The sequence below is a fragment of the Mobula birostris genome, chromosome 1, assembly GCF_030028105.1.
Source record: "Mobula birostris isolate sMobBir1 chromosome 1, sMobBir1.hap1, whole genome shotgun sequence".
Lineage (NCBI taxonomy): Eukaryota > Metazoa > Chordata > Chondrichthyes > Myliobatiformes > Myliobatidae > Mobula > Mobula birostris.
The window spans coordinates 75,051,198-75,113,360 of NC_092370.1; the positions used below are offsets into that span (position 1 = coordinate 75,051,198).

Below are 62,163 nucleotides of genomic sequence, written 5' to 3' on the forward strand. Positions count from 1 at the left end.
TTCCTTCACCAGTTTTGTTTTTACCTTAAGACATGCCTGAACATGGGTCAAAGAAGGGAAGAGAGTGCCTCCCTGGGCAGGAACCTGAACTCTACCAATTCCTTTCCTGATAAGGAGAAATCACCCTCAGTTCCGAAGAGCAGGAAGACCAAGGAGCCAATCACTGGAAGAGAGAAGAGACACTCAGGTGAGAGGTTTATCCTGTCAGGAAGCTATTTTCAGTCTGCCCTGGAACAGGGTTATTAAACCTTGTTAGCTGAAACCACAAATGAATACAAACCCTCAATAAGTTCACCTCTCAGTAGTTTAAGGGCCATTTTCTCCTTGAACGGGAGATCAACTAAAACTTCTTCACATTATTTGTTCAGAATCAGGTTTAATATCACTAACTTACATGATACAAAATTTGTCATTTTGCAACAGCAGTATGGTGCAAAGGTATAAAAATTACTATAAATTACAAAATAAGTAAACAGTGCAAAAAAGAATTAATGAGGTGGTGTTCATGAATTGTTCAGAAATCTGATCTTGGAGGGAAAGAAGCTGATCTTAGAACATTGAGTAAGTCTTCAGGCTCCTGTACCTTCTTCATGATGGTTGTAACAAGAAAAGGGCATGTCCCTGTTGGTGAGGGTTCTTCATGATGTTTCATCTTTTGGAGCAGGGGTTCCCCACCTGGGGTCCATGGACTCCTCTGTTAATGGTAAGGCTCCATGGCATAAAGAAGGTTGGGAACTCCTGTTCTTGGGGAACTCCTGTTCTTGAGGAACTGCTGCTTGAAAACATCTTTCATGGTAGAGAGAGTTATGTCCATGAGGGAGTTGGCTGAGTTTACAAATCTCTGCAGCCTTTTGCATTTCTGTGCATTGGAGACTCCATACCAGACTGTGATACAACCAGAAAAATGATTTAGATTGTTCATTTATGGAAATTTCCAAACTCTTTAGTGACATACCAAATATCTTCAAACTCTTAATGAAGTAGCGCTGCTGGCATGCCTTCTTCATGATTGCATCAATGTGTCTGGCTCAGGACAGATTTTCAGAGATGTTGACGCTCAGGAATTTAAAGCTGCTCACCATTTCCACTGCTGAGGACTGTATGTGTAGGTGTGTGGGAAAGGGGCTTGTTTTCCTGTTGTCTTTGTTCTGCTTTTTTTATATTACTGTTGTTGATACTTGTGTTGTTCTCCTGAACATTGTGCTGTTGGTACCAGAACGTATGGTGACCCTTATGGGCCGTCCCCAGCACATCCTTTCTTGTGTTGGTTGGTAATACAAATAATGTTTGTTTTGATATACGTGTGATAAATAAATAAATCTGAATCTGATTCTGAATCTGAATGTGAATCTGCCATGACTTGAGATACAGTATTACCTTTTGGATTCATAGAGTAATACAACACAGAAACAGGCCTTTTAGCCTAGTTGATCTCTGCCAATCAAGATGCCATTTTAAGCTAGTTCTATTTGCCCACGTTTGACCTATATCCCCTTAACTGTGCACCTGCTAAATTTACCCCTATAAATCTATTTTAAATGTTGTTAGTGTATTCATCTTAACTATTTCCTCTGCTTTGAGACTGTGATTAAGTCACTGAAGAAGCTGGTGGAACATGAATCACCACAAGCAGGCATTCTCTTAGAAACCCTCTTGGTAAAGACTCCCAAAATCAAATTACATCAAGATTTTATACTCTTGAGGACAATTGTAACAGTAGGTGATTCAATACAATTTCATAAGCTACAATGGCATTGTTTACTTCAATATTTTGAGTCTGACAGATAATTCCTTTGAACTTCATATTTACAGTGAAAGCACATTGTAATTAATAACACACCTCAAAAGGTTCAACACAGTTGCTGGGGCAACCTACTTCACACAGTTGGTCTTCAACTTCTGCAGACAGAGAACCCAGACACCCAAGATAAGTGTTGTAAGGGCTGATCCTCCGAGTACACAGATATATCAACTATTGATAGATCAGCAATGCACAATCTGGTCTGCAAGCTTCCTTGGATTTGGATACAATGGTGAAAATAACTTAGTTCATTGTTGCCTGGTTTGATGCAATACAATTAACATAATCCCTTTGACTATGGTTTCCGTGATGTAAATGTGAACCTCTCATGGTCACCACTTTGTAAACCATATTTCATAGCAGCCAACCCCCTGCTCTGGGCCTGCAGCCTGTGCTCAGCAGACAGTACTGTTTGTTTAAGCAACACACATCAAAGTTGCTGGTGAATGCAGCAGGCCAGGCAGCATCTCTAGGAAGAGGTACAGTCAACTTCTCGGGCTGAGACCCTTTGTCAGGACTAACTGAAGGAAGAGCTGGTAAGAGATTTGAAAGTGGGAGGGGGAGGGGGAGATCCAAAATGATAGGAGAAGACAAGAGGGGGAGGGATGGAGCCAAGAGCTGAACAGGTGATTGGCAAAAGGGATATGAGAGGATGATGGGACAGGAGGCCCAGGGAGAAGGAAAAGGGGGAGGGGGGAAAAACCCCAGAGGATGGGCAAGGGGTATAGTCAGAGGGACAGAGGGAGAAAAAGGAGAGAGAGAGAAAGAATGTGTGTAGTGTTTCTTTGCCAAGTTGTCCCTTTAACTTCAAACTGATTACTGCTTCCAATTTAGATTAAGAACTAAAGACTAGTTCTAGTTTGAATTTGTACTTGAGATATTCACATAATTCCTTAACTCCTGAATAATCCCTAACACTCTGGCTGCTCATTCCATATACCCATCACTCTCAGTGTGAATAAATTGCACCTCAGGCCCTTTTTAAATCTTTCTCCTTAAACTATGCCTGTAGTTTCTTTCCTCCTTCCTTTCTTCCATGGTCCACTGTACTCTTCTGTCAGGTTTCTTCTTCTTCAGCCTATCCACCTATCCCCCTATCCCCTTCCTGCTTCTTACTTCATTCCCACCTTCCCACCTTCCCCTTCACCTGGTCTCAACCATTACCTGCTAGCTTGTATTCCTTCCCCTCTTCCCACCTTCTTATTCTGGCTTCTATCCCCTTTCTTTCCAGTCCTGATGAAGAATCTTAGTCCAACACATCAAATCTTTATTCCCCTCTATAGATACTGCTTGATTTACTAAATTCCTCCGGCATTTGTGTGTGTACCTCTAGTTTTTGACTTCCTTTCCCTGGGGAAAAACTGTGGGAATTAACCCTATCTATGCCCCTCATGATTTTATGCACCTTATAAGGTCCCTGGTATTGATTTACACCTCCTCAGTGCAAAAAGTTTAGATGGGGACTCAATAGTTAGGGAGACAGATAGGCGATTCTGTGGGTACAAAAAAGAAACACGGATAGTAGTTTGCCTCCCCAATGCCAGGTCCCCGATGTTTCTGAATGTATCTATAATATCCTGAAAAGGGAGGATAAGCAGCCAGAAGTTGTGGTACATATTGGTACAAATGACATAGGTAGAAAAAGGGAGGAGGTCCTGAAAACAGAATACAAGGAGTTAGGAAGGAAACTGAGAAGCAGGACCTCAAGGGTAGTAATCCTGGGCTTGCTGCCTGTGCCATGCTTCAGTGAGGATATGAGTAGAATGAGGTGGCAGATAAATGTGTGGCTGAAGAATTGGAGCAGGGGGCAGGGATTCAGATTTCTGGATAATTGTGACCTCTTCTGGGGACGATGTGACCTGTACAAAACGACCGGGTTGGTACTTAAATGCAAGGTGGACCAATATTCTTGCAGGCAGGTTTCTTAGAGCTGTTGAGAGTGGTTTAAGTGAATATGCCAGGGGAACGGGAAGCAGTATGATAGAGCTGAAGATGAGCCAGCTGGTTTACAAATTAGATAACAGATGTAACATGAATGTAAGGAAGGACAAGCCAATGGTTGGGTACAAATGCAGACAGAGCAAAGAGCTAAATTGTACCACAGAGGCAAAATTCAAAAGGATGAAGAACGCAGGACTGAAAGTGCTATATTTAAATGCGTGTAGCATTTGGAATAGGGTGGATGAACTCATGTCGCAATTACCGATTGGTTAGTATGACGTTGTGGGCATCACTGAGTCGTGGCTAAAAGAAGGTCATAGCTGAGAGCTTAACATCAAAGGATATACTTTGTATAGAAAGGACAGACAAGAAGGCATTAGAGGTGATGTGGTTCTGTTGGTAAGAGATGGAATTACATCTTTAAAAAGAGGTGACATAGGGTCAGAGAGTGTTGAATCTTTGTGGGTGGAGTTAAGAAACAGCAAGGGGTAAAAACCAGTATGGGAATCATATATAGGCCTCCAAATAGTAGTCAAGATGTGGGGTTGAGATTGCAAAGGGAGCTTGAAAAGGCATATAATAAGGGTAATGTCACATTTCCTGATTGGGAAAATCAGGTTGGTGTCGGATCATAAGAGAGGGGATTTGTTAAGTATCTATGAGGTGACTTTTTAGAGCAGCTTGCGCTTGAGCCTACTCGGGGAAAGACTATCTTAGATTGTGTGTTGTGTAATAACCTAGATCTTATTAGGGAACTTAATGTAAAGGACCCCTTAGGAGGCAGTGATCATAATATGATTGAATTCATACTGCAATTTGAGAGGGAGAAGCATAAGCCACACATATCAATATTGCAATGTAATAAAAGGAATTACAGAGGCATGAGAGAGGAGCTTGCCCAGGTGGATTGGAGGAGGATACTGGTGGGCATGACGACAGAGCAGAAGTTTCTGGGAATAGTTCACAAGGCGCAGGATAGATATGTCCCACAGAAGAAGAAGTCCTCAAATGGCAGGGGTAGGCAACTGTGGCTGACAAGGGAAGTTAAGGATTGCATAAAAGCCAAGAAAAGGGCACATAAAGCAGCAAAAATGAGTGGGGGGTCGGATGATTGAGAAGCTTTTAAAGTCCAACAAAAGGCAATGGTTCTTTGCAGGAATGGGACCCATTCTCGGGGTTCCACAACTGGCTTTTATTCGACATGCCATGGGTTTGACCTGAGAATCTCGATTGTATTCGGAAGCCTAAGATCTCAGGGCTCTGGAGACGGGTGGATCGAGGGTCAGTGTCACGGCAGGAGACTTGTGCGTCGTCAGGGAGGCTGGAAAATCTTTTGCTGTGGGCCTGAAGACCCGAAGTCTTTGCGATCTTTAGACACAGAGCTTGAAAAAAGCGACGAAACAGACTTCTAACATCGTAAGCCAGCGGGTTGTTGTTATGTTTCCTGCTCGCTGTGAAAATGGGGTACACCTCCCTCTCCCTTGCCAGGGAGAGAGAGAGAACCTGTGGGTTGTCGAATTTCAGGTGAAATGCGAAGCCTTTGGGGTAACTTTGGTCTGTGTCTTTGCTATTGCTTAGCACACGCTTGGGCTCAGTGATAGTGCCGATGCGCGTTTATTTTTGCCGGTGGGGGGGAGGGGGGGATTGTCGCTCGCTGCCTCTTACATGTGGGAGGGTGGAGCTGGGGGGGGACTTTGGGGTTCTCATGTTTAACTGTTGTTCATTTTCTGGGGCACTTCTCTGTTTTCGTGGATGTTTGCGAAGAAAAAGCATTTCAGGATATATATTGTATACATTTCTCTGACATTAAATTTAATCTTTGAACCTTTGAAAGCTTTAAGAAGGGAAAAGAAATATGAGGGCAAACTAGCCAACAATATAAAACAGGATACTAAAAGTTCTTTCAGTTATATAAAGAGTAAAAGGGAGGTGAAGGTTGATATTGAGCCACTGGAAAATGATGCTTGTGAGGTAGGAATGGGGTCAAAGAAATGGCAGATGAACTTAATGGGTACTTTGTATTAGTCTTCACTGTGGAAGACACTAGCAGTGTGCCAGAGGTCTGTGAATGTCAGGGAGCAGGAGTGAGTGCTATTGCTATTACAAAGGAAAGAGTGCTAGGCAAACTCAAAGGTCTTAAGTTGGGTATGTCACCTGGACCAGATAGACTACATCCCAGAGTCCTAAGAGAGGTTGCTGAAGAGATAACGTTGGTCATGATCTTTCACTTGATTCTGGCATGGCTCTGGAGACTGGGAAATTGTAAATGCCACTCCTCTCTTTAAGAAGGGAGGGAGACAAAAGAAAGGAAATTATAAGCCAGTTAGCCTAACCTCAGTAGTTGGGAAAGTGTGGAGTCTATTACTAAGGCTGAGGTTTCGGGGTATTTGAAGACAATGATAAAATAAGACAAAGTCAGCATAGTTTTTGTAAAAGGAAATCTTGCCTGACGAATCTGTTCTTTGAGGAAGTAACAAGCAGGGTGGACAAAGGAGAGGCAGTGGATGTAATTTACTTGGGTTTTCAGAAGGCATTTGATAAGGCGCCACACATGAAGCTGCTTAACAAGATAAGATCTTTTGGCATTACAGGAAAGATGCTGGCATGGATGGAGGATTGGCTGACAGGCAGGAGGCAGCGAATGGGAATAAAGGGGGTCTTTTTTGGTTGGCAGCCAGTGATTAGTGGTGTTCCTCAGGAGACCGCTACTTTTCACATTGTTTGTCCATGATTTGGATAATGGATAATGGTTAATTCCAAGAATGACAGGATTAATTTAGGAGGAGCGTTTGGCAGTTTTGGGCCTGTACTCACTGGAATTTAGAAGAATGTGGGGGGATCTCATTTAAACCTACCAAAAGTTAAAAGGACTAGATAGGGTGGATGTGGAGAGGCTGTTTCCTATGGTGGGGGTATCCAAACCTAGAGGGCACAGCCTCAAAATCGAGGGACGACGTTATAGAACGGAGGTAAGGAGGAATTATTTTAACAAGAGAGTGGTGAAGCTGTGGAATGCTCTGCCACGGACTGCAGTGGAGGCCAAGTCCATGGGTATATTTAAAGCAGAATTTGGTAGTTTCCTGATCAGGGCATCAAAGGATATGGCAAGAAGGCAGGTGTATGGGGTTGAGTGGGATCCGGGATCAGCCAGGAAGGAATGATGGAGCAGTCTCGATGGGCTGAATGGCCTAATTCTGCTCCTATGTCTTATGGTCTTCTGGGGCAGAGTTTTTTAGGTGTGTCCAGGAAGGATTCCTGACAGGCTGACTAGAGGAGAGGCTCTACCGGATCTAATATTAGGCAATGATCCTGGTCCCACGGTAGACTTCTCAGTGGGGGGAGCATTTTGGAGATAGTGAATATAAGTCCCTGAACTTTAGCATAGCCATGGATGAAGATAGTAGACAGTATGGAAAGTATTTAATTGGGAAAGGGCTAACTATGAAGGTATTAAACAGTATCTTAGGAGCATACATTGGAAACAGATGTTCTCAGGGAAATACACAGCTGAAATATGGAGGTTGCTTGTGAATCACTTGCAAGGGGCTCTGAATAGGTTTGTCCCACTGAAGAGTGATGGAACATTTAGTCAAGAGAAATAATCAAGCATACTTAAGGTTTAGGATGGAATAATCAGGCAGTGCTCTTGAGAATTATAAGGTAGGCAAGAAAGAACTTAAGGAAGGCCTTAGGAGAGCTAGAAGGGGATACAAGAAGATCTTGGCAAGTAGGATTATGGAAAACCCCAAGCATTCTATATGTATGTGAAACACAGTAACATGATAGGATGCTCAGGTATAAAAGGGGAAACATGTATCTGGAATAGAAGAGATTTTGCAGTTGCTGAAAATCCAGAGTAACAGCACAACATGCAGGTCAGGCAGCAACTATGGAGGGGAATAAAGAGTTGATGTTTCAGGCTAAGACCCTTTATCAGGACTGGAAAGGAAGGGGGAAGAAGCCAAAATAAGAATGTGGGGGAGGAGAAGGAGTACAAGCTGGAAGGTGATAGGTGAAGCCAGGTAAGGGGGAGGGTAGGTGGGTGAAGGGTGTGGGTGGTGAGAAGCTGAGAGGTGAGGTGATAGGTGGAAAAGATAAAGAGCTGAAGAAGGAGGAATCTGATTGGAGAGTAGTGGACTGTGGGAGAAAGGGAAGGACAAGCACCAAAGGAACGTGATGGACAAATGAGGAGAAGAGAAAGGGTAAGAGGGGAACCAGAATAGGGGAAAAAACTGCTAAGGCTTGGCAATAATCTTTGCATTCTTCTTGGCTGCAGGAGTGGTACCAGAGGAATGGAGGATGGCAAATGTTGTTCTGAGAATGTAGTATCAAGAAAGGTAATAGAGACAATCCTAAGAATTATAGACTGGTGAGTCTTAAGTCAGCGGTGGGCAAAGTATTGGAGAGTAATCTTTGGGGCAAGATTTGTGAGCATTTGGAAAACCATAGTCTTGTTAGGGATAGTCAGCTTGACTTTGTTAGGGACGGGTTTTGCCTCACATGCTTGATTGAGTTTATCAAGGAGTTGACAAAACATATTGATGAAGTTAAAGTGGTGGATGTGGTGTATATGGCTTTTAGTAAGATGTTTGACAAGGTTCCTCATAGTAAGCTCATCCAGAAAGGCATGAGGCATGGATCCATGTAAGCTTGGCTGGATGGAGCTTATTCTGCCTGGAGGTCAGTGACTAGTGTTGTTCCATGCCTGTTTTGGGATTAGATTAGATTATGAGGACATGCAGTCCTCTTTTATTGTCATTTAGTAATGCATGCATTAAGAAACTATACAATGTTTCTCCAGAATGATATCACGGAAACACAAGACAAACCGACAAAAAAACTGACAAAAACCACACAACTATGACATATAGTTACAACAGTGCAAGGCAATACCGTAATTTGATGAAGAGCAGACCATGGGCATGGTTTCTCAAAGTCTCTCGAAAGTCCCATCATCTCACGCAGACGGTAGAAGGAAGAAAAAAAAATTCTTCCTGCCATGAGCTTCCAGCGCCGCAAACTTGCTGATGCAGCATCCTGGAAGCACCCGACCACAGCCGACTCTTGAGCCCATCCGAAAACTTTGAGCCTCTGACACCGAGCATCATCTCTGCCAGCGCTTCGACCCCGGCCCCGGCAATAGGCAAAGCCGAGGATTCTCGATCGCACAGTAGCAGCGGCAGTGAAGCAGGCATTTCAGAAGTTTCTCCAGGTGTTCCTCCGTGCTTCTCATGTCTGTCTCCATCAAATCAGGATTGTGCACGGACACCACCTCTTTGTGATTTTTATAAATGGATGAGGAAGCTGAGAGCTCAAAGACGACATAGAGTTTGGAGGTGATGTAGTTAGTGGGGAAGGTGATTACAGGTTACAATAGGATATGGACAAGGAACAGAACTGAGGAGAGAAGTTGCAGAAAGATTTCAATCTAGATAATTATAAAGTGGTACGCTTTAAAAGATTGAATATGAAGGCAGAGTAGAAGGCTAATGGCAGGATTCTTAGTAGTGTGTGGGATGGGGGAGGTGAAGGGATCCTGGGGTCCAAGTCCATAAATCCCTCAAAGCTGCCACATGAGTTGAAAAGGTAGTTAAGAAGGCATAAGGTGTACTAGCCTTAATTAGTCAGGAGATTGAGTTCAAGAGCCAGAAGATAACGTTGCAGCTCTATAAAATCTTGGCTAAACCATATTTGGAGAATTCAGTTATGGTTGGGTCATAGTAGAGAGAACATGGAAGCTTTAGAGAGGGTGCAGAGGAGATTTACCAGAAGACTGCCTGGATTAGAAAATGTGTCTTAAGTGGCAAGGTTGAGTGAGCTAAAGTTTTCGCTTGGAAACTTTAGCGATGGAGAATGAGAGACAACTTGACAAGGTATATAAAATAATCAGAGTTATTGGAAGAGTGGACAGCCAGCATCTTTTTTTTTAACCAGGGCAGCAATAGCCAAAACCAGAGAATATCCATTTAAGGTGAATGGAGGAAAGTTTTGTGAGAGGTAGGCATCTTCCCTCTTACTTTCCAGTCCTGATGAAGGGTCTTGGCCTGAAATGCTGATTGTTCATTAATTTCCATTGATACTGCCTGAACTGCTGAGTTCTTCCAGCATTTTGGTGTGTTGTTTTGGATTTCCAGCATCTGTAGAATCTCCTGTATTTAAGAGAAGGAAGACCAGCCCTTAACTCGGCAGTGGAGATATCAGGGCACCGTCATGACGGTGTTTCCGTAGCAAGCTATTTTTGCTTTTACGAGGCCGAGTTGCTAGCCCAACTTGGATTCGAACTTGGGAACCTTCACTCCAGAGTCTGGTGCTGATATTATTGTGCCACCAAGCAGGACATATTTAAGAGAGAGATTTTTTAAAAAAATATATACTCATAGTGGGTATATATCCTCATAATGGGTATATATCCTCATAATGGGATAGTGGGTGGTTGGAACACACTTCCATTGACAGTGGTTGAGGTTGATACAATAAGGACATTTAAAATACTTTAAATATGGACAGATGTGAGAAAGATGGTGAATTATGGGCTATATTGAGGGAAGCATTGGATTGATCATGGAGTAAGTTTATATCAGTCAGCACATCATAGACTGAGGGGCCTGTGCTGTGATGTATTGTCATTCTATGTCACCTCACTGTCCTGCATTCCAAGGAATTAAAGTCCCAACCTGTCCAACTTCTCCTTTTAACTCAGGTCTTCAAGGCCTGGCAGTATTTTTGTAAATGTTTGTCTATGGTGTGCCTCTCCATTTTCAGGCTAGGTAATATGCTAGTTGGTAAGGATTCAATACTTTATCATGGAGATTTCAAGATAGTTTCATTAAAGTGTTTCCTCTGGAAATCTTTGTGGAGGTCAGAGCAGTGCACATTTCAGGTGGAACTGATGTTGAACAGTGGGCATTGAGTCACCAATCATGCAGTGACTTTGGAGAATTTTGCACCAATTCAGTACTGAGGTGCCAGCTGCATTTTGTCTGAAGAATACAGGAGATCATTGTTGCTTGGTAGACAGTGAACAGTGCTGAGTTGATTTCTTCGATATCAAATACTTCTCTCAACTGGTCAAAGGTAGAACTGATAAATGGGAGCAGCAATATATTTACACCCTAGAGCATTACACTATTGTCAATTAGTCCAAACTTTCCAACCCAGACCTTGCCTTCCATTTCCTTCCCATTTCTGTGCATGTTTATTATTAATTTTCTAACTGTTGCTGGTTTAAAAGTTAATTGTCACAACAAAATTATTTTCCCCTCTTCCTATAGATGCAACCCAATCTGCTGAGTATTTCCCACAGATTTTTGACCCAAGATTTTGGCTATGTCACTATAAATGTCCAAGAGTGTTTCTATCCAAGCATGAATCCTTTGCTCAATCACTTCCCCTCAAGTCACCACCTTGACTAATCCAAGATCCATAGTCTGTACACTTTAATCATTATCCCATAATCAAAATAAAACTACTTTTGATATTACTATTTGATCACACCTTAACACAAGATGGAGTTAAGCAATTTAACTTATCGGCTCAGTCAGCATCTGCAACCCTCACATCTGAGGATTTCAGAACATTCAGCCCATTCCGCTGAGCACTGGCACTCCTCAAGGCTGTGTGCACAGCCAGCTGCTGTTCACACGACTGATGCATGACTATCGTAGGGTCCAGCTCAACAACAGTGGTTGGTCTTATCAAGAATGATTACAAGATGGAGTATAGAGGAAGTAGAGTGGCTGGTGGATTGGTGTAAGAACCACCAAAGCCTGAATGTGGAGAAGACAGAGGAATTAATTGTAGACTTCAGGAAAATGCAGGCAAACCATCCCCCTCTATGAATACATGGCTCCTCCACAGAAAGTTAAGTGCACCAAATTCCTTGGAGTTCACATCACAGATGACCTCACTTGGTCCCTCAATATCACCTCACTGACCAAGGCACAGCAGTGCCTCCACTTTCCAAGAAGATTGAGGCAAGCAAAGTTCTTTCCACTGCCCACCCACCCCTACCCCCAAAATCTTAACTGCATTTTACAGAAGTATTTTTAAGGATCCCATCCATTCATCATCCCCTTTGATTTTCTACCAAAAGGCAAGAGACTACAATGCACAAAAATGAATATAGTCAAGATGAAACAGTTTCTTCCCCCAGGCCATTAGGCTTCTGAACTCCCCGCTGCATTGTATTCAAAGTGCCACTAGTTAGTCTGTTCTGTACCTTACAATATTTAATATTAATGCACTTTAGTTTGTTACTTATGTGTGATTAATCTGTAGATTTTATACTTACCTTATGTTTTGTGCTTTTCATCCTGGTTTGGAGAAATGTTGTCTGTTTCTATATACATTATACGGTTATACATGTATATTATATATACTTCAATGGCAATAACCTTCACTTGAACTAGTTGAGCTACAGCTTTGCATCCCTTTGAGATCCATTTCCAATCAGCCCAGAATAATCAGTGGTGATGCAAGGTTTCAACCCAAAACAACTCCTCTTTTCATCCTCAGATCTCTCATGAGTCAGAGTTCCTCCAATAGATTGTTTATTCCTTCAGATTCCAACATCAGCAGTCTTTAGTGTTTCCATAATCCTTGCTGAGCCCATTTATAATGTACCAACCCCCTTTGTACCAGCTTCCCTCCATTCTATCCCCCCATGCTAAGAAATGCCTTGGTCCCTTTAATTCCTACACTGATCATGTGTCAGGCAACTGTTCCTTGCCTGGTATCACTGAAATTCCATGGTTATGGAAACAGCACCAGGGTAAGTGGGATGAAACAAATCACTTAAGGCAAGGGCCAAATGGACACTTGCTGCAAAATTAAAGTTTGAGGTGTAGGAGAAACTACAAGACAGGTGAGATCATGTCCAAATACAACTTTTTTAATTAAATGTTTGAGAATAACCACAGGTAAGCTGTGATTGACTACTTTACAAGAGAACTTATTCCCTTCCCTCATCCCCCAACCCACTCAGGATCACCAGCTGTTACATAGTTCACACATTTCCTACAGCATCCCATGCCAAATTATACAGAATGGAAAGTTCAGCCACTGAACCTGCGTATGGAGATTGGCTTCAAGTTCTTGGATCCTCCTGTGACAATTTAGAACTTCATGGTCAAAACAACAAAATTTGCTACTTCCATACATTGAGTTAGTGATCACAAATGCTTTTGTCAGTTTAAAAACTTCAGAGCACCGAATTTTATGTAAGGATAGAGTATGACTATCACTGGCTTCCAACTTGAATAAAAATCTCCAATATGTCAGAACATCCAAAGCAATCTGTCCTCAGCTTGTTCTGAACCCACACTAGGAGAATTCAAGAATGAGGAGCAATCACCACCACACCACCCCAACTTCAAGTTGCAAAAACAAATAAAGATACAATTTAGTCAAGGTTAAATCAGTTCTAATCTCCAACAAATTAGAAGCACTTGCGATGGACAATGGAGGGGCCGGACTCATCATACTCCTGCTTACTGATCCACATCTGCTGGAAGGTAGAGAGAGAAGCCAGAATGGAGCCTCCGATCCATACTGAGTACTTCCTCTCTGGTGGAGCAATGATCTTAATCTTCATGGTGCTTGGAGCCAAGGCTGTGATTTCCTTCTGCATTCGGTCAGCGATTCCTGGGAACATGGTGGTTCCACCAGACAGGACTGTGTTGGCGTACAGATCCTTCCTGATGTCCACATCACATTTCATGATGCTGCTATAACAGGTCTCATGGATTCCAGTAGATTCCATCCCAATGAAGGAGGGTTGGAAGAGGGTTTCTGGGCATCTGAAACGCTCATTGCCAATGGTGATAACCTGGCCATCAGGAAGCTCATAGCTTTTCTCCAAGGATGAGGATGAGCTGGCTGTCTGCATCTCAGATTCAAAATCTAGGGCCACATAAGAAAGCTTCTCTTTGATGTCACGGACAATCTCCCTCTCAGCTGTGGTTGTGAAGGAGTACCCACGCTCAGTCAGGATCTTCATCAAGTAGTCAGTGAGATCCCGGCCAGCCAGGTCCAGACGCAGGATGGCATGTGGCAAGGCATAGCCTTCGTAGATTGGCACAGTGTGACTCACACCATCCCCAGAATCTAGCACAATACCAGTGGTACGGCCAGAGGCGTACAGGGACAGCACAGCTTGAATGGCAACATACATGGCTGGAGTGTTGAAGGTCTCGAACATGATCTGGGTCATCTTCTCACGGTTGGCTTTGGGATTGAGTGGAGCCTCTGTGAGGAGAACAGGGTGTTCCTCTGGGGCCACTCGCAGCTCATTGTAGAAGGTGTGGTGCCAAATCTTCTCCATGTCATCCCAGTTGGTCACAATGCCATGCTCAATTGGATATTTCAGAGTCAGGATGCCTCTCTTGCTCTGGGCTTCATCACCAACGTAGCTGTCTTTCTGACCCATTCCTACCATCACACCCTAGAATGGAGAAACAGGGCAAAGGGTGATTGAATGCATTCAGGCTCTCACGACCAGACTGTGCAACAGTTTCTTCCCCCAAGCCATCAGACTCAATACCCAGAGTCTAGACTGACATCTACATCATTTATTATTATATTGCAATTTGTCCTCTGTGCCTATTGTCTTGGTTATTAATTATTGTACTGCCCTGCACTGTTTTGTGCACTTTATGTAGTCCTGTGCAGGTCTGTAGTCCAGTGCAGTTTATGTTATTTTACGTAGTCTAGTGTAGCCTTGTGCTGTCTCACATAATTTAGTGTAGTTTTATGTTGTTTCATGTAGCACCAGGGTCCTGGAGGAATGTTTTGTTTTTACTGTGTACTGTACCAGCAGCTTATGGTCGAAATAACAATAAATGTGACTTGATCAGGAGAGTCGAAGCAACTGGATATTTAATACAGAAAAGGTGGAATATCAAATAACATTGTGTAAACTATTGAGGCAAATTTTTTTTCCTGTGAGGCACCTGCATCTATGCAATTAGGATCACCAAAATGAAAAGTTCAGTAATGGTTTAAGTGGCTGAAAGACCTTGTCTGCAGTTATTTTTAGTTTATTGGAAGCCATTCTTAAACAGCACATATTGGGGTTCAAGTATGGGAAGTACATTATCCAAAGAGTATACACTGATAACTCAAAGCACAGTACTTTTAAACAACTTCCTCAACCGGGGAGACATACCTTGTTCACTCTGGATGTGATGGCCGTTGGCCGTTATTAGCTATTGTTCAAACCTATTTGCCTGTAGGATTCTGTTGTTCTAGAGTAGGAAGTACAGCAAATATACAACCTCCAAGGATCTTATGTATTTGCATTTCAGACTATCAAATTCAATTATCAACTTGCCAGAGAATTGGAACTCCACTAGATGAGTCACCCAGTAATTAACAACTGCACTTTTTTTTTCCCCTCCCTTACAGAAACACCTCCATGATGCTAAGCTAGGGCACATCATCAGTGATGTTACCTGGGGTCGTCAGGTGTTTCAGGTCTTTCAACATCATACACCCTCGCCCAGGTGACCCGACTGGGGTAAGACCCTTGGAAGGCAACCAAACCAGAAAATTCAGTTCAAGCTGCAAACACTGTAGCAAAATATTAGCAATGTAACAAGATAGTGTTCTGATTACACTTTTCCCCAAGAGTTTGATGTGGAACAACCACTCATGCCCATGTTTACCACTTTTTCCCAACAGATTGGGTTGTACTTGTATGCAGTGCTTAAACAGTGTGCCTCTTACTGACTTCAAACTGCTTAGTTAGAATCAACAGCACACCTGTAGAGCAAAAAAAACAGGTAGAAAAATGGCAATAGCCCAAGAATAATTGAAAGGCACAGAATTTCTTCATTTCATTGTGTATAACAGGAGCCAGCCAATTATTCTATAGTTCAAGTTTGTAGCTAAATCTAGTCAGTACTATTTAACCTATTCCTAGCCAATCCATCCTCAATATTCACTTCTACTACCTTTAGATATCAAAAAATCTTCCCTCATCTTGAGAAAAATAGCTTTTTTTTTTTATAAAAGAGGTGAAGTAAAAAAAAAAAAGGAGCACTGACAGCATTCTCAGGACTTTAGGGCAAAATGACTTCTGGTCACATTAGTCATTACAAGTGATCACAATACTGCAGTGATGAATCAAGGATTAAATAAGCGCTATTGTTCAGATAACCAGTTGAATCAGACATCAATTTATTGGAATAGTCACTTAGCAAAAGAGTTTGTCAAAAGACACTAGTATGTCATGGTGGGACTTTGATTACAATACAAGTTGCAAATTGGCACACAATGAATTTTGTTGTACTTATCAATGCACCCCCCCCCCATCCCGCCCAAAAGGAGGATACATTCATTGGATGTATCACTTATGGCAGAGCCACTATCATGGAACAGGCCAGGAAAAATTGGAAAATAACACTTCTTCCCCCCTCCATTGCAAGAAATTTATTCAAATCTTAGGATCCCCTTAAGCAGGACACTCCAATCACATCTAGAAGACATACCACAGAGCCTAGAATCACAAGAAAAGGATTCAACTATATCACAAGATATAGGAGCAGAATTAGGCTATATAACCCATCAAGTCTGCTCTGCTATTTCCTTATAGCTGACCCATTTTCCTGTCAGACCTAATCTCCTGTCTTCTCCCCGTATCACTTCATGTCCTGACTAATCAAGAATCTGTCAACCTGTCTTAAATATAGCCAATGACTTAGCCTCCACAGCTGCCTGTGGCAACAGATTCCACAGATTCACCATTCTCAAGCTAAAGAAATTCCTCCTCATCTCCATTCTAAATGGACATCCTTCTATTCAGAGGCCAAGTCCTCTGGCCTCAAGACTCCCCCACCACAGGAAACATCCTTTCCACATCCACTCTATGGAGGCCTTTCAACATTCAATAGTTTTCAATGAGATTTCCCCCCCTTCTCTGACTTAGTGAATACGTACCCAGAGCCATCAAATACTCCTCATAAGCCTTCAATCCTGGAATCTCATTTTTGGGAGTCTCTTTTGAACCCTCTCCTATGTTAGCACATCCCTTCTTAGATTAGGGACACAAAACCACTCAATACTCCAAGTGAGGTCTCACCTGTGCCTTAGAAAGCCTCAAAATTACATCCTTGCTTTTATATTCTAGTCCACAAAATTAATGCTAACATTGCATTTGTCTTCCTTACCACTCAACCTGCAAATTAACCTTTAGGGAAATCCCTTTTTACCTCAGATTTTTGAATTTTCTCTCCATTTAGAAAATAGTCTATGCTTTTATTTCTTCTATCAAAGTGCATGACCATACACTTCTCACTGTATTCCATCTGCTACTTCTCTGCCCATTCTTCTAATCTGTCTAAATCCTTCTTTAGCCTCTGCTTCCTCAACGCTACCTCTGGCATACTGCTAGTGTCTTCCACAGTGAAGACTGATGAAAAATACTTAATCAGTTCATCTGCCATTTCCTTGTCCCCAGTACAACCTCTCGAGCATCATTTTCCAGCAGTCAAATATCTACTCTTGTTTCTCTTTTATACATCTGAAGGAACTTTTGGCATCCCCTTTAATATTACTGGCTAGCTTATATTTGTATTCCATCTTTTTCTTCTTTATGACATTTTAGTTGCCTTCTGTTGGTTTTTAAAAAACTTTTCAATTCTCCAAGTTCCCACTAATTTTGCTCTATTATAGGCCCTCTTTGGCTTTCATGTTGGCTTTGACATCTCATCAGTCATGGTTGCATTATTCTGCCTTAGAATACTTCTTTGGGATGTGCTACAGCGTCCAAGTTGTTCCCAGGAAATCCAGCCATTGCTGCTTTGCCATCATCCCTACTAGTGTTATCTTCCAAACAATTTTGGCCAGCTCCTCCCTCATGCCTTTAATTCACTTCACCCTACTACAGTACCGATACATCTGACTTCAGCTTCTTTCTCAAATTGCAGGGTGAATTCTAGCATATGATTACTGCCTCCCAAGGGTTCCTTTATCTAAAGCGTGCTAATCAATTCTGGTTCATTGCACAACACCCAATCAAGAATAGCTGATCCCCTAGTGGGCTCAACCACAAGCTGCTCTAAAAAGCCATCTTGTAGTCACTTTAGAAAATCCCCCTCTTGGGATCCAGCTCCAACCTGATTTTTCCTATCTACCTGCATATTGAAACCCCCATGACTCTTGAAACATTGCCCTTTTGACATGTATTTTTATCTCCCACTGTAATTTGTAGACCACATCTTTGCTACTGTTTGGAGCTCTGTGTATAACTCCCATCAGGGTCTGTTTACCCTTGTCTTTTCTTAGCTCTTCCCACAATGATTCTACACTGATCCTGTTTCCCCCCACCTTAGAATGCCATGAACCCAGTCAAAGACATCCCTGACCCCAGCACCTGTGAGGCAACATATTAACCTGGTGTCTCTTTGCATCCAGAGTCTCATCTCCATTACAACACACAAAATGCTGGAGGAACTCAGCAGGCCAGGCAGCACCTATAGAAAAAAGTACAGTCGATGCTTCAGGCCAAAACCCTTTGACAGGACTCCTAAAGGAGTCTGTCTGAAACATAATGGTACTGCTGAAAGGTTTTAGCCTGAAAGGTTGACAGTACCTTTATCCGCACCACCCCTCCACCCCCATAGCTGCTTCCTGGCCTGCTGTGTTCCTCCAGTATTTTGTGTGTGTTGTGCTTGGATTTCCAGCATCTGCAGATTTTCTTTCCCCTCCCCCCATCTTCATTACTCTAACTATGGAATCTCCTCTCACTCCTGCAGTCCCCTTTATCTCTCTTCCCTTCTGAGCCACTGTGCCAGATTCAATGCTAGAGACCCAGTCACTGCGGCTCCGCCCCACTAGTTCATTCCCCTCTGCATCCAAAGCAGAATTCTTATTAAATCTCTTCTCACTGCTGCTATCAGGAAGGAGGTACAGGAGCCTCAGGACTCACACCACCAAGTTCAGAAACAGTTATTACCCCTCAACTATCAAGCTCTTGAACCCGGGGGAGGGGGGGGGTATAACTTCACATATCCCATTCCCACAACCTATGGACTCACTTTCAAGGACTCTTCATCTCTTGTTCTTGATGTTATTTTTTTTTCTTTCTTTTTCTATTGCACAGTTTGTTACCTTTTGTACACTGGTTGTCTGTCCTGTTGGGTGTGGTCTTTCATTGATTCTATTATGGTTATTAGATTTATTGAGTATGCCCAGAAGAAACTGAATCTCAAGGTTGTATGTATTGTATATGGTGATATATATACACATACACACACACACACACATACATACACTACAGGAATTAAGGCTTGGAAAGATATACTGAAATCTGAGGCTTGCAGACACTGGAATCTGAGGTAACAAACAATCTGCTGGAAAAACTCAGCAGGTCAGACAATATCTGTTGCAGGGAAGGGTGGGGGTGTGTAAGAAGTACACAAAGAAAGAAGGAATTATCAACATTTCAGGTGAAAACCCTACATCAGTATTTTCACTGGAGGAGGACTCACCTGGTGTCGAGGTCGTCCCACAATTGAGGGAAACACAGCTCTGGGGGCATCATCGCCTGCAAACCCAGCCTTGCACATCCCAGATCCATTGTCCACCACCAGCGCAGCAATCTCATCATCAGCCATGGCTTAGAGCGTGGAGGGGATGACTAAAAGAGAAAGGGAAAAAAAAAACAGCATTAATGGTGAGACAAGGACATAAAGCTCACAGAACAGCAATACAGCTGAACGAACTATCTTTACCTTCGACAGATGCTGTTAATGCAGTCCTCAACACAGCCTACTCCCAGTTTAGCTCTCTCCTTTTAAAGAACCTGAGGCTCCACCCACATTTCTATCATATGAATAGGCTAACCAATGAAAGGTAACAGGGGTCTTCCTCTCAATCACATATTTAATCAGTCTTATTGTTTTAGTGATATTCACATCTTTAAAAAATGAGCTTAAAAGATTCTCTAAGGAAGTGAACTTTACTGGCAAAGCTGGAAATTGAGGAGGTAATTACAGTCAACGAAATTGATGGCTCTGGAGTCACATATCAGCCAAATGGCATGTTTCTCTCAACACAATTGATCCTCCAGATGCTGGAAATCCAGAGCAACCCATACAAAAATCTAGAGGAACTCTGCAGGTCAGGTAGCATCTATAGAGGGTAATAAATAGTCAATATCTGAGTCCTTCATCAGGACCGCTGATAAAGGGTCTTGGTCAAAAACGTTGACTATTTATTCCCCTCCATGGATGCTACCTGACTTGGTGACTTTTTTTTCTTGAAGGATATTAGTAAACTAGTGAAAAAATTACGACAATCTGGTAACTTTATGGAAACAAGTATTTTATTTTTAATTAATTCATTCATTGAGTGAGGGAAAACCGCCAGGACACCAAGAGTTAAACCCTTTTGAATTCCGCCAGCTCACAAACTGCAGAGACTTTACCTTATTTGGTAATTAACCTGCAGAGGCTATTGTGCCACACCTTGTCAGTTAAGGAGACAGAGCAAGTCCCAATTTGCCTGTGAGTGGGATCTTCCTATCACAGTGAATCATCAGAACAAATGTCACAGTAAACAGGGTGTGGGCACCATTCATCCTGTTGTCACTCGTTTGCATAGGAGCCTATTTGCTCTTGGGAGGTGGGCAAGTAGTTATGGTTGAGATTCAATGCTCAGGAGGTGGAGCTAAACCTCCCCATGGAACTGGTTGGAGTTGCTCACTGGGTCACTTCAGAATGCAGACGGGGCAAAGGAGTGGGTCTGGGACAGAAATCACAGAAAACAAAAACATCTGGTCTCATACAATATAATGATCTGCTCTTCCCTATCTCTCCAAGTAAATTTTTTCGACCTGGAGACACAGGAGACTGCAGATGCTGGAATCTGGAACAACACAAAATGCTGGAGGAACTGAACGGATCAGGTAGCAACTTAGGAGGGAAATGGACAGTCGATGATTTGGGTCAAGACCCTCATCAAAGCTCCATAGGCGCTGCCTGATCCGTTGAGTTTATTTTTATTTAATTATTTACGGATGTGGCGTTGCCAGCTAAGCCAGCATTTATTGCCCATCCCTAGTTGCCCTTGAGAAGGTGGTGATGAGCTGCCTTCTTGAACCGCTGCAGTCCCTGAGGTGTAGCTACACCCACAGTGCTGATAGGGAGGGAATTCCATGATTTTGACCCAGCGACAATGAAGGAATGGTAATATATTTCCAAGTCAGGATGGTGAGTGACTTGGAGGGGGATTTCCAAGTGGTGGTGCTCCCAGGTATCTGCTACTCTCGTTCTTCTAGATGGTAGTGGTCATTGGTCCGGAAGGTGCTGCCTTAGGAATTTTGTTGTGTTGTTGCAGTACATCTTGTAGGTAGTACACGCTACTGCAACTGTCTGTCGATGGTGGAAGGATTGGATGCTTGTGGAAGGGGTACCAATCAAGTGGGCTGTCTTGTACTGGATGCTGTCAAACTTCTTGAGTGCTGATGGAACATTCTGTGATCCACCTGTTTAACTATAATCCACCTACCTTTGCATTAAAAATATTCAAAGAATCGTCTCTCACCTTACTTTGAAGAACAGAACTCAAGATATACATGGGCTCCGAGAGAAGAAAAGTTGTCCCATCTCTATCTTAACCAGGTGACTTTTCTTTTAAATAGTGAAGCTTGGTTTTAGATTCACTTACAAGAGGAAATGTCCCCTCCGCATCCACCATGTCAAGATTCTTCAGGATTTTGAGAGATTTGACTGTTTCAGGTGTTAAAGGCAGGATGTTGTGTACTCTTATTTAAAGAACTCGAGTCATAGAGGTGGAGGTGGCCTGTCCTGGGGCTGGAGGCCTGTATGTGTGGGTGTGTGGGAAAGGGGCTTGTTTTCCTGTTGTCTTTGTTCTGCTTTTTTTGATATTGCTGTTGTTGATGCTTGTGTGGTCCTGCTATGTTAGTGCCAGGATGTGTGGCGATCCTTTGTTATGTTGTTTGGTAACACAAATAACGTATTTCATTGTATGATTTGATGTGCGTGTGATAAATAAATAAATCTGAATATGATCTCTGGGTAACAATTTGAATTACAGAACCATCCGACAGGAAAGAGGCCCTTTCAACTTCTTTTTCCATGATTCTATAATAGCTCTCTACACTAATTCCTTTTGCCTGCATTAGGCCTATATTCCTCTATGTGCTTCCTAAGTACCTGTCCAAATGCCTTGTAAGTATTGTAATTGGACCTGCCTCTAGCAGTTTGTTACAGATAACCACTACCCTCTGTGTGAAAAACCTACCCTCAGATCTCCTTTAAATTTCCCCCTTCTTACACTAATGCAAACTGGGGCTGGAGAGAGTAAACATTTAGGGGAGTGGATGGGTGAAATTCAAAAGCTTTTCACAATACCTCGTTAAACCAATAGATCCTTGGGTTTTGGGGGTTTTATGCTTGTGGTTCAATGTATTGACAGAGTGAATTTACCTTGGGGTGAAGGGGGTGGGTGCTGGTCAGTGAGGGCAGGAACTAGAATCCTGCATCAATGCTAGCATTCATGTGATGGCCAGTCTAGATGAAGGGTCTCACTCCATGCACAACTACTCATTTCCTTCCATAGATGCAGCCTGACCTGTTCTGTTCCTCTATCTTCTTTGTGTGTTGACCAATACTAGCATTTTGAGTTGGGCTGAATGACTTGTCTCTTGCTGGAAACTCAACACAATTCCATCCAAAGAACGCAAACACGAGGAAATCTGCAGATGCTGGAATTTCAAGCAGCACACATAAAAGTTGCTGGTGAACGCAGCAGGCCAGGCAGCATCTCTAGGAAGAGGTACAGTCGACGTTTCAGGCTGAGACCCTTCATCAGGACTAACTGAAAGAAGAGCTAGTAAGAGATTTGAAAGTGGGAGGGGGAGGAGGAGATCCAAAATGATAAGAGAAGACGGGGTGGGGGGGTGGGATAGAGCCAGGAGCTGGACAGTTGATTGGCAAAAGGGATATGAGAGGATCATGGGACAGGAGGCCCAGGGAGAAAGAAAAGGGAGAGTGGGGGAAAGCCCAGAGGATGGGCAAGGGGTATAGTGAGGGGGACAGAGGGAGAAAAAGGAGAGAGAGAAAATGAATGTGTGTATATAAATAAATAACGGATCCCCCTCACTATACCCCTTGCCCATCCTCTGGGCTTTCCCCCCCTCCCCCTTTTCTTTCTCCCTGGGCTTCCTGTCCCATGATCCTCTCATATCCCTTTTGCCAATCAACTGTCCAGCTCCTGGCTCCATCCCTCCCCTTCCTGTCTTCTCCTATCATTTCGGATCTACCCCTCCCCCTCCCACTCCCACTCCCACTTTCAAATCTCTTACTAGCTCTTCTTTCAGTTAGTCCTGACGAAGGGTCTCAGCCCAAAACGTCGACTGTACCTCTTCCTAGAGATGCTGCCTGGCCTGCTGCGTTCACCAGCAACTTTTATGTATGTTGTCCAACTAAAGAATATTTGCCTGATCTTGAGGCTTTTGCTGTTTTAAGAACAGTTTGGGAAAGTATGGACACAAAAGACTGAAGTTTCTGTAATAGTTCAGGAGTTAGAAGGTGTTAATATTCTGAACCGTGACAACATCGGTGCCATTCTTACTGCCCTTGGCTAAGGTGGGTTTCTCTGGATGTTGGACTGGAGTCACATAAAGGTTCAAACCAGTTAAGGGTGGCAGCTTTCCTTCCTGAGGGATGTTAATAAATTGACGTGGTGTGTGTGTGTTTTGGGGTATTTTACACCAAACTGACACTGTTATGGTCATCGTTATTGAGGTTTGCTCCCTGAACTCACATGATAGAAGTGAATCAGTGTCTTCATGCTGAATAAGCCCCAGGCAAGACAGAGGTTCAGTGTCAGCTGGTCTTCTCCACATTCCATCCCTTAATAGGAGAAAACTTCGGCACAGGAGTGGCAGCAGGTAGCCAATAATTTAAGGAGGGCGTGGACGCTCAGGTGAGAGGTTTATTACCAATGCGGAGTGAGGCTCCAATTACCACGGAGCTCACAATTTAGGTGTGACTCAGATTTCCACTTCACTCACAATCACTTCTCGTGCTAACTCAATTGCACCCTCTCCTTCACACACTCACACACACACAATCCCTTACTCACTTATAAAGGTGTATAAAATGAGAGGGTTAGATGGAATGAATGCATTTGGAATTTATTCCAAGCCTGGGCAATCATGAACTAGAGGGCATAAGTTTAAGGTGAGAGGTTTAATAGATACTTGAAGGTTAACTTATTTTACACAGTGGGTGCTGTGTTTATTGAATAAACTGCAAGGGGAAGTAGTTGAGGCATGTACATTAACAACTTTTAAGGGACAGTTGGACAGGTACATGGATAGGGCACTCTCAGGTTGGAGGAGCAATACCCATATTCCGTCTGGGCATAAACATCAATTTCTCTAACTTCTGGTTCCCCTCTTACCCCTTCTCTTCTCCTCACCTGCCTATCACCTCCCTCTGGTGTCCTTCCTCCTTCTCTTTCTCTCATGGTCCATCCTCCTCTTCTATCAGATTCCTTCCTCTTCAGCCCTTTACCTTTTCCAGTTATTACCTCCCAGCTTCTCACTTCACCCCCACCCCACCATCTACCTTTCACTTCACCTAGCTTCACCTATCACTTTCAGTTTATATCCCTCCCCCTCCCCCCACTTCCTTATTCTGGCTTCATCTTCCTTTCTTTCCAGTCCTGATGAAGGGTCTCAGCCTGAAATCTCGATTCTTTATTCCTTTCCATAGATGCTAGCTGACCTGATGAGTTCCTCCAGCATCTAGAGGGATATGGACTAAAAGTAGGTGGATGGTACTGGCTTTGCTGAGTATTTGGATGACATGGACCAGTTGGGCCAAAGGGCTTGTTTCTATGCTGTATAATTCTATAATCTTCGACTATGTACCAATTTACCGAGGCACACAGCAATACACTCACACACAGGAAAATCAAAATAGCAGATGCAGAAAATCTGAAATCTGAAACACTCAACAAGTCAGACAACATATGTGGAGTGAGAAACGATGAATGTTTCACGTCCAGCTGTCAGGATTTCACTTTCAACAGATACAGCTTTCAATATAATACGTGAAAGTTGTGAGGAAAAACTTTCCCAAAATGTATGGTTCCAGCAAGAGGGATTTCAGCAGCAGTGAAGGCTTAGGTCATCTGGCACATTGCCTTGGGTTCCCTCAGAATGGCTCCTTTGTTGGTCCAGGGGCTCCCTTAACACTATTTAATGTTGCCCTGTGTGCTGTTTCATCACTGCCCAGTGCTGCCTGATTTGGCCCAAGCATTCCCTTGGCACTATCCCAATGTTACTGTATTTGCTCCCTCAGTGCTGTCCTGAAATCCGTCTAGGAGTTTCCTCGGTATTGCCCAGTGTTACTCTACATGTTCTCTCACCAAAGTGTCAGTCTACATGGTCTCCTAGTACTGCATGGTTTCCACACTTGTCCTGCAAGATCGATCTGGTGTCGGTTACAAGAGTGAAGTGTTGAATAACTGAACCTTGCAATATAAAATTTGGTTGGAGAACCTGGGTTATGCCTAGGAGGATGAGAGGAGATTTGACAGAAGTGACCATGTTCATAGTGGTTTAGGTAGTGGAAGAGAAAGGAAGCTGTCAGATTGAGGATGGAAAATAGATTAAAACTTTGGGTAAAAGATAAGAGAGCGATGTGAGAAACTTTTTTACACAGAGAGCAGTGATACCCTGTGGTGGGGTGAAAGCAGTCAGGGCCTTCGGAGGGAAATCTGGTCAACAATCAAAGATAATAATTCACAGGGATCAGGGAAAAGGGACTGATGGTTTTGTTCTACCCAGGAGCCTACCAACTCGGTAAGCCAAATGGCCAACTTTGATTTATCAGTTCTGTGACTGAATCTACTCACTCACACACAGTCACATATTCACTCACACATAAACATACACAGTCTCTCAAACATATATATACACACACATACACACTCTCATACATATACAAATACATACACACTTTCTCATAACACATATACACCCACATACACACTCTCTCATACACATATACACACATTATGTCTCAGTCACTTATATTTGTGTGTATTGCATACATACACACTCTTTTTCACAGAGATATATACACACATGCACCTCTCTCTCACACACACTTCTCTCTCTTTCACACACACACAGCCCTCTCTCCTTCGCGCGCGCGCGCACACACACACACACAGCCTTCCCCCCTCTCTTCCTCACATACACACAGCCTTCTTTCTCTCTCCCTCACCCATAGACACACAGAACCCTCTCTCCCTCCCGTGCTCACGCGTGCACACACACACACACACACACACACAGAATCCTCTCTCTCTCTCTTTCCCCCCTCCCTCTCCCTTTCTCTCTCTCTCTCTCCCTCTCCCTCTTTCTCACCACACACACATTTAAGCAAAATGGAGGGTCTTGGCCCAAAACATCAACTGTTTATTTCGCTCATGGATGCTGCCTGATCTAGGTTCCTCCAGCTTTTTATGTGTTACTCTCACTGTTTACTGTTTTACACACATAAAACCAATAATGACATGCATATAATACACCTCACAAACAAGAGAAAATCTGCAGATCCTGGAAATCCGAGCATCCTACCGATGGGTCTCAGCCTGAAACGTCGACTGTACTTTTTTCCATTGATGCTGTCTGGCCTGCTGAGTTCCTGCAGCATTTTGCTTGTGTTGCACTTAATATACTTTAATGCTTTTTCCATACACAATAGATGATCTGGAGTTTTCTGAAATGGTAACCAATAGGTTAAATGAAGATACGATGTTGTCAGTTCAGGAAGGGTTTTATTCTGAGGAGAGGTGACACAGACAGGCTTGTGCTCTCTAAAGTATGGATGGAGGGTTTATGTAGTCTGCTCATTAAAGCAGTTTGATAGAATAGACAGAGAATAATGCTAGGAGTATTATGGGTAAAGGTGATGAACTTAAAGCATTGGCCAGTACATGGAATTATGATGCTCTGGCCATTACAGACAGTTGGTTGAGAGAGGGTCAGGAATGGGTGCTTATTGTTCCAGGGGTTTGATGTTTTAGAAAAGAAGAAAGGGAGATAAAAGAGGGGGGAATTGCACTACTAATCAGGGACAATATCACAGCTGCACTTAGAGGGGACATAATGGAAAGCTCTTTCACTGAGTTTATATGGTTAGAACTCAAAAATAGGAAGAGTGCAATCACTCTCATGGGATTGTATTTCAGGGCCCCACAGTAGCCACTGGAACATTGAGGAACAGATATGCAGGCAGATTAAGGAAAGGTGTAAAAACAATAGAGTTGTTCTCATGAACACTTCAACTTCCCTAATATAAACTGGGACCTTCTTAGTTCAAGAGGTTTAGAGGGGGCAGAATTTGTTAGGTGCATGCTGGAAGGTTTGTTAAATAAATGTTTAGATTGTCCAACAAGAGGATGGGCTGTTTGGAATCCAGTGCTGGGTAATGAGCCTAGCAGGTGATGCGACTTTTCAGTGGGTGAGGTGTTATGGAACAGTGACCACAAGTCCTTAAGTTTTAAGATAGCTATAGTTAAGGATAGGTAAGTCTCTCATGAGACAATATTAAATTGGAGCAGGACAAATTATGAGAACATTAAGCAGGAACTAAGGAGAATTAACTGGGAACAGCAGTTTTTGGGCAAGTCTACATTCAACAGGTGGAAGGTGTCTGAAGACCAACTCTACAGAGTACAGCAAACACAGGAAAATCTGCAGATGCTGGACGTCCAAAGCAACACCCATAAAATGCTGTAGGAAATCAGCAGGCCAGGCAGCATCTATGGAAAAGAGTAAACAGTCAATGTTTACATCAGGACTGGAAAGGAAGAGTACTACTGATCTCCGTCCTGGTACTTAATCCTTACAAGAGGAAGAAGTGCCACACCTGCCCCTACTCCTGCTCCCTCACTACAATTCAGGGCCTGAAACAGTCCTTCCAGGTGAGGTGACACTTCACCTGTGAGTCTGTTGAGGTCATCTACTGTATCCTGCTCCCGGTGTAGCCTCCAGTGTATTGAGAGACCACTTCGCAGAGCACCTACTGTCCGCATGCCAGAATAGGTGAGTTCTCCTGGTAGCAACTCATTTCAATTTCACTTCTCATTCCCATCTGACATGTCAGTCCATGGTCTCCCTTACTGCTGTGAAGAGGCCACACACACAGGTTGGAGAAGCAACACCTTATATTCCGTCTAGGTAGCCTCCAACCTGATGGAATGAACATCAATTTCTTGAACTTCTGGTAATTGCGCCCCACCCCCCTTCAGCATTCCCTATTCTTGTTTTTCTCTCTCTCTCTCACCTTATCTCCTTGCCTGCTCATCACCTCCTTCTGGTGCTCCTCCGCCTTTCCTTTCTTCCATGGTCTTCTGTCATCTCCTATCAGATACCCCTTTTTCCAGCCCCTTATCTCTTTCACCAATCAACTTCCTAGCTCTTTACTTTACTCCTTCCCCATGTCCTGGTTTCACCTATCACCTACCATCTTGTACTTCCTTCCCTCCCCCCACCTTCTTACTCTGACTCCTCCTCTTTCTCTCTAGTCCTAAAGAAGGGTCTCGGCCCAAAACATCGACTGTTTACTTTTTTCCGTAGATGCTACCTGGCCTGCTGAGTTCCTCCAGCATTTTGAATGCATTGCTATACAATGTATAGGACGGGTATGTCCCAGAAGGAAGGACAGGGATGGCAAGATTAAGAGAACCTTCGATGTGGGGACGGTCATGAATTTTAGTCAAGAGGTAAAAGGAAAACTATGTAAAGGTTCCGAATCAAGAATCAGCTGAGCCCTTGAGGATTATAAAGAAGCCAGACAGATGGGAATTAGGAAAGCCAGGAGAAGCCATGAAATGTGGTTGGCAAGGAGGATTAAAGAGAATCCCAAGGTATTTTAACACACATTGGGAACTAGAGGATAACTAGGGAGAGGGTAGCAGCACTCAGGGAAAAAGGGAGGAACATTTGCTTAGATGCAGAGGATGTAGGTGTGGTCCAAAATTAGCACTTTACATCAGTATTGACAAGGAGAAGGACGTGGAGGACGGGGAGATCAGTGTTAAGTGTATTGATAAACTATGGCATTTCGGAGTAAAGGAGGAGGTAGTATTGGGTCTCTGAAAGAGTATTAAGGTGGATAAGTCCTCAGGACCTGTTGAGATATAACCCAGATTACTGAGACAGGCAAGGAAAGAAATTGATAGTGTAAATCCCTCCACTCCCTTCATATCCACGTGTCCATCTAAAAGCATCAAAACGCCACCAAACTGTCTGCTGCCACTACTACCCTGGTAACCTATTTCAGGCATCAACACTCCCTGAATAAAAAAGTTACCCCTGACATTGCCTTTAAACTTTTCTCCTCTCATCTTAAACCACATATCCTCATGGAGGATAAGCCAAGTTTGTCCAACCTTTCCAGATTTTATACCTTCTAAACCAGGCAGCATTCTTTTAAACCTCTTCTGCACCCTTTCCACATGCTTTCCCTAGATCAGCCATGGCCTCCTTGAATGGTAGAACAAGACTGAGGGACTGAATGCTTTCCTTTTATTTCTCCTCACACAAACAGTCATACAGACTGTTAAAACAACAGATCTGTAATTTTATCCGTGACTATTCAATTACACAACATTACTCAGCTTGTAAACAGAACCCAAGCTTTTGGTTTCCTACTTCCTGCCGAGGACGATTTTTCCTTGTGCCAAGTTGCTCTTGTCTTAGAAGAACGACTCATGATGCCAGCCAGGTGGAGTCACTCAAATGCCGTGATTCCTCTGGGAAGGAAGTCTTGCACTGGGTAAAGAGAAGAAACCCAATGTCCTTTGCAGGGAACTGCTCCCAAATACTTGAACCTGTTGTCTTCACACTGTTGGCATGAGGACTTCCTTGCAAGCCTGAGTGGATTGAGAAACCAGAGGACAAGGGGTTAGTCATCAATTAGCCCTTTCACTGAGGGTCATTTCCAGCAAAAGGCCAAAGCAATGTCATGCCTGTCCACAGCAACTAAGGTTGGTACATTGTCAGCCCTTGCCTTCAAGGATAACCACAGGGAGGAAATGACACCCAAAATTTTGTTCTGGATCAGACCACATCAGGGAAAAAATGCACTCGAGGCCACATTTCTAGTGTTGCCCACCATCCCTAATGAGCATGGCATCCTGTATTTAAAGGGCAAAATGACTGGCTCAACATCATTGGATACACAAGAGACTACATGTGCTGGAAATCTGCAGCAACGTACTAAAGAACTGGAGGAATCCAATAGGTCAGGCAGAATCTGAGGAGGGAAATCGACAGTTGATGTTTTGGGTTGAGATCCTTCATCAGAACTGGAAAGAAAAAGAGGAGACAGACAGTATAAAGAGATGGAGAAAGGGGTGGAAGAAGAGCTGGCAGATACTTCCAAGAAAAGGTGCAACCCTTCATGGAGAGTAAGATGAGAGCCACCAACAGCTTCAGACCATTTTCATGGCCTGCACCCCATCTGGCCACTTATACATGTTAATCTCTGGCAACCTCAGAGACTCCAGGAATAAAAGATTGGCCATGCAGAGGATGGAGCAGGTAACTGAGGTGGCATTGGGCTGAAGAGGCTTCAGTAAATTGGTAAATCAGTTTATCAAGGTACAGTGAAAGACTTAACTTGTCTACTGTCCATGCAGATCAATTCATTACAGTGGTACATTGAGGCAGTATAAGGTAAAACAAGAACAGAGTGCAACATAAAGTGTTACTGGACACAGAAAGTGCAGTGTAGGGAAACGATAAAAGTGCAAGGTCATAATGTAGATTGTGAGGTCAAGAAGCCATCTTATTGTGCTCAGGAATCGTTCAGTAGCAGATAGAAGTTGTCCCTGAGTCTGGTGGTACGTGATTTCAGGCTTTTGTGTCCTCTTCCCACTGGGAGGGGTGGTGGGATCTTTGATTATGTTGGCTGTTTTACCGAAATATTGACCCCAGTTTCTCTCCCCTCAGATGCTGCCTGACCATCTGAGCATTTTTAAAACATCTCTGATTCCCAGCATTTTGTTTTGAATTCTGAAACAGGCTTAAGAAGCTAAGTGGCCTTCTAAACACAAAAGATCCTATAGATGCTGGAAATCTTGAGCAACACACACAAAATGCCAAAGAAACTCAGTAAGTCAGGCAGCATCTATGGAGGGGAATAAACCTATTTTCAATTTATTTTTATTTTTAAATTTATTCCCTTCCATAGATGCTGCCTGACTTGCTGAGTTCTGCAGCATTTTGAGTAAATGGTCTCCTGTTTGTGGACAGGCAGGAAATGGCGGAGAATAAACCTCTCACCTGAGCCAATACCATCCTCCTCTAGTGATTTGCTACTTGCCGTTCCTGCTTCCCCTGCTCTCCTGAGCTCAAGTTTTCTCCTTATAAGGGATGGAATGCAGAGAGAACCAGTTTCTGCCCTAGGGCACTCTGCACAACAATACCTCCCTCTCATTCACCCGTGTCAGGCCTTTCTTTAGAGTTACTGACTTCCTGAGATTATATTGATGTAGTTTATGGTTTGCAGGAGGGAGTGGAGGAGAATGCAAAGAGACAGGGCGAGATAACAAAAAGAAACTAGATGATGTCCACTCGTCTCTCCCCACTGATCTCCTTCATGCAATTACCCTTGCCAGTGTGACAGTGCTACACTTGCCCATTACACCCCCTCATTTATTCAAGGTCCCAAACAGTCCCTCCAGGTGAGTGACATTTCACCTATGAGTCCTTCAGGGTCATCTATGTTACCTAGTGGTCCCAGTGTGTCCTCCTCTACATTGGTGAAACCTGATGTAGATTAGGAAGCTGCTTTGCTGAGCACCTATGTTCTGTCCACAACCAAAAACAGGATATTCCAGTGCTACTCATTTCAATTTGACTTCCCAGTCCCATTCTGTCATGTCAATCGATGACCTCCTCTACTGCCATGATAAGGCCAAACTCAGGTTAGACAAACAACACCTCATATTCTGTCTGGGTACCTCTAACCTGATGGTATGAACATCGATTTCTCTAACTTCCATTAGGCTCTTCCCCCTTCCTCCTATCCTTTTCCATTCTTCACTCTGGTTTCACTTTTAACCCATCTCTTCTCCTCTCTTGCCCATCACCTCCCTCTAGCTCTCCTCCTCCTACCCTTTCTTTCATGTCCATTGTTCTCTCCTATTAGATTCCTTCTCCTTCTGCCCTTTACCCCTCCCACCTCTCCCCTCCTAGCTTCTTACTTCATCCTCTTGCCTCACCTATGCACCTTCCCCCTCACTTGGTCTTATCACCTGTTAACTTGTACTCCTCCACTCCGCCCCCTCACCACCTTCTTTTTCTGGCTTCTGTCTTTCCAGCCCAAAACATTGACTGTTTATTCCCCTCCATAGATGCTGCTTGACTTGCTGAGTTCCTCCAACTTTTTGTGTGTGTTACTCAAGGCAGTATTGTGGAGGGAGGTGGGCAATCAATGTTACAGATTGAGAATAATGTAAAGATAATATAGAGTGGAGGAGGGAAGATAGTGATGGGTGTGTCAGAGAATGCTTGATTGGGATTGTGCAGAAAGTGAGGGGTGGGAGATGTTGGAAACCATTGGGGAATGCACTGAGGATGACATTAAAGAGCTAGAGAAGATATCATTAATAGGAATAGAAGACCTGAGTTATAGGGAGAGGTTGGCCAGGCTGGGTCTTCCTTGAAATGTAGGAGAATGAGGGGCGAGCTTATAGAAGTGTTTAAAATTATGAGACGCAGAGATAAGGTGAATGGTAACAGTCTTTTCCCCAGGGTGAGGGAATCTAAATTAGGGAGGATAGATTTAGGGTGAGAGGGGAAAGAATTAAAAGGTATCAGAGGGACAATGTTTTCATGCAGAGGGTAGTCAGTACATTAGAATGAGCTTCCAAAGGAAGTGGTTGACATAGGTACATTACTATCATCTAAGACTTGGAGGTACACGGAGGAGTGGAGGGAACTGGAACGATATTGACTGAAAGCAGAAAATTGGGGCTAACTAGGTGGACCACATGGTTGTCATGGACTCATTGGGTTGAAGAGCCTGTATCCATGCTGTATTGCTCTCTGACTCTGTGGAGACAAAATGCTGCAGATATTGGAATGTTATAGGTAAGGAATTGACTTGATGAGCTGAGTGGCCTAATTCTGCTCCTATGGAATATGTGTGTGGGTAGCATTCCTTTTGGAAGGTAGAGACTGTTTTCACAAGGGACTGCAGATATTGGATCTGGAGCAGGGTCCTGATGCAGGATCTCAACATGAAACATTGACTGAAGGGGGCCTTTTCTGATTGACTGCTGGTGACTAGTGGTCCTTAGGGGTTGATGTTGGGTCCACATTATATGTTAATGATCTGGATGACAAAATTGATGGCTTTGTAGCCGGGCTTGGAGGTAATACAGATAGGTGGAGAGGCAGGTAGTATTGAGGAAGTAGGGAGTCTACAGAAAGATTTGGACAGGTTGAGAGAATGGACAAAGAAGTGGCAGATGGAATACAGTATTGGGAATTATATGGTTATGCACTTTGGTAGAAGGAATAATGACATGGACTATTTTCTAGGTATGGAAAGAATTCAGAAATTGGAGACGCAAAGGGACTTGTGAGTCCTAGTGCAGGATTCCCTAAAGATTAACTTGCAGGTTGAGTTGGTAGCAAGGAAGGCAAATTCCATGTTAGTGTTGATTTCAAGAGGATTAGAATATAGAAGTAAGAATGTATTGCTAAGGCTTTATAAGTTTTGGGCTCTATATCAAAGGAAGAATGTTGGAGAGGGTTCAGAGAAGACTACCAGAAATGACCCCAGGGATTAGAGGATTAATGTATGAGGAATTTTGGATGGCTGTGCACCTACACTTTCTAGAATTTAGAAGGATAAGAAGGTATCTCATTGAAACCTGTTGAATATTGCAAAGCCTAGATAGAGCAGATGTGGAGAAGATATTTCCAGTAGTGACAGAGTCTAGTACAGCCTCAGAATTAAAGAATGTCCCATTAGAACAATGATGAGGAAGCAGAGAGTGGTGAATCTGTGGAATTCATTGCTACTGGTGGCTGAGTCAGCCAAGTCATTGGATATATTTAAAGTGGAGGTCAGTAGGTTGGTAGGGCATCAAAGATTATGGGGAGAAAGTAGAAGAATGGGATTGAGAGGGAAAAATAATTCAGTCATGATCAGATGGCGGAGCAGACTCAATGGGCCAAAATGGCTTAATTCTGCTCCAATGCATTATGGACTATCTCTCTGCCTCCATGGATTCTGCCTAATCCACTGAGTTCCTCCAGCAGTTTGATTTTATGCTATTTCTTGGAGTGTATTTTGATATAAGAGTTACATGCACAGAAGTGGGCTCTTTGGCCCTTCATGTTATCCAAGATCCTGGCAAGCTATTTCGAGGGGATTCACTTGGTTCAGCGTGCAGGACTGCGTAACATCATGGCAGCGAGTAGGGAAGGATATTGTGACTGGCTGCACTATATCAGTAGTCCTCTTCTTCATGGCCATGAATCTACTGATAGAGGCTGGGAAAAGAGAGACCAGAAGGCCAAAGACAAGCGCTAATATCAGATGGCCGCCAAGCAGAGGATTTATGGATGACCTTACAACTACAACCACAACACATATCCAGGCCAGATGGGTACTCCAATCAATGGACGAGACAGCCACATGGGCGTGAATGAAATTTAAACCTGCCAAATCAAGGTGTTTGGTGATAAAGAAAGGCCAATTTACCCAGAAGTTCACTTTGAAGATCTAGGATGAAGAAATCCGGTCTGTCATAGGAAACCCCATCAAGTGTCTAGGGAAATGGTATGATGACAGCCTGAAGGATGTCAACAACAGCAGAAGCCTGGAGCAACAAACAACTGAAAGGCTGGTAAAGATCGACAAATTAGGTTTACCAGGAAGATTTAAGGCATGGATCTTCCAGCATGGGCTCCTACCCAGACTAATGTGGCCAATGATGCTGTATGACATCGCCCTGTCAACGATCAAGGGCATGGAGAGGAAGATTAATTGGTATCTGAGAACATGGTTCGGAGTACCACAGTGCTTCTCTTCAACAGGGCTATACAGCAAGTCAGCCAAGCTCCGGTTGCCCCTCTCCTCAGTTGTAGAGGAATTTAAGGCAGGGAAAGCATGCCTCATCATGACCCTCAAAGACTCCAAGGATGACAAGGTCAATGAAGCAATAGTCAAGATCCAGACAGGGAGCAAATGGAAGGCGGCAGAGGCGGTAGAAGAAGCAGAGTCCCAACTTCACCACAGAGACGTTGTTGGAATAGTGTGTAAGGGCAGACAAGGCCTAAGATGGGAGTCAACAATCAGGTGGAGGGAGGCCAACCCTAAGGACAGACGGCACTTGATCCAGCAGGAGATAAGTAAGAAAGAGGAGGAGGCTAGATATGTGCAAGCAGTGGAGATGGGGAGTCAAGGGACCTGGACAAAGTCAGAAACAGAACAGAGAGTGTTGACGTGGGATGACATATGGAAATATACATTTTTCCAACTCTTGTTCTTACTGAGGGCTGTGTACGATGTATTACCAACTCCAACAAACCTGTGGAACTGGGGAATAACAGAAGACCCAACGTGCCATCTGTGCCAGAAACCAGCCAACCTAGAGCATATTCTTTCTTCATGCCAGGTTGCCCTTTCCCAGGGACGGTATAGATGGAGACACAACCAGGTTTTGAGAGCACTCACCCACACTTTGGAAACAGAGAGGAGAACGGACCACAAAAAGGACAGCCAACCAACTTCATCAACTTCATCAAGACCGGGGAACATGCTGGAGATGGTATCCTGAGCATGGCATAGGACTGGGAGATGAAGGTCGATCTTGAAAAGAAGCTGGTGTTCCCACCAATAGTAGAGACCACACTTCGACTAGACATTCTACTATTGTCAGAGAGTGCAAAGAAGCTCGTGGTGATAGAGCTAACAGTACCATGGGAGACCCGATGCCAAGAGGTGCACGAGAGGAAGCTTGCGAAGTACGAAGACCGGGTGGCGGACTGCAGATGGCAAGGCTGACAGATGTGGAACTTCCCTGTTGAAGTGGGGGCAAGAGGATTTCCCGCTATGTCATGCTGGAAGATGATGACAGCTTTAGGGATACAAGGGAGAACCAGGAAGAGCCATTAACACCACTGCCCAAGCAGCAGAGAGAGTGTCCAGTTGGCTTTGGCTGCGAAGGGACGACAGTAGCTGGAAGTCTGACCATCAGGGGTAGAAGACTGATCACCTTCTGCTGTCCCACCATCCCGAGGATGTTCCGGGTTAGGGGATGAAGTGTCTGAAGATGGATGGACCCGGCTGAATACTTGACGGTCCAGCAGCAGAAATATCACAGCTGTTTAAGGTAATTATGTTGACCAAGTTTTTGAACTGAGCTTGTTCCACTAGCCTGCTTTTGACACATACCCTTTTAAACATTTTCTATCCACGTGCCTTTCCAAATGTCTTGTAAATGTCAAACATTATGAAGAGTATCTACCTGCAAAACTTCCTCTGGTATCTTGTCGAAGATACCCACAACCATCTGTGTGAAAAATATTTGTCTGTATTAGGACTTTATCCTTCTATGTCTCACCTGTTAAAACGTCTCTCTAAATGCTTCTTAAATGTAGTGACAGTATTTGATTCCACCATCTCCACAGACAGTGTTATCTGGTTATCAACCACTAGGCTCATGCTCAGCCACTCCCCTGTGGATTGTGAATGTTTCATTCTAACATTGTAGCAAATAATTCCTCTTGCTGACAAAATAGTCACAGCATGGTCTTGTCCGAGCCAACAACCTGTATTTTTAGAGATATAAATGCAAAATCTCACTCCCAATCCAGATATTGGCTTTCCCAGTTAGATGATACTATCATCCCAAGGGAAGATCACAGCAAAGTCGTCTTCATTTGTTTTATGAAGGGTGTTAATTGTTGTGGAAAAGAACAGAGTTTAATCTCTTCTGGTGTCATTAGAGTCATACTGTATATCACAAAAATAGGCAACTTACCCATCACATCCATGCTGACCATCAACTATCCATCTATACTAATCCCATTTATTGGCACTCAACTCTCATTGCCTTGGCAATTCAAGTGCATGCTTAGTTGTTGTGAGAGTCTCTGCTTCCATCACTCCCTTCAGCCAGTGCCTTCCATATTCAAACCACCTTTTGAGTGAAAAGTTATTCCTCAAATTCCCTCTGGACAATCTTCCTCTTACTTTACACCGAGTGTTCTAATTTTAGATACCCCTGCTTTAGGGAAAGTTTCCTACTAAGTATTCTCTTCTCGCCCCTCATAATTTTGTGTACCTGCAGCAGTAACCCATCCCCGCACCCCAGTCTTGTCTGCTCCAAAGAAAATCAAACCCAGCCTGTCCAGTCCACAGAGGGACCTTAGTGCATATTTAAGTATCAATGAATGTGTTTCTCAGGCAGTTAAGTCAGAGAGCAAGGCACATTGGATAATTATCTTTATTTATGAGGGCACACAATATAAGAGCAGTGAGGTTTGAGTACAACTTTATAAAACATCGATTAGGCTACTGTTGAGTACTATGAACAATTCTGGATGCCAAACTTTAAGGAGGATGCAATTGTATTGGAGAAGGTACAGAGGAGGTTTCCTGGATGGGATGACCGCAGTCCTGCTGTATAAAAGTACTCTGCATCAATAAAAGTCTACTGCAGGACTCTGAAAATGGTAGACCACATTAATACCTCAGAAGACACTTCCCCATGAAGGTAGACATTGATGATAAAATTCGCCATCACCTTCAGTGTAGCAGCACAGCCTTTGGCTGACTGAGAAAGAATATGTTTGAAGATCAATACCTCAAGCTCAACACAAAACTCTTGGTTTACCAGGTAGCACTGATCCCTGTCTTGTACACTTCAGAGGTAGCTCAAGGCACTGAAGAAATTAACACAGATGGTGTCTTTGCAAATTTCTTCAAATTCAGTGGAAAGATCAATCTCCTCTCCTAGGCCAACATCCACAGCTGCTGAGCTCCAGATTTTCTCATGCAGACATTTTGCGTGCCACAGTCTGAGGAGACACTGGATCTTTTGGAGAGAGAGAGGTTAAAAGGAGCGAGTGGGGACTGTTGGCACATTTTGCACGCCACAGTCCTGAGGAGATATTGGATTGCACATAATTAGGCACTTGGAAGGGTCCAATAAGAAGATTTTAAGTTTAAGTGGAGTGGCCAGTGTTGGAGTGGGGAGCTGAGTCTTTGACTCATTGAGCCTTTAACGAAGAGAGGCTAGGCCGTAGGTAGATTTTTTTTCATTATTTATTCTTTTTTTCTTTCTTATTTCTTATTGCATGTTTAGTGCAGTGGAGGTGTCAAGCAGAATAGTGGAATACTCCTCTTGTGGGATGTGGGAAGACAGGGAGACCTCCAGTGTTTCTGACAATTACATCTGCAATAGGTGAATCCAGCTGCAGCTTCTAACAGACCATGTTAAGGAGTTGGAGCTGGAACTAGATGAACTCCTGGTCATTCTGGAGGCTGAGGGGTTGATAGATTAGCCATACAGGGAGGAGGTTACACATAAGACACAGGTAACAGGGTGACCGTCAGGATGGGGAAAGGGGATAGGCAGCTAGTGCAGAGTACCCCTGTGGCCATTCCCCTCAACAACAGGTTTAACGCTTTGGATAATGTTGGGGGGAATAACCCAGTAGAGGAAAGCCACAGTGGTCTGGTCACTGATACTGAGTCTGGCTCTGTGGCTCAGAAGGGAAGGAGGAAGAAGAGGTGCGCTAGGGAATTTGTTAGTTAGGGAAACAGAAAGGAGGTTCTGCGGACAAGAATGAGATTCCCAGATGGTTTCTTGCCTCACGGGTGCCAGGGTCAGGGATATCTCGGATTGAATCCTCAGCATTCTTAAATGTGAGGGTGAGCAGCCAGAGACTGTGGTCCACATCGGTACCAATGACTTGGGTAGGAACAGTGATGAAGTCCTGAAAAATGAGTTCGGGGAGTTAGGTGCTAAGTTAAGGTGTAGGATAACGCAAATGGGAAAAATGTACATAAGAACATAAGACATAGGAGCAGAATTAGACCATTCGGCCTATTGAGTCTGCTCCATTATTCTATCGTGGCTGATCCTGGATCCCACTCAACCCCATACACCTGCCTTCTCATCATATCCATGATCACCTTAAATATACTCATGGATGGCCTCCACCACAGTCTGTGGCAGAGCATTCCACAGATTCATTACTCTCTGGCTAAAAGTATTCCTCCCTAACTCTGTTCTGAAAGGTTGCTCCTCAATTTTGAGGCTGTGCCCTTTAGTTCTGGATACCCCCACTATAGGAAACGTCCTCTCCGTATCCATCCTATCTAGTCCTTTCAACATTCAGTAGGTTTCAATGAGATCCCCATGCATTTTTCTAAGTTCCACTGAGTACTGGCCCAAAGCTGCCAAACACTTCTCATATGTTAAACCCTTCATTCCTGGAATCATTCTCATGAACCTTCTCTGGACTCTTTCCAATAACAACACATCCTTTCTGAGATATGGGGCCCAAAACTGTTGACAATACTCCAAGTGCGGCCTGACCTGTGTCTTATGACTCCTCAGCATTATCTCCTTGCTTTTATATTCTATTCCCCTTGGAATAAATGCAATACGTAATTCACAACCATTGAGATTGAGCTGGGGTTTCACTTTAAGCGGCTGGTTTGACATGATGACGTTTTTACATAAAGAGCTTTAGCATTTTCTTGTGTGTAGGTATTGGTGTTTAATTAAATGTGTTACTAGCATAGTTCCCTCTAAGCTGTGCGTGTGTGCGCATGCACATGTTTTTTAACCAGCGCACAAAGGAAATTAATGTGCGCACAAAAGGTTAGTTACCTAAAATAATGTAGTAGTTAATAATTATACTTATTGAAAATAATCTTTTAGCTAACTGTTTCTGTTAACTAGTTAGTCAGTTTTTCAAATACCACAATGCACATCAGTAATTTACGTTACCTCACCTATCCTGTTCCGGTTTATACAGCTGCATCACGGCGGCAGCCACGTTCATATTGTAAAGTTTACAAAGATCTGTTTCAAATCCTGTAGATAGCTTACTAAATTTTTATTGGAAAAAATATTGATTCTCTACGTCGAATTCAAAAGAAGCGAAGGGCGTGAAATGCAAAAGAACTGCAAACTTGTTTAAAGTTGAATGGCTTAACAAAATAGTAGAAATTGTTACACCGAAAGCTCATGAGGTCATGAATGTTCAGCTACGAGAAATATTTATGAATGATTCGGAAACTGGAGTTATCTGTTTGTATTGTCCTGATGCGAAAGTTGCTGGAGAACTTGCTAGTGGAAAGAAGTGGGATAATATTTGGAAACGACTTTTTGAAGCGTTATTTGGCAAGTAAATCACATTTGGACGGTGTACAAAAGCTCAGGCAACAGAACCTGTCATTACCTGTTCCAGGAGTGCTACACATGTGACGGTTGAGTGCAGATGAGCAAAAGTGAAAATGATCAAACCCAGAGGAGATCAAAGTTGAGGTACAAGAATGGTCAGCTTTTGATTTCTCCGCAATTGCAGTTTGTGACTTCACATTTGGCAATGAACAAGTTAATGCCTTATGTCTAAAATATCATGATTTTCTAACTGAAAATATTGTAATAGTTAGACAGTTTAATGATTTCAAATTTTCCATGCAAGAAAAAATTAAATCCAAACCGATTTCAAACTTTGATCGAATGGTGGCATTTGTATTTCAAAATGAACAGTTTTGTGACCTTGCACAGTTGATGGATATTGGGGGAACCTTTCTTGCGTCTAGTGCGGACTGTGAGCGAGGCAACTCAAAAACAAGCTGAGAAACCGTTTAGGTGAATGTCATTTGGATATGTTAATGAGAATCAAAAGCTATCAATTGGATGGAAGTTCTATTAGTCGAGATAGAGATTACAAAGAATGGGTAAATGCCAAAGACAGGAGAGAGAAAAAATAACTGAGTGACTTAAATATGATAAAAATTAAATATCTCCAACCTGATGGCATGAACATTGACTACTCTAACTTCTGTTAATGCCCCTCCTCCCCTTCATACCCCATCCTTTATTTATTTATTTGTTTGTTTGTTTGTTTGTTTATTTATTATCATTATTATGATTTTTTTCCTTCCCCTTTTTTTCTCTTTTTTTTTCTCCCTCTGTCCCTCTCACTATAACTCCTTGCCCACCCGCTGGGCTTCCCCACTCCCCCTTTCTTTCTCCCTAGGCTTCCTGTCCCATGATCCTCTCCCTTCTCCAGCCTCGTATCCCTTTTGCCAATCAACTTTCCAGTTCTTAGCTCCATCTCTCCCCCTCCTGTCTTCTCCTATCATTTCAGATCTCCCCCTCCCCCTCCCACTTTCAAATCTCTTACTGTCTCTTCTTTCAGTTAGTCCTGACAAAGGGTCTTGGCCCGAAAGGTCGACTGTGCCTCTTCCTATAGGTGCTGCCTGGCCTGCTGTGTTCACCAGCATTTTTTTTGTGTGTGACTTAAATATGCATGTTATTTTGTTGTTATTCTGTGCAGTTTTATATCAAATATTTTGTAATCCTACATAAACTGTCCCATGTGTGCATTCAGTGCGCACATACTTTTGTCACAGGAAAACAATTTGCACAACATAAGATTTTTGTGCACACTGACTACTAAAAATTAGAGGGAACATTGGTTACTGGTTTCATTAAGCATGAAAAGCCTCACCATTTTATTTGCAAAAACCTATATTAGAAAGGCAGCGTCCATTATTAAGGACCTCCAGCATCCAGGGCATGCCCTTTTCTCACTGTTACCATCAGGTAGGAGGTACAGAAGCCTGAAGGCATACACTCAGCATTTCAGGAACAGCTTCTTCCCCTATCGTATCCAATTCCTAAATGGACGTTGAATCTTTGGACACCACCTCACTTTTTTTTAATACAGATTTCCCCCGCTATCTGAAAGTAGAGCGTTCCTATGAAACCTTTCATAAGCTGAATTGGTGTAAAGCGAAGAAGCAATTACCATTAATTTATATGGGAAAAATTTTTGAGTGTTCCCAGACCCAAAAAATAACCTGCCCTTGCCTCAAAAACCGATCAAACCACCCGTGACTACCTTTAAATTCCACTTTCGCAACACTTTCATTATCATCGTCCAGTGCTTTCTGTTTCAGCTTATTAAAAAGATTGATTTCTCTTTAAGTACTGTATAAGATAACTTAACGGAACATCACACTATGTACACCCATCAATCCACTCAAGCAATAGACTTTCCATTTTATCCATTACTGGATGCCAACTAAGAGAGACCACTTTGCTACTAGCAGAACCAATAGTAACATCGGCAGCTTTCAAGATTCTTTCCCTCTGCGTGTAAATAGTACGAATGGTGGACGCAGGCAAGTTCAATGCACGGACAATGTCTTTATTTCGTTCACCACGATCGAAACGCTTAATTACGTCCAGTTTTACGCTAAGTGTAACACCCCTACGAGCTCTCTTAGGCTTTTCTGATACCTTAGGGCATACCTTGCTAACAGATGCACAAAATAAATCGAGATAAGGCACAGATGCTCACAGACACAGTTCAAAGCTACGGCAGCTTGATGCTGAGATGCCGAGTGTAGTTCCCGGGGAAGGAGTTTGACAGCGCCACTCTCGCTGCTCGGGGTGCGTGCTGCCTCTATAATGGCTTGCTGCAAAACAAACGCTGAACACTATTTTCGCTTTTTGCCTTTTTTCTTCAGATTTCTTTCGGTTAGCGAAAACAGGTACTAATGTAGGTCTTTTGTAAAAGCAAAGTGGCGTAAAGCGAACTTTCGAAAAGCAGGGGATACCTGTATACAGTATTTCTGTTTTTGCACGTTTTTAAAATCTATTCAATATACGTGATTGATTTACTTGTTTGTTTATTATTATTGTTATTATTTTTATTTTATTTATTTTTTTCTCTGCTAGGCTATATATTACATTGAACTGCTGCTGCTGCTAAGTTAACAAATTTCACGGCACATGCCGGTGATAATAAACCTGATTCTGATTCTGATTCTGCTGACCCCATCGTGATTTGAACATGCAGCCTGTTATCTAGTAAGGGATGACCATCAGATGTCCATCTGCTTGGAGGACATTCACAAAACAGCCACTTGGCCTTTTTGTGTTTCTGTGCATGCTACTTGTACTGAAAAATGCAGCACAGACTTTCCAACGGCTGATAGATTCTGTATTAAAAGACTTAGATTTTCTTTTTGTTTACCTGGATGACATACTTGCGCCAGTGCATCCAAATTGGAATACGTATCCCATCTCTGCACCCTCTGAGTGCTTAAGCCAACATGGGTTGATTATTAACCCTGTTAAGGGGCAGTTTGAATTGTCAACCGTTGTCTTTCTCAGCCATCGCATCACTGCAGAAGGCGCGAAACCCCTCCTGTCAAAGGCAGCCACTTTTATGGATTTCCCACTGCTCCACACTACTAAAAAACTACAGGAGTTTTTAGACATGGAGAGTTTCTATCACCACTTCATCCTGCGAGCTGCTGAACTTATGCTCCCCCTGTATAGTGTGCTTTAAGGCAATACCCATAATCATGTGCTTGACTGGTTAGTGGACATGACCAGGGTATTTGATGATACCAAACAAGCCCTTTTCAATGCAGCCCTACTGGTGCACCCACTCCCCAACACATCTATAGCCATCACTACTGACACTTCAGACTGTGTTGGGGGTGCTGTGCACAAACAGCTGGTCTGAGGTGTGTGGCAGCCCCTCACCTTCTTCAGCTGGCAGCTTCGTCCCTCTGAAAGGAAGTTCAGCATGTTTGACCGTGAGTTTCTCAGGCTCTATCTAGCTGTCCAACATTTTTGATTTCTTCTAGAGGGTCACCATTTCACAGTGTTCGTTTAGCAAACACCCCGAGTTGTGCACAACGGACAAAATATAATACCATTGGTCCGCACGGCAGCAATGCCACCTGGTCTAAATGTCGGAGTTCACAACTGATATACAACATATCAAGGTGAAAAATAATGCCGTGGCTGATTGGCTGTCATGGCCAACTACTGAGGCCTTACACATGGGGATTTGACTATGCTGGCATGGAGCCAATCAAGCTACTGATCCAGAGGTCCAGGCTTACAGAACAGCAGTCACAGGCCTGTGGTTGGCTGACATTAAGTTCGGGGAAGCTGGGGTTTCTCTCCTGTGCGATGTCTCAACCGGTTGCCCTCGCCCATAGTGCCTGCAAACTGGAGACTGCTTGTTTGCGACCTCATACATGGCCTCCCGTATCCGGGCCAGAAAACCTCACAGAAACTGATTTCACTAAAGTTTGTTTAGTATGGCCTCAGCTAGGACGTGCATGATTGGACTGCAGACAGTGTGGAGTGTCAGCGGAGAAAAATTAACTGTCATGTTAAGGCGCCAATGGCACATTTTGAGGTCCCTGAACGATGGTTTGACAATGCCAATGTGGATGTTGTTGGTCCTCTTCCCCCCTCCCGTGGTTTCACACACCTTCTTACCATGGTGGACCATATCACAGGTGGCCAGAGGTCATCCTTCTCGCATCGACGACACTGCAGATGTGGCTCTGGCGTTCGTTGGCACCTGGGTTGCTCAGTTTGGGACCCCATCTGATATTTCCTCTGACTGTAGTCCCCGATTCATTTTGGACCTCTGGGCTACGATGGGCCAGAACTTTGGCATTAGGCTACATCACACCACGGCATATTACCCGCAGTCTAGTAAAGAGTTTTAGCACACTTTTGTGTGTAGGCTTTGGGGTTCAATAACATGTGTTATAGGTTTCTTTAAAATGAAATGCCTCACGTTGTTTTATTTGTGAAAACCTACTAAAGGACAGGACCTCCAGGTTTGTGATTTCAGGATTGCTATCCATGTCATGTACTAGTGAGGCCAGAAATAGGAAGATCATACAGTTTAACATGTGGCTAAGGAGTTGGTGCAGGAGGGAGGGTTCCAGATGTTTGGATCATTGGGCTCTCTTCCAGGGAAGTTGGGACCTGTACAGAAGGGATGATTTGCACCTGAACTTGAGGGGGACTAATATCCTAATGGAACGGTTTGCTGGTGCTGCATGGGGGAGTGGTGGGGGGGGGGTGGTGGTGGTGTTAAAACTAGAGTTGCAGGTGGAGATTCAGAACGGGACCATGAGAAATACATGGCCAGCAGAGACACTTTTTTTTTACTGGTATTACCTTTTCTTTTCTTTGACTGTTCATGGAGGGTCAGGAAAACTTAATAGGTGTGTACACAGGCAGTTGGTTGTGTAAATTCACTGTTTATTCCATTGAGACAATAAAGGTACTTGATGGTAATTACCGATTCTCTCTGTGCCTCCCTGGTCATTATTACTAAGGGGTAGATCCTTGTAACAGCTTCGCAGAAGTCAAAAAGTGGTTGCCCCTCTGACTGGAGGCCTGTGACTAGTGGTGTGCAGCAGGGATCAGTGCTGGGTCTGTTGTTTGTCGTCTCTATCAATGACCTGGATGATAATGCAGTAAGATGGATGAACAAATTTGTGGATGAAAACCAGATTGGGGTGTAGAGGAAGACTATCAAAGTTTACAGTGGAATCTGGACCAGCTAGTGAAATGGGCTGAAAAATGGTAGATGAAATTTAATGCTGACAAGTGTGAGGTGTTGCACTTTGGGAGGACCAACCAGGGTAGGTCTTACATGGTGAGTGGTAGAGCACCGAGGAGTGCTATGGAACAGAGGGATCTGGGAATACAGACCTATAATTCTTTGACGGAGATGTCACAGGTAGATATGTTCATAAGGAAAGCTTTTGGCATATTGGCCTTCATAAATCAATTACACTGGTGAGGCCTAATTTGGAGTATTGTGTCAGGTTTTGGTAACCTACCTTAGTTTTGACCTGCTTTTTGAATTTTGTTTTTTCCCTGCCTTCCCTGCCTCTGCTCTATATCTCTGACTTTGCCCTGAAAGATCATGTCCAAGAATAAATGGTGTATGCTGTTTGGAACCTAAAAGGAGAAATTTCTTCACCCTGAGGGGTGCACCCATGAAACAAAATGGGTGATACAATGACACAGCTGCTACAGCTACTGCCCGAAAGTGCCAGTGACCTGAGTTCAGTCCTGCCCTCCAGTGCAGTCCATGTGGAGTTTGCATGTTTTCCCTGGGACAGTGTGGTATTGGAAGGGTGTGGGAGGGAAAGGTTGGATTGATCTTGGTGTAGGTTAAAAGGTTGACACAACATTGTGGGCCGAAGGGCCTGTACTGTGCTGTATTGTCCTATGTTTTATGATCTATTTACTCCAGTTTCCTCCCACATCCTGAGGACATGCAGGTTGGTAGGTGAAATGGCCACTGTAAATTGCCCTTTGTGAAGTTTGGAATCTGGGAGGGGTTGATGGGAACGTGGGGAGAAAAAAGTAGGATCAACTTAGGAGTAGTGTAAATGGGTGATTGATTGTCAGTATGGACTTGATGGGCTGAAGGGCTTATTTCTATACTGTACCAGTTTAGAAATCTATAACTGCACTTAAGCAGTGTGAAGGTACAAAACATCAGAAAACCATCCATTTCATGGCTTTGTTTCTAAGTTTGTTTAAGGGGCATGGTGTAATTTGTTGTTGCATGGGTAGTGGTGGTGGTGAACTGCTTTGAACCATGGGGAGGCTCCCTCATCTGCAGGAAGTACAGTGCACCTGACCAGAAATAGAACAACAGCTCAGGCAAATTCAGAGCTGCAGAGAGCAGATGGGGAACAGAAAGCCCCAGTATAATGCAGAATGAGGAAGAAACTGTCCATTCACCTATCAACACATCCTTTTATTAATAAAGCCAAAAAAGAGAATTTAAAACAAAAGTGCTGAAAATGCTCAGCAGATTGGGGCACATCTGCAGAAGGAGAAACAGATTTAAATTTCAGGTTCCAAGATTGTTTGCAAACAGAGAATTAGTTTTAAATAGCATGGTTAGGACAGAGGGTGAGGTTAGCGTTACTGTGGTGATAACTTGTAGTGGTTCTTTGGTTGATGCATTATTATGGATATTTAGAGAGAAAGTGAACAGAAATTGTGAACTGAGAGGAGTTAGAGAGCAAGAACATAGACAAAGGAACTTAAATTTGCAAAATTCAGGGCTGTCAGGTATACTAAGCGAGTCAGACTGAACAAATACAGAGAGAGAAACCAACCAGTTCTCCTCCACCAGCACACTCATTTGTTTGACTGAACCCATTCTCACGTTCAACAACTTCTCCCTCAACTCCACACATTTTCTCCAGAACAAGGGTTCAAAGATATAGCAATGGAGACTTGGGTGGACCCAGGCCATGTCTTTTGAGGAATATGTGGATCAGTCTTTGTTTCAGTCCTCCTCAGGTCCTTCCCCTCAGTTTTTTATTTGGTACATCAGTAACAGCATCAATGTTGCTTCTTGAACATACAAGATCTATGTACTTTCTTTTCAAGTATCAGACCTGGCCATTCCTGCTGTTATTCATCCATCTGTAATCGTGGCTCAGTTTTGCTCTCTCTATTAGTATAGTCTGATCTACTGGGTGTGACCCACATCTTTACATTTCACAATTTTTATGTTCCTTATTTGTGTTTTTACTCTTTAAGTGTCCCCATTTCTTAGCTTCTATTCATTTCCTCTCTCTCTATATATGTCTCCATCATCCAACCAACTGGATAATCTCCACAGCCTATTGCCAAAGCCAATCTGGCTTCATCCTCTGACAGATATTCCCTTTGTCCTTTCCATCTCTTTTCCAATGTCTCTAAGTTACAATCAGTTTTCACCAATTCATAAGTTCTGATGAAAGGTTTTCAACTGGAAACATCAACTTTGTTTCCTTCCCTCAGATGCTGCATGACCTTCTGAGTATTTCCCAGCATTTTCAGCTTATATTTCTGATTTCCAGCATCTGCACTTATTTGGATGCAAATAGAGAGTTCAAGAAATCCTTAGATAGCATCAGAAGAGAAGCAGTTAATATTTCATTAGAAGTCCAGGTTGGTTCTAATGAAGCATTATTGATTGAAGCATTAACTGTTTCTGTTACAGCATGGTAAAAGGCACTTTGGCTCACTAGGCTCATACAGTCCATCAAGTACTGATCTAGATTAATTCATTTGACACCATTTGTTCCGTAGTCTTTAGCACTTTATGAATTCAAGTGCCTGTTTCAATACTTCTTAAATATTGTGCCTTTGCCAACCCTTCAGACAGTCCATTCCAGCCATCCTCTGGGAGAAGAAAATTTTCTTAAGGTCCCCTCTGAACTTCATACCCTTACACCGAACAGCTTTAGATATGACTGATATATATGCCACCTGACACACACCACACACACCAATACACTGCCACAGCCAGAATTCTCAGTAATTACATCAAGCATTTCCATGAAATGAAGCAAGCATGCTGAGTCTCTCCAGTTTCTTGTTTTATCAGTGATACTGATTGAGGAATAAACATGATACAAGGAAACAGTGAACCTCTTGAAACATTTATGTTGGAGGGAGTGATTTCAGGGTTTTACAGATTATTGGAGGCCACAACCAAGGGGAGTCACTACATGGTTGGAGGGGGAATTATACTGTGGGAGGGGCAGTGCTGATGGGGAGTTACACTGTGGGAAGGGAAGTGCTGAAGAAGAGTTATACTGTGGGAAGGGAAGTGCTGAGTGGGAGTTATACTGTGGGAAGGGCAGTGCTGAGGGGGAGTTATACTGTGGGGGGGTAGTGCTGAGGGGGAGTTATACTGTGGGAAGGGCAGTGCTGAGGGGGAGTTATACTGTGGGAGGGCAGTGCTGAGGGGGAGTTATACTGTGGGAAGGGCAGTGCTGAGTGGGAGTTATACTGTGGGAGGGGCAGTGCTGACGGGGAGTTATACTGTGGGAGGGGCGGTGCTGAGGGGGATTTACACTGTGGGGGCAATACTGAGGGGGAGTTATATTGTGGAAAGGGCAATACTGGGGGTGAGTTACACTGTAGGAGGGGCAGTACTGAGGGAGAGTTGTGATGTCAGATGGGCAGTACTGAGGGAGAGTTGTGATGTCAGATGGGTAGTACTGAAGGAGCACTGCACTATTGGCCACTATCAAGCGGAGTCACTGCATGGTTTGAGGAGGAATTATACTGTGGGAGGGGCCCTACTGAGGGAGCACTGCGCCATTGGAGAGGCAGTACTGGGGGGGGGTTGTACTATGGGTGACTTTCTCACTGGGAAATAACTTGTCCTCCACTGACTGTCAACTCTGGTGCACCTCAAGGATGAGTGCTGAGGCCACTGCTTCACTTTCTCTACAACCATGAACGTGTGCCGAGGCATAGCTCAAATGCCATCTATAGATTTGCCAACAGAATTACAGATGGTTACAAGGAGGTGTACAGGAGTGAGGTGGATCGGCTGGTGTCACAATAACCTTGCACTCAGTGTCAGTAAGAACAAGGAATTATTTGTGGACTTCAGGAAGGGGAAGTCGAGGGAACAGCTATCAGTTCTTGTTGAGAGATCAGAAGTGGAAAAGGTAAGCAGTTTCAACTTCCTGGGTGTCAACATCCCTGAAGATCTATCCTGGGTCCAGCATACTAATGCAATTACCAAGGAGGCACAAAAGCGGCGATATTTTATTTGGAGTTCGAGGAGACTTGGTATGTCACCAACGACTCTCACAAATTTCTACAGATGTACTGCAGAGGGCATCCTAACTGGTTGCATCACTGTCTGGTATGGAGGGATCACTGCACAGGATCAGAAAAAGCTGCAGGAGGTTGTAAACTTAGCCAGTTCCATCGTGGGCACTAGCCTCCCCAGCATTGAGGACACCTTCAAAAGGTGATGCCTCAAAAATGTGGCATCCATCATTAGGAACATCCAGGATATGCCCTCTTCTTATCGCTTCCATCAAGCAGGTGATACAGGAGCTTGAAGACTCAGGGACAGATTCTTTTCCTTCACCATTAGGTTTCTGAGTGGACAATGAACCCATGAACACTACCTCACTATTTTTCCTCTCTTCTTGCACTACTTATTTAATTATATATATATATAAAATGTAATTTATAAATTTTTATTTTTATGTATTGCACTATACTGCTGCCACAAAACAAATTTAATGACATATTTCGATGACATTAAACTTGATTCTGAGTCAGTACTGAGGAAGAGATTCTGCAGCTGCTGGAAATCTTGAGCACCACACAGAAAATGCTGGAAGAAGTCTGCAAGTCATGCAGCATCTAAGGAGAGGAATAAATAGTCGACATTTCAAGCTGAGACCTTACATCAGAAATGGAAAGGAAGGGGGCAGAATTAAAGGTGTGGGGAGGGGAAGGAGTAGGTGATAGGTGAAACTAGGTTGAAGGGGAAGGTGGGTGAGTGGGGGGCATGAAGTAAGGAGCTGGGAGGTTATAGGTTGAAGAGTTAAAGGCTGAAGAAGAAGAAGAAATCTGATAGGAGAGAGAGTGGAAGAAAGGGAAGGAGAGGGGCATCAGAGCGAAGTGATGAGCAGTTGAGGAGAAGAGAAGGGGAGAAAAGCAAACTAGAATGGGGAATGGAAAAAGAGAGAAGAAGGAAGGAGAGAAATTACCGAAGTTGAAGAGATCAATGTTCATGCCATCAAGTTGGAGTTGTACTGCTGGAGTTGCCGGCCTGGGGGAAGTACCTTGGTGAAGCTCTATGTCAGGGAGTCAGTACTATCTCTCTTACTAAAGGTTAAAGGTTAGCTTATGTCACAGATACACTGAAATATTGTAACATACAGTGAAATTCATCGTGTGTGTCAACAACCAAACCAGTCCAAGGATGTTTCACCATGGTCCTGGCACCAACATAGCATGCCCACAATTTACTAATCTTAACTCCAATGTACGTCTTTGAAAAGTGGAAGGAAACCAGAGCGCCCAGAGGAAACCCACGTTTTCATGGGGTGAGTGTACAAACTTCTTATAGATAGAGGTGGAAATTGAATCCCAATCTTACAACTGGCACTGTGAAGCATTACATGAACCATTATGTTACTGTGCTGCCACTTCCAGAGGGATAGCATCAAGTGACTTTCACAATGTGGTTGAGGCAAAGCTGAGGGAGAGCTGTACATTCAGAAGTTCCCCCATTGGGATGAGATGTTGAACTGAGGTTTTCTGTATCATGTCATGTGGCCCTTCTGGTCTGTTCTACTATTCATTAAGATTGTGGCTGATCTACCTCAGTGCCATTTTCTTGCCTGTCTCCATAGATCTTGATTTCCTACTGTCCAGAAATCTATCAATCTCTATTTCGAATGAACGGTAACAGAGTTTCCATAGCTCTCAGTGGAGAATTCCAAATATTCGCCATAGACTGAATAATGAAATTTCTTCCCATCGCAATCCTACTGGTTATTCTGAAACTGCATCTCCTGGTCCTTGACTCCTCATCCGGAGGAGTTCCTTTCTGCAGCTCATCATTCTTCTAAGCCATAGGAAATTATTATCAAACCACTGCTCTTAGGATCTTACTGTGCAGAAACTGCCCCTCCTATTTCCTCTCTGACCAGTAAAGTGTTTTATTTTTGTTGTCCTAAGCTTGTGAAGTTACCAGTAAATTCAAGTCTTGGCTTATAGTTATTTATTTTACTTATTGAGATATAGTGTGGAACAGGCCCTTCTGGCCTGTCAAACCACGCCATCCAGCAACACCCAAGTTAATCCTAGCCTAAATCACGGACAATTTACAATGACCAATTAACCTACTAACTGTGGGAGGAAACTAGAGCATCTAGAGGAAACCCACGCAGTCGCGGAGAGAACATACAAACTCCTTACAGACAGTGGTTGGATTTGAACCTGTGTCGCCTAGACTGTAAAGCATTGTGCTAACCGCTACATCAATGTGCCACCCCAATATTTACTGGAGAGAATCAACTGGCCTAGGATTGTGAAAGATCTCAGAAAAAAATTCCCCATTCTTAGCAATCAGCTTCCCACAAAACACTTCCTTCAATGATGGTTGTTTATAACATATGCATGTATACACACACACACACACACACACACACACACACACACAGACACACACAGACACACACACACACACAGACACACACACACACACACACACACACACAGACACACACAGACACACACACACACACAGACACACACACACACACACACACACACACACACACACACACATATGTGTGTTACATCTCGTAGAATTCTCCTTAATTACATTGAACAATTCTGTGATTTGACACGCTGTCAAAGGAAGCTACAGAAAGCTGGATACAATCACAGTATTAAAAACAAATATTTGAACAAGTCCATGAATAGCATGAATAGAAAAGGCTTATAGGGATATGGACCAAACGCAAAAAATTATTCACTTGGATAGACATCTTGGGCTATACAATTCTATGACTCCAGGACTATGACAGGTTTGTTGTGCTTCCACATTTTCTCTGGATGCTCAGTCAAAGTGCTTGCTAATATTCTCAGGGTTATCCTGGCCTCACTTCTTCCAACCTGTCTGAATTTTATTTCCACCCATTCTCCTCTACCTGTCTCGTAACACGCATGTCCCATTTACCATCCTGAATTCCAGTCCAGTAAAACATCATTTTAAACTTCCCTTCCTTGTGTTCAACACTCTCCTTGCCCTCTTATTTCCTCTTTCAGGCCAGTAAATCTTCTGGATCTCTGCACTGCTCCAGTCCTGGCCTCTGTATCTACACCCTTACCAATAGCAGCCGAGCCCCAGCTGCTGAACTCACTAGTTCCAGAGCTCCCTCCTAAAACTTCTCCACCTTTTAGACCAAAGTTTTGGTCTTTGTCACAAATATTTCCTTTAATGCAAGAAATTTTGGGGGGGAATTCTTCAATGAATATGTTTGAAAGATCCTCTATAAATGTAAGTGATTGTTGTTGATCTGGAGCCTATGATTGTGGCATTGCCTGCCACAAGAGTTTAATGGGTTCCAGCACGCACTGACACCACAAGCCCCACCCTGTATTCTGTTTCACTGCTGGAGGCATAACGTTTTGTGGTTCTGCTTTCTCGTCACCAACCCTGTGTTACCAGCTCAGTTTCATGACCTTATAAGGTAGCATAGGAGTCGCCGGAGAGTCACGCAATGATAGGCCGTGCAGTCAAGAGTCCTCATGTTGAGAAACCAAATCAGCTCAATCGCTTTGTTGAAGGAACAATCAGATAGTTGTAAACATTTCACCAAATCACAGATGATCTTCAAGGAAGGCATCTGTAACTCTGCCCTGATCTGGGCTACATGGCGCCTCCAGCCAGCATCACATTGTTAATACCTAATATCCTCTGAAATGGCTCAGCACCACATTGAGTCCTGCAGAAAACAATCAAAAGAGAAAACAGCTGAAGTGATTGAAAATGAATCACACATGGAATTAGAATAAACCTCAGCTAATATTAGCTGGTTTCAAACATGCAATGTCAAAGCTGGGAGACATCTGACTGAGGCCCAATGTAAACTGGAGGAACAACATCTCATATTTCACCTGGGTAGTCCACAACCCAATGGCACTAACACTGAGTTTTCCAATTTTAGATAACCTCCCCTACAATGGGTCCCCCCCACCTATTTCCTTATGAACCTCCTCCAGACCTTCTAATTTGATCCCTTTCTCACCTTCCACCCTCATTCCCCACTCCAGAATCCAGTTTCTTCTTCCTCCTCCCCTTCCTGATTCCATCTACTCTCTGCACTCATGGTTCACCCACAGGATTTTCTACTCCTCCTCCCCCGTCCGGTTATGATTCCATCTGCCACTCTCCTAACCTCTAATGGTTCCAATTCTTACTTCTTTTTTCTTAGCAGAGTCCATCACTAGTAGCAGTTTGCCCTCCTGCTTATCGCCCTCCCTCCACCCACCTCTCATTTTTCTTCTTTTTTTCTCTACCTCCATCTAACACCTATTGTTTACCACTGTCTTCCAACTCTACCCTCCCATCCTAACTGGGCAGCACCTGCCTGTCATCCGCAGACCACCAATCACCTTGGAGCAAAAATTGAGCTCAGCGTGTCAGGCAGCATCTGTGGAGGGCAATGAACAGTCTCTGTCTCGGTTTGAAACCATTCATCCGGACTGAAGGATAGGAGGACAGCTAGCCAATTTAAAGAGTTGAGGGGAAGGAGCTGGCAAGTGGCAGGTGGATTCATGTAAGGAGGGTATGATGGGGGGGCAGTGGGCGTGGAGAAAGAATGAGAGCAGAATTGCGTGAAATAGAGAATGTGCAGGTGAAGCTCTGTTTTCTACAGAAGTAAGAAACCTTAGATGTCCGGAATGGAAAGCCTCATCTTGAGAATAGAAATAGTGGTGACTGAAAAACTGAGACAAAGAATGGCATCCTTATAAGAGACAGGGTGGATGAGGTATGCTCTAGATAGCTGTGGATTTGTAGTAAATGTGAGTAGATAGATTGTCTCCTGAGATGGAGATCGCCTGTGAGAGAGTTCACAGAGAGAAACATACCTGATCCCATTATTGCTTGTCTACCTGTGTCAGATGCACCTGTCCTTAACAGAATTGGTAGAAGTGATCACTGCACAATCATTATGGAGACAAGCCATCATCTTTGCACTAGGGGCACACTCCATCATATTGTGTTTACTGTAAACATGATACATGTGATAGATTCCGAATAGATTCAGCATTCATTGAAGCCCTGTGAATCACTGATGGCAGCAGAGACGCACACAAATACCACGATCTGAAACCTCAGGAACATCTTTGGTATCACCATGGACCTCAGAAGTTTTTTTACTAAACCAGCCATATTAACACGATTGCTCCAGGAGGAGAAGATAGGCTGAGTCTTCTCATTCACTGATCCTGTAACGTTTTCCCACCGTGCAAAACTCACTGAGAGCTATCATAATCTCACCATTAACCTGGAGCACCAACACCCAAACAGGAGGCAGGTCAGGAAACAACAATATGCTCTTCTCTGCGGTGAAGTCACTCATAATCCTTCAAAGGAACATAATAAGTTACTGAACCAAAATAGGGGCATCGGTGTAGTTGAACAAAAGATGACACCACAATTGGTGGTATAGGGGATGGTGAAGAAGGTTTTCTAAAATTACAAAAGATCCAGAAAGTGGACAAAACAATGACCTGTGGAACTTAACTCAGACAAATGCAAAGTGATGCATTTTGGAAAGTTAAACCAGGGCAGGATATACAAAGTGAATATCAGAGCTTTGGGGAGTGTTGTAGATCTAAGGTACAAGTAGATAGTTCACTGGAAGTGGCAACACAAGAAAACAGAGTAGTAAAAAAGGCAAAGAGCATGTTTACCTTCATTAATTAGGGCACTGAATACAAGAATTGGGCATTGTGTCACAGCTGTACAAGATGTTTGCAAGACCAAGCTTGGAGTACTATGTGCAGTTCTAGTTGCCATGCTATAAGAAGAATGTAATTAAGCTAGAGGAAGTGCAGAAGAGATTCAGATTCACATTTATTTATCATGTGAACATTAAAACATGCAGTGAAATGCGTTGCATTAACAACCAACACACCCAAGGACGTGAGGAGACAGCCTGCAAGTGGTGCCACGCATTGTGGTGCCAACATAACATGCCCACAACAAGCAGAACAACACAAATAGCAACAACAAAACAAAACAAAACAAGATAACAAAAGCAAACAAACCCCTTTCCCACCATCCAATCCACCCACTCACTCACAGACAGACAGGCCTCTATCCCCAGGACAGACTGCCTCTGGGACTCCAGTCCTTGGCCCAAGACTCTCAGCCTCACAGACATTAGGCCTCTAACCTTCAGTCCTGACCCGGACACGCTGACTGGCAGACATTGGGCCTATGACCTCCAGACCAACTGATCCAGGAACTTCGACCTTCGTGTCGCTACCTCTGGACTTGCCAACTTTGGTTTTCGATCTTCTGTATTGCCCTCCAGACTTCATCAGCCTCTGGGTATCAACCCCAGGGCTCGCCAATCATGGGTTTGACTGCTGGATGAACTCAGCTAGTCAAACTGCATTTGTGGGCAGTGAAGCCATTCGGTGTTGCTATTAGGGACCATTCTCCTCTACACCACAGCTCCTCAATTGGGCTCATAATTTGGACAGCCACGTTATGGGCAGCAACATTATTCACAAGGATGTTGCCTGAATTGGAGGATCTGAGTTATAGGGAGAGACTGGATAGGCTGGGATAAGGTGATGGGAAAGAGATCAGTAAGAAGGCAAGGGCTTCCTCTGGAGTGAGGTGTAAATGGGAAAAGCAGAAATATTATCTTAGTTGCTTGACTCAGAGTAGAAAATGAAAAGTTGTGATGTGGCAGCTTAAGCTATTTACTTTTCCTTAGTTCTTGTGAAGCTTTTGACACTGGGCTTTACTGTAATCATGGGAAGAAGGGAAGCCTTGAGATCTGTGCCACACCAGCTTCCTCTTGCCCTGAAACCCAGCATCTTCTTACATCCTCTGAGGAGACCCTGGGGGGATGGGAGTGGTGAAAGAGGAAGTCATGTTGCAACAAGATTTCAGCACGAGATCACTTCCCCTTTACTCTATGGGTTGCTGAGACCAGTTAAATGTTAAGAAACTTGTTCCTCTTTTATTGAAAGATACCTGACAACTTTGACTCAAAAGAAATTCAGTTGACTTTCTCTAAATGTGACTTAGGACATAGCCACCAGTGTTACATAGAGAAAAGCAATGTAAAATGCAGAATATAGTGTTACAGGTACAGAGAAAGTGCAAGGGGTGAAGAGATCTCAAAGGGTTGTAGGGTTGGATGGGACAGGAGAGGTTAGCATGGAACTTCAATACCAGGATGAGAATTGTAATAGCAAGATGAAGTGATTGCAGGTCTCACAGCTTCCAGGTGAAAAGATCATAAATTTTTCTTCAAATTCTCTCAATCATCTGCTCAAACATTTTGACTTCACTGTCCGTCCTCTCAGAGTAATACAGCATGGAAACAGGCCTTTGACTAAACTTGTGCACGATGATCTACACGCCCGCCTAAGCTAGTACGATCTGCTCACTTTATACTTTACTTTATACTTTATACTTTATTGTTGCTAAACAATTGATACTAGAATGTCAATCATCATAGCGATATTTGATTCTGAGCTTCCCGCTCCCTTGATTACAAATCGATAGTAAATATTAAAAATTTAAATTATAAATCATAAATAGAAAAATGGAAAGTAAGGTAGTGCAAAAAAAACCGAGATGCAGGTCCAGATATTTGGAGGGTACGGCCCAGATCCAGGCCAGGATCCATTCAGCAGTCTTATCACAGTTGGAAAGAAACTGTTCCCAAATCTGGCTGTATGAGTCTTCAAGATCCTGAGCCTTCTCCCGGAGGGAAGAGGGACGAAAAGTGTTTTGGCTGGGTGGGTTGTGTCCTTGATTATCTTGGCAGCACTGCTCCGACAGCGTGCGGTGTAAAATGAGTCCAAGGACGGAAGATTGGTTTGTGTGACGTGCTGCGCTGTGTTCACGATCTTCTGCAACTTCTTCCGGTCTTGGACAGGACAACTTCCATACCAGGTTGTGATGCACCCTAGAAGAATGCTTTCCACGGTGCATCTATAAAAATTAGTGAAGGTTTTAGAGGACAGGCCAAATTTCTTTAGTTTTCTCAGGAAGTAAAGGCACTGGTGGGCCTTCTTGGCAGTGGACTGTGCTTGGTTGGACCAAGTCAGGTCATTTGTGATATTGACCCCGAGGAACTTAAAGCTTTTAAGTTTTAAATTTGGCCCATATCCTTCTAATTCTTTCCTATCCATGTATTTATCAAAATGTCTCTTAAAGGTTGTTACTGTAACCTCAACTGTTTCCTCGGCAGCTCTTTCCACATGGGGAGTATATAGAATAGGGTTGGAGCAGAAGAAAGTTCTAGGCTCTGGTTTGACCACATTAGGAGCACTGGGTACAAACATTTTGAAGGCTATATTTGCTTTGGAGGTGTTCACTGTATATCCAGGGATTGGATCACAAGGGGAGATTTCACAGACAAGGGTTGCTCCTTAGAATGTAGGTAAAGGATTGAGTTTCTATTGGTTGAGAACCTGAGATTGGGCCAGGGACTAAAACTGAGAGTCTGTGGTCTGGACTGAAGTTCAGATACATTTCCGCATGCAGAGGATAGAGGTTAGGAATTCACTGCCATGAACACCAGTTGGGGACGGGATCAAAACAAATTGCTGGAGAATCTCAGTGAATTGAATTGAATTGACTTTATTTCTTACATTCTTCACATACATGAGGAGTAAAGGTCTTTACATCACGTCTCCGTCTAAATGTGCAATGTGCAATTTATAGTAATTTGTAATAAATAGTATGTACAACAGGACAGTCGATATAGCATAGAAATACAATTGTATCAGCATGAATTAATCAGTCTGATGGCCTGGTGGAAGAAGCTGTCCTGGAGCCTATTGGTCACAACTTTTATACTGTGGTACTGTTTCCCGGATGGTAGCAGCTGGAACAGTTTGTGTTTGGGGTGACTGGGGTCCCCAATGATCCTTCAGGCCCTTTTTACACAGCTGTCTTTAAAAATGTCCTGAATAGTGGGAAGATCACATCTACAGATGCACTGGACTGTCCGCACCACTCTGCAGAGTCCTGTGATTAAGGGAAGTACTGTTCCCATGTGATGCAGCCAGTCAGAATGCTTTCAATTGTGCCCCTGTAAAAAGTCCTTAGGATTTGGGTCTCATGCCAAACTTCTTCAACCGTCTTAGGTGAAAGAGGCACTGTTGTACTTTTATCACCACACATCCTGTATGTGCAGACCACATGAGATCCTTGATGATGTGTAAGCCAAGGAACTTAAAGCTGTTTACCCTTTCAACCCCAGATCCATTGATGTCAGTAGAGGTTAGCCTGTCTCCATTCCTCCCGTAGTCCATAACCAGCAACCTTGTTTTTGTGACATTGAAGGAAAGGTAGTTTACTTGACACCACTGTGTCAGGGTGATGACTTCATCTTTGTAGGCTGCCTCATTATTATTTGAGATAAAGCCAATCAATGTAATATTGTCAGCAAATTTAATTAGCAGATTGGAGCTGTGGGCGGTGACACAGTCATGAGTGTACAGAGAGTAAAGGAGGGGGCTTAGGACACAGCCCTGAGAGGCTCCTGTGTTGAGGGTCAGAGGGGCAGAGGTGAGAGAGCTCACTCTTACCACCTGCTGACAATCTGACAGAAAGTCCAGGATCCAGCTGCCCAAGGCAGGGTGAAGGCCAAGGTCTGTGAGCTTCTTGTTAAGCCTGAAGGGAATTGTGGTGTTGAATGCTGAACTGTCGTCCAAGAACAGCATTCTCACATAAGCATCCTTCTTCTCCAGATGTGTAAGGATGGTGTGTAGAGCTGTGTCTATTGTGTCATCTGTTGATCAGTTGTGTCAGTAGGTGAATTGTTGGGGGTCCAGTGTGGGTAGTAGCGTGCTGCAGATGTAGCCCTTGACCAGCCTCTCAAAGCATTTGCTTATTATTGAGGTGAGTGTGACAGGACACCAGTCGTTCAGACATGTTACCTTGGTCTTTTTAGGTACAGGAACAATGGTGGATGTTTTGAAGCAGGAGGACACTCTACACTGGGAGAAGGAGAGATTAAAAATGTCTGTAAACACACCCGCCAGTTGTGCCACACACACTCTGAGTATCCGCCCTGAGATGCTGTCCGGTCCCGCAGCCTTGCGACTGTCCACTCTTTGGAAACACCTGCATACTTCACCCTCGAGGTACATGAAACCTTGAAGTGAGTCTTGATATTGGGGTTTGATCCAAAATGTCAAGTATTTCTTTGACTCCACAGATGCCAAATGATCTGCTGGGTTCCTCCAACAGTTTTACAATATTTGCATTCTCTTGTGTCTCTCATTATTAATTTCAAAGTCAAAGTCAAGTTTATTGTTATATGCACTAGTACACATATGCACAGGTGGAATGAAAAACTTACTTGCAGAATCATATAAGCAGCATTCACAAGAAAAACATAAATTTTATGTAAATTATACACATTTTTATAAGAAAGAACACATATAAAACAAAAAGAAATGAAGTCCATTTTAGTGCTGTGATCAAAGCAGCCACAATGTTGGTAAAGTCTTGTAATTAGGCTGTGCTGGTTGGTTTAAGAACTGAATTTGAAGCAAAGTAGCTGTTCTTCAACCTCATGGTTTGGGACTACAGGTTTCTGTACCTCCTCTGAGAGGATGGCATGGCCCAGATGGTGGGGATTTTTGATGAAGGATGTGGCCGTCCTGAGGCAGCATCTCCTGTAGATACAGCTAATGGTAGGAAGGGATGTGCCAGTGATGTGTTGGACAGAGTCCACTACTTTACAGCTTCTTAAGTACCTGCATATTTGAATTGCCGTACCAGATCATGATAAAACCAATCAGGATACTTTCAACAGTACATCTGTAGAAGTTTGTTGGAGTGTTTGGTGACAAGCCAAACCTTCTTAACCTGCTTTGAAAGTAAAGATGCTGGATTGCTTTCCTTGTACGAGCATCTACACTCCATGGCCACTTTATCTGGACAGGAATGGAACCCAATGTGGTCTTCTGCTGCTCTAGCCCATCCACTTTAAGGTTTAATGTGTTGTGCATTCAGAGCTGCTTTTCTGCACACCACTGTTGTAACATGTGGTTATTTGAGTTATTCTCACCTTCCTGTCAGCTTGAACCAGTCTTGCCATTCTCCTCTGATGTCTCTTGTTAACAAGGTGTTTGTCCCCACAGAAGTGCTGCTCAATGGATGTTTTTTGTTTCTCACACCATTCTCTGTAAACTTTAGTGAAAATCCCAGGAGGTCAGCAGTTTATGAAATATTCAGATCACTCCATCATGCACCAACAACCATTCTAAGGTCAGAGTCACGTAGATCACATTTATTCCCCATTCTGATGTTTGGTCTGAACAACAACTGAACCTCTTGACCATGTCTGCGTGCTTTTATGCATTGGATTGCTTCCACATGATTGGCTGATTACTGTAGCTATTTGTATTAATGAGCAGGTGTACCTAATAAAGTGACCACTGAGTGTGTGTGTGTGTGCGTGCACAGCTAGAATAAGTCATCCAATATGTTAAAGCCCAGGAATTTAAACCAGCTGACTCTCAACTTTATATGTGAGTTTGGTATTTTCTTGTTTTGAGTATTGAGGGAGAGGGATGAGTCAAGTGGATGGAGTTAAGTGGCAGATCTGCAGTGACTTTGAATATTGAACAGTATAGCTCAGTAAGGGCCTCAGCCTATGATATTGTTAACCTTTTAAACAACTCCAAAATTAATCTAACACTTCTCTCCCACAGAGCTCTCAATTTTACTTCTATCCATGTGCCTATTTAAGAGTATATTAAATGTCCTTGATTGCACTTAACACTCCCAGTGCAAAATATCTACCTCTGATATCCCCCCATACTTTCCTCCAGTCACCTTAAATGTATGCCCATTAGTTCTTGATTCTCCAGCTCTGAATCAGGTTTATTGATACTGACATACTGAATGTTGTGCAATTTGTTGTTTTGTGGCAATAGTACAGTGGAAGAGATAAAAAATACTATAAGTTACAAAATAAATAAATAAATAATCTGAAAGAGGAATAGTGAAGTAGTGTTCATGGGCCATTTAAAAATCTGATGGTGGAGGGGAAGAAGCTGTTCCTAAAATGTTGAGTATGGGTATTCAAGCTACCTCCATATCCCAGATAGTGAGGGTCGTTAATGAAAGATGCTGCCTTCTGGAGGCACCGCCGTTTGGAGATGTCCTCGGTGGTTGGGAGGTTTGTGCCCTTGATAGAACTGGCTGAGTCTATCACATTTTATAGGTTTTTCAATCCTGTGCATACCAAGCTGTGATATAACTTGTCAGAGTACTCTCCACTGTAAATCTATAGAAATTTGCTAGTCTTTGGTGACTTACCAAGTCTTCTCAAACTCTTGATGAAGTTGGTGTGTCTTCTTCATGATTGTATCAATGTGCTGGGCCCAGGATACATCCTCTGAGATGCTGATGCCTAGGCACTGGAAGCCATGCACCCTTTCCACTGTTGACCTCTCAATGACAACTGGCATGTGTTCTTCTGACTTCTCCTTCCTGAAGACTGTTACGTAGGCACAGAGCAAGAACTATAAAGGAGTAGCATGATTAAATGTTTTTACTGAGTCACGTTAATAATAGTACACACTGGGCACCTTACAGTATGGAAGCTACGAACCAAGCCCGTCGAGATGAAAAGCATGTGCACTAGAAAGCCTGAGCCCAAAAGAGAGTGCTCGCTGCACCCAGAAGCTCAGTCGATTCACTGCACAATTGATCGTCCGCTTGTGAACTTGCTACATTCTCACGATCAATC

General features: G+C 43.4%; 1 protein-coding gene across 1 annotated transcript; it reads right to left on the reverse strand.

Moving 5' to 3' along the window:
* Positions 1 to 12,611: 12,611 nt before the first annotated feature.
* LOC140197328 (actin, non-muscle 6.2-like) lies at positions 12,612 to 19,526 on the reverse strand. The gene is made up of 3 exons (XM_072257285.1): positions 19,474 to 19,526; positions 19,231 to 19,379; positions 12,612 to 14,183 (listed from the first exon to the last, which is right to left on the reverse strand). The coding sequence occupies exons 2-3, from the start codon at positions 19,354 to 19,356 to the stop codon at positions 13,179 to 13,181; spliced, it is 1,131 nt and encodes a 376-aa protein (XP_072113386.1). The 5' UTR covers positions 19,357 to 19,379; positions 19,474 to 19,526; the 3' UTR covers positions 12,612 to 13,178.
* Positions 19,527 to 62,163: the final 42,637 nt, after the last annotated feature.

Coding starts and splice junctions, on each gene's coding strand:
- LOC140197328 (XM_072257285.1), bottom strand. CDS start 19,356: ATGGCTGATGATGAGATTGCTGCGCTGGTGGTGGACAATGGATCTGGG. Junction 14,184..19,230: donor TGGGACGACCTCGACACCAG/GTGAGTCCTCCT, acceptor TCTCCATTCTAG/GGTGTGATGGTAGGAATGGG.